At 47.9% G+C, this 72,089-nt stretch overlaps 1 protein-coding gene across 1 annotated transcript; it reads right to left on the bottom strand.

Annotated features, from left to right (window-relative positions):
• Window positions 1–7,855: 7,855 nt before the first annotated feature.
• LOC144479634 (uncharacterized) lies at window positions 7,856–37,641 on the bottom strand. Its single transcript, XM_078198598.1, has 5 exons — window positions 37,547–37,641; window positions 32,329–32,712; window positions 28,147–28,194; window positions 26,112–26,263; window positions 7,856–10,709 (listed from the first exon to the last, which is right to left on the bottom strand). The coding sequence occupies exons 1-5, from the start codon at window positions 37,611–37,613 to the stop codon at window positions 10,662–10,664; spliced, it is 699 nt and encodes a 232-aa protein (XP_078054724.1). The 5' UTR covers window positions 37,614–37,641; the 3' UTR covers window positions 7,856–10,661.
• Between the last annotated feature and the right edge of the window lie 34,448 nt (window positions 37,642–72,089).

Below are 72,089 nucleotides of genomic sequence, written 5' to 3' on the forward strand. Positions count from 1 at the left end.
TTCTTTTTCTTAAAAAAAATCTTTATTGAAAAGCAATATAGAAGTTTTGAAATATGGGCTTTATGTGAAGTGTGCGGGTGTGTATGTGTGTGTGTGTGTGTGCGCGTGTGTATGTATGTGCGTGTATGTGTGCGTGTGTTTAAAAATAAATCCCACCAAATCCCAACGTTCACTTTTTATTTCCTGCTGAATATGGATAGAATTTGTGTTGTTGCTTCTGCATCTCACACTTTCTCACCTTTAGGAGACTTCCACAGTTTTGTCTTTGTTTCAAACTTTATCTTATTCACAAAAACTTTCCCAAGATCAATTCATACTTGATGATTGGGCAAGCAAAGGGCAGAGGACAATCCAGCCTGGTTCCTATGGCACAGCAAATGGAGGTTTGATCGCGATATTTCAGGGTAGTGGGAGCTTGGTTGCTATAGGCAGTGACATGGTTGCTATGCACTGGGATGTGGAGAGCACCGTGAATGTTGTTTGGTCTCTGCATGTCAAATTTGGGCTTCTGTTCACTGCAAGGAATTGGAATAGAGATTGCTCTATCTGATCACTCTCTGGGGTGGGATTTTCCTGTCTTCTCTGTCCAAAGACTGGGAATTCCTGCCCGAGGTCAAATTTTCCATCCCACCAGCAACAATTCACACAGCGGGCAAAACCGGAGAATTTACCCCCAGAAAATGTTTGTTCACTCATGAAATTTGGCTTGGGTTTGATCAGGTATTTTAAAAGAATCTTTACTCTGTATCTAACCCCGTGCTGCACCTGTCCTGGGAGTGTTTGATGGAGGACAGTGTAGAGGGAGCTTTACTCTGTATCTAACCCCGTGCTGTACCTGTCCTGGGAGTGTTTGATGGGGACAGTGTAGAGAGAGCTTTACTCTGTATCTAACCCCGTGCTGCACCTGTCCTGGGAGTGTTTGATGGAGGACAGTGTAGAGGGAGCTTTACTCTGTATCTAACCCCGTGCTGCACCTGTCCTGGGAGTGTTTGATGGGGACAGGGTAGAGGGAGCTTTACTCTGTATCAAACCCTGTGCTGTACCTGTCCTGGTAGTGTTTGATGATGTGGAGATGCCGGCGTTGGACTGGGGTAAACACAGTAAGAGTTTTAACAAATAAACCTGTTGGACCTTAACCTGGTATTGTTAAAACTCTTACTGTGTTTGATGGGGACAGTGCAGAGGGAGTTTTACTCTGTATCTAACCCCGTGCTGTACCTGTCCTGGGAGTGTTTGATGGAGGACAGTGTAGAGGGAGCTTTACTCTGTATCTAACCCCGTGCTGTACCTGTCCTGGGAGTGTTTGATGGGGACAGTATAGAGGGAGCTTTACTCTGTATCAAACCCCGTGCTGTACCTGTCCTGGGAGTGTTTGATGATGTGGAGATGCCGGAGTTGGACTGGGGTAAACACAGTAAGAGTTTTAACAAATAAACCTGTTGGACCTTAACCTGGTATTGTTAAAACTCTTACCATATGCTGTACCTGTCCTGGGAGCATTTGATGGGGACAGTGTAGAGGGAGTTTTACTCTGCATCTAACCCCGTGCTGTACCTGTCCTGGGAGTGTTTGATGGGGACAGTGTCGAGAGAGCTTTACTCTGTGTCTAACCCCGTGCTGTACCTGTCCTGGGAGTGTTTGATGGGGACAGTGTAGAGGGAGCTTTACTCTGTATCTAACCCCGTGCTGTATCTCTCCTGGGAGTGTTTGATGGGGTCAGTGTAGAGGGAGCTTCATTTTGTATCTAACCCGGTGCTGTACCTGTCCTGGGAGCATTTGATGGGGACAGCGTAGAGGGAGCTTTACTCCGTATCTAACCCTATGCTGTACCTGTCCTGCGAGTGTTTGATGGGGGACAGTGCAGAGAGAGCTTTACTCTGTATCTAAACCCGTGCTGTACCTGTCCTGGGAGTGTTTGATGGGGGACAGTGTAGAGGGAGCTTTACTCTGTATCTAACCCCGTGCTGTATCTCTCCTGGGAGTGTTTGATGGGGTCAGTGTAGAGGGAGCTTCATTTTGTATCTAACCCCGTGCTGTACCTGTCCTGGGAGCATTTGATGGGGACAGCGTAGAGGGAGCTTTACTCCGTATCTAACCCTATGCTGTACCTGTCCTGCGAGTGTTTGATGGGGGACTGTGCAGAGAGAGCTTTACTCTGTATCTAAACCCGTGCTGTACCTGTCCTGGGAGTGTTTGATGGGGGACAGTGTAGAGGGAGCTTTACTCTGTATCCAGCCCCGTGCTGTACCTGTCCTGGGAGTGTTTGATGGGGGACAGTGTAGAGGGAGCTTTACTCTGTATCTAACCCCGTGCTGTACCTGTCCTGGGAGTGTTTGATGGCGGACAGTGTAGAGGGAGCTTTACTCTGTATCTAACCCCGTGCTGTACCTGTCCTGGGAGTGTTTGATGGGGACAGTGTAGAGGGAGCTTTACTCTGTATCTAACCTCTGTGCTGTCACTGACATACACAGTCTGACCAGTTGTGTGTTTGGATCTCCGTTTCCATCGCTGCAATCTGGATCAGGAACCTCTGAGTTTTGCTGTGGAGTCAGAGTGAGTCCAATCTTCATCCTTCTGTACTTCCGCCTCTCAGATTGGGATTCTAAAATCTAGCTTGGACACAAGAAAGCTTCCAGCAGTTTCTGGCTGCCTTGCTGTGGGTGCAGAGGCTTACCCACTGCTCTTATAAATTCAATTCCAGTTCGTCATCAGTGGAGTTGAGGCCAGTGACCCCCATTATGAGAGAGCTCGAGGAACGAGTATTTTGTGTCAGGAGTAAGTTGGAGCAGGTGGTGACAATACAGAATATTACAAAATGTCCCTTTTATTGTCAGCATCTAATCCCTTCCCACATTTGGAATCTTTGCTTTATTGGGAAGATTGAGGAAGAGAAAAGATCAAATGGACAAAAGTGTCACATTGTACACAGGATGTGGCAGTTCAGGTGCCGCTGGGAGACTGAGCTGACCCGGGTAGAATCGCAGAGCTGTGAGGAAGGATTAATGTTCTGGAGTTTTCTTTAATCCCCATTGGACCTGGGCCAAGGTTATTCAGAATGTTCCCTCGGTGTGTAAGGGGTGGGTGGAGTCTGTGAGAGGGGAGGGTGTACATGTGGGAGATACAGAGCTGGATCTGCTACTGTCATTCTGCACTTTATACTCTCACCGCAGAGTGAATACAATCTGTCTGGATTTCCCCAACATAAAAATCACAAAATTAGCCATCATAATTTGATTTGATTTTGATTTGATTTATTATTGTCAAATATATTAGTATACAGTGAAAAATATTGTTTCTTCTACAGTGCTATACAGACAAAGCATACCGTTCATAGAGAAGGAAAGGAATGTAGTGTTACAGTCATAGCTGGGGTGTAGAGAAAGATCAACTTAATGCGAGGTAGGTCCATTCAAAAGTCTGATGGCAGCAGGAAAGAAGCTGTTCTTGAGTCAGTTGGTACGTGACCACAGGCTTTTCTATCTTTTTCCCAACGGAATAAGGTGGAAGAGAGAATGACCGGGGTGCGTGGGGTCCTTGATTATGCTGGCTGTTTCTCCAAGGCAGTGGGAAGTGTAGACAGAGGAGCAGTTATGATACATTTATGATATATTTAAACAAGAGAACAAAAGGATAACTGAGATTGATAGATGTGTGGACGACATTTTACCGTGATCAGGACTATGTGACCTTTCTAGAAGTTTGGGTGGAAAGGGCAGGGGTGTTGCATTGTGGGTGCTCACAGTTTGGGCCTTGGTAATATCGCAGGAATTCATCCTGTCTTTCCTGGAAGTGCTCAGGATCCTTATCCTGGAAAATTCCTCCTTTCTTTCGGTCAGACCCCAAAACTCACACTGAAGGACAAGTGCTGTTCTGATCAGGAAAGCGGTGCAATGCAGAGCTTTGAGCCAGATTGTTGCTGTCCCTCTCTCCCCCTCTAGGCAGTTGTTTGAGTCCATTTCTCTTCTGCTTGTCTGAGCACAAAGCTGTCGGAGTCTGTAGATAACCTCCCTGCTTGTTCATGTTTTGTGCAATGTGCTAGTTCTCACAGTAGGGAATTTCTGTGGTGTTGGTTGATCGCAAAAGATTTCTTTCAACAAAACAAAACACTTCAAAAAAAAAAAGAATTATATTTAAAAAGAAAAGTGTCAAAAAACTAGGCTGTGAATGAATCTCAGTTTGTGTATTAAGGAATTCTGTTGTGTAAAATATTAAAATCCACCAAAATTACCATAAACTGAAGTGTCTGTCTTGTATTCCAAAAGGATGGTGGTCATTTTTAATGTCATGTTTTTGACAAACTCTTTCCGTTTCGGTGGCCAATCACAGCCTTTTGCTTTATTCTGGCTAAGAATGAAACTCGATGCCGCGATCGGACAACATTCGGAACAGCGAGATGCACGGTGTTATCGCTGGGCCTGTGATAACAGGTTTTAGCGAGGGCAGAATTTGAGCTCGGGGGGAGGGGGGGATGGTCACAGTGCTGCCGGGTCAAGGCTATGGTGAGAAAGTCAGCCATGATGTGGAGCTGCCGGCGTTGGACTGGGGTAAGAACAGTAAGAAGCCTCACAACACCAGATTAAAGTCCAATTGGTCTATTGAGTAGCACAAGCTTTCGGGGTGTCACTCCTTCTTCAGGTGAGTAAGGAGTTGTGTTCACAAACAGGGCAGAAACAGACACAAACTCAATTTACAAGATAATGGTTGGAATGCGAGTCTTTACAGGTAATCAAGTCTTAAAGGTACAGACAATGTGAGTGGAGAGAGGGTTAAGCACAGGTTAAAGAGATGTGTATTGTCTCCAGCCGGGACAGTTAGTAGGACTTTGCAAACCCAGGCAAGTCGTGGGGGTTACAGATAGTGTGACATGAACCCAAGATCCTGGTTGAAAGCTCTTGCTACCAAATAAACCTGTTGAACTTTAACCTGGTGTTGTGGGACTTCTTACTGAGAAAGTCAGTCCCAAGTACCTGATTTGATCTCAAACACCGGGGCCAGGATTCTCCAAAAAAACCCTAAGGGCGCACTTAGTTGAATGAATCTCCGACACTCTGTGCATCACAGAGTGCCTCAGGGGGATTCATAGAATTATAGAATCTGTACAGTACAGAAGGAGGCCATTAGGTCCATCGAGCATATACCAACCACAATCCCACAGGCCCTATTCCCATAACCCCACGCATCTACCCTGCTAATCCCCCGACACTAAGGGGCAATTTAGCACGGCCAATCAACCTAACCTGCACATCTTTGGACTGCGGGAAGAAACCGGAGCACCCGGAGGAAACCCACGCAGACACGGGGAGAACGTGCAGACTCCACACAGGCCAGAATTGAACCCGGGTCCCTGGTGCTGTGAGGCAGCAGTGCTAACCACTGTGCCACCCCAAAATTAATTGAATTTGAATTCCACCGTCTGCTATGCTGGGATTTGAACCTGTGGCCACAGCCTGTGTCTCCGGATTACTAGTCCAGTGACATTACCCCTCCGCCACCATCTCCCCCATTCACGCCGGTAAGTGGGTGGCAGGGCCTCATCCCTCCCTAGAGGCCAGAATCGGTGTGCTGAACAGGCCACAGCGAGGAGATCGGCAGCTACACATTGCCCCCCCCCCCCTCCCCCTTCCCACCCAATCGCCATGGGAGTCTACGTCTTTCCCCAGACCGTGATCAAATTCTACAATAAACGTCAATGATGGAAAATGTCACCGTTACCTGCCTTTGTTTTTAATCCATTTACCTTTTTAAAAATGAAATTTTCTTCCCAACACCCTCCCCCACCTCAATTGCTGGCCAACCCCACCGACCCCCCCCCCCCCCCACCCCCGGCTAAAGGCCACTGATTCTCCCCGCTCGCTGCGGCTACTCGAGCAGCACAGCGGACTTGGAGAATCCCGGCCCAGATGTTGTCCATGGGCAGGTCTGGCAGTTCGGCCGGAGACAGCATCGCGGGGCCTATTGAGGGAGTGATGGAACACTGGACACGGAAGCAGAGAAAACATGAGGTAAGGAACGGGGTAAAGAATGCCCAAGGCTTCCTTAAGACCTGGAGGAACAGTCCCCCATCCCTCCTCCCGCCTCACAAGAACACTTCAAACACAGTGTATAGATTTCTAAAACAACTGCCTCATGGAATCTATTCCCACACTCCTGGCAGGGAAGATATTCGTGCTCAGACCATGAACTAAAGCTTGGGTCCCCACTTGTTTAAAGAAAGAAAAACAAAGTGCTGGAAATACTCAGCAGGTCTGACAGTGTCTGTGCAGAGAGAAACATCACGTCGAGTTTGACTGCTTCACAAGATGCTACCAAACCTGCTGAGTATTTCCAGAATTTTCTGTTTTTATTTCAGATCTCCAGCATCTGCAGTATTCTATTTTTATCTTTGCTCATGTATCCGGCTGCTGCCAAGAGCAGGTTCACACTGGGACTGTATCAAGGGGCACTGGAATTGGTGGGGGGGAATTATAATTGCCGACATTTCAACTGTTTCGCCCACCCTGCCCTCCCTACCCACCTCCAACCCTCATCTGGCACAGGGAACTAAAATGAAGAGCCGCAGAGTCTAACCAAGAAAGAACAAGGACCTGGGTGAGTGACTAGATTCTTTGGAATATCACTCCACAGTTAACACATTCTTAAATCTTTGTCTGCAAGATGAATCACTTTCCTAATTCTCCCCCCTCACCGGATATGGGAGATGAGGTGAGGATTGGTGGGATATTATATTTCTCTGTGGTCCCCCTTCTCTCCATCTCCACAAAAACGTGTTCCTGTACAATGCACAATTTACCTGAGGATCACTCTTCCTAGCTCTTTGCTGACTCTGCTCTCTGCCGGTGGAGTGCGTCTATAGGCTGCTACTTGCTTAGCTCAGGGATAGTACCACTGAAAACACAGCTCACTGGTTTAAATCTGATTTCCCATTCATAAACCGGGGAGGAGATCGGTGTAAGAAATGGGGATGGGGGTAGGGGGAGTGGGAGTTGGGGTCAGGACTGGAGGTAGGATCTGAGTGTTGCTGGGGGTGAGAGGGTGAGGACTGGAGTTGGGGGTTTGGTGTATGTGACGGATGTGAAGACTGGGACCATGACTCCAGTGGGATGGGAATGAGGTGAGCTAGGTCTGGTGGGATGTGGGAGTGGGCTTGGAATGGGAATGAGCTTTCTTTTTTATTTATTCGTGGGGCATGGACGTCACTGGCTGGCCAACCTTTATTGCCCACCCCTAGTTGCCCTGGAGGGCAGTTCAGAGTCAACCACATTGCTGTGGGTCTGAAGTCACATGTAGGCCAGACCAGGTAAGGATGACAGATTTCCTTTCCTAAAGGACATTAGTGAACCAGATGGGTTTTTCCGACAATCGACAATGGTTTCATGGTCATCAGTAGATTCTTAATTTCAGATAACTGTTATTGAATTCAAATTCCACCAGCTGTCGTGGCGGGATTCGAACCCGGGTCTCCAGAACATTAGCTGAGTTTCTGGATTAATCATCCAGCGATAATACCACTAGGCCATCACCTCCCCTGAACAGGGTTGGGTGTTGGGATGGCGATGGGTTGGAATGGGAATGAGCTGGACAGGGTTGGGTGTTGGGATGGGTTGGAATTGGAATGAGCTGGATGTGGGTATCAGATGTTGGAACAGGAGCTGTCTGCTGCCCTAGTTTCTGTCTTCCGGCTGAGTCACTAACATGGAGGAACACGAGAGAAAGCAGCAAAGATATAATCTAGAGTTTGAATATTGTGCTTACACAGACACTTCCAAACAGCTGACAACACTTGGCATGTGTAAAATTAGAATCAAAGGTAACAGCAAACAGATTCTCTCCCTTTCCCCGAATAACCAGCTCTCACTGAAGTGAAGACAATGTTTATTGATGAATGTCAGATTTACAAATGGAATTGAGCAAATTCTCCCATGGCAAAGAAAAATAAAGTTTCCTTCATAACACGATTAAACATTACAATGTCCGAATATTCGGGTAATTACTGTATCACTGGCGTCTTACTAAATTCAAGCGCTCTTTCCAATTATAGTTGTCAGTGCCTGTTTGGCCTTGCACAGGCTCCGAGGCCTGTTTCTGGTACAGTTCTGTCTGCCTGATCCACCAATGCAATCTCCTATTTCTATAGAGCCTTTCACAAACTCGGGGTGATCCAGAAGTGCCTTCAAGCCAAGCCTTCACTTCATGAATGATAATTCACCTCAGGAGCAACAAGTGCAAGGCCCCCTGGATGTGAGGGAATTACACAGTTGGGTCTAATGTGTCCTGACGTGGTCGAGTACAGTTTGCGCAATGCCCAAGATTACCAAAATAAAGGTTACTAAAGGGTTGGGTCTAGATAATGGTTACAGATGTTGAGAGGGGGATTTAATTGGAGATTAGGAGGGGGGGGGAATTTTCCTATCCCACCCGCCATGGGAATCAGCGGGCGGGGAGCGGACCATGCAGAGGTCCGTTGACCTCGGGCAGGATTTTCTGGTTTTGGGGTAAACACGGCTGGAAAATCCTGCCCTGGGAATGACTTAAACCAAAACAAAAAGGTCGGCGGAAGGACATGGCATCTTAAACCAGAATAATAGACAACAGGTTATGCTGTAGATTTCACACTTGTGTAGGATTTGCAATTTGTGAAGCCTGCAGCTCCTGTTTCTTGTGGGAGAATCTAGAACCGGAGGCACTGTTTCAGAAAAAGGGGTCTCTCATTGAAGATGGATGTGAGGAGGAATTTCTTCTCTGAGGGTCCTTGGTGTTTGGAATTCCCTCCCCTCGTTGGAGGCTACATCAGTGAATATATTCAGGGCTGAGTTCGGTTAGGCTGAGTTTGGTGTTAAGGGTTATGGGGAGACAGGCAGGAAAGTGGAGTTAAGGCCACAATCAGATCAGCCATCACCTCATTGCCTGGTGGAGCAGATTGAGGGGCCGAATGGCCTACTCCTCCTCCTATTTCCTATATTCTAAGGGCAGGGACGAGTTAGAAAATGGCTTTTCCCATTTGGTTGAGTCAGGCACATCATCACCATGGAAACAACAGCAAGGGAGCATAGACATGTGACCCATTCACTACACCCACCCCCCCGTGACAGTGTCCATGAGTGTATAGAGGGGGAGGGCTTACATTGATATAGTGCCTGTTACCTCCACAGGAAAATGATCATAGGTTGCTCTCCGATCATCCTCAAGCTTGGGAACACTGATGGGAAGTGTAACTGAAAATTTCAAAACCAAGATTGATAGATTTTTGTTGGATAAATGAGTCACATCAGGTGGCACAGTGGCGAGCACTGCTGCCCCATAGCGCCAGGGACCCAGGTTCAATTCCGGCCTCGGGTGACTGTGTGGAGTTTGCATGTTCTCCCCGTGTCTGCGTGGGTTTCCTCCCACACTCCAAAGATGTGCTGAACTAAACCAGTCCACTCCCAGCCAGCCTTCTACCTTGCCCCGAGCTCTTCCTAAACTTGACAGCCCAAATCCTAATTCACACCAAGTACCATTCATCCATTGCCCCTGTGCTATCTGAGTGACATTGGCTCCTGGTCTTGATAAACCTTCTCCAACCCTAAAACCGTCCACATTTCTTTACCCCTCCAATCCTGACCTCCTATGCATTCCCGAGTTCTATTGCTCCAACATTGCTCCAATTGTACCTTCAGCTGCTTGGATCCTAAGCTCTGGAATGGGGCCTCTCTATCTCTGATTCCATCTTACCGATGCACCTATTGCTTTGCCAGCTTTTGGCCACACATTCTAATATATTTTTATGTGGTTCCATGTGCATTCCTTTGGTTTTGGCACCTGTGAAACACCTTCGGATATTTTATTACATTGAAGGTTCTCTATAAATTCAAGTTGTTGCAAGGTCAGGTGCAGAAAGTTGCAGGAAAGTGGCCAGAAATGGTCCTTCCTGGCACGTTGCCCCCTGTCACTGTTGAGCAGGTAAGATACCAGCACTAAATCACAAAGCAAACAACTAGGGGTCTCACCATCATTCACGTCGTCATTCTTTGTGGGATCTTACTCTACATAGATTGGCATCTGCGTTCACCTACTTTACGACAGTGACCACCTTCTGAAGATAGTGCTTCAGGGGCCCTGGAGCACTTGGCCATGTCCTGAGGGCCTGAGGGGTGCTGGAGGTCAGGGTAAAATGGGGGTTTTATTGGGGATGCTCAACTCAAACTCAAGTCTGAATCATTGACATTTGGGTCAGCGAGATCGCTGGAACAGACACCCCTTAAAGGTAGAAATCACGTTAAAAAAAATAATAAATCCACTTTGTTTAACAAGAAAACATTTTGTCTCAAACTTTAACCTGTTAAAGTTCAAGAACCAGCAACACCAAAAATTGGAAAAAAATGGACAGTCACAAACAGCCAAGACCCAAACAATTACAGCGGCTTCATGCGCAGAATTAGAAGCTTTTTGTTATCAAATCCAATACAAAGTCCACATTCTAAGGCTAGCCAGCAGGCTTATCTACAAGGTTACAGCTCCATTAGTCCCCGTGATGAAAGGGTTAACCGTGCAATGATGGGCATAGCAGTAAGAAAATGAGTGAGTGAGATGAGATAAACTGGTGAGTAAGTTTGCCAACAGCCAATCAAGCGCCATATCACTTTCCAGAACATTCTCATGCGGTCAAGCCGGTCAAGTCTGGGTTACTTGGGCGGGTACTGAGCAAATGGAGCTTCTTCACTTAAACTGTTCTGAAAGAACAAAATGGAAATGGGTGTAAGTATTTCATTCAGCAGTAAGGCACACAAAACTGTCCTGCCCCCCACCCCTGTCCCGAGAGGGACTGGACACACACTCTTTTCTTCCTGTTTCCCTAGAGCAGTCTAAGTAAGTGTCCCAGGACACCACACATGTAGACAAGCCATCCAATCAACAAGGGGCTAGCTAGTTTGGAGTTTCCACAAAGTTGCAGAGGGAAGGAGGAATGGAGGGAAGGAGGAATGGAGGGAAGGTGGGACAGAGGGAAGGAGAGACGGAGGGACAGAGGGAAGGAGGGTCAGAGGGAAGGAGAATGGAGGGAAGGTGGGACAGAGGGAAGGAGGAATGGAGGGAAGAGGGACAGAGGGAAGAGGGAAGGTGGGACGGAGGGAAGGTGGGACGGAGGGACGGTGGGACGGAGGGACGGAGGGAAGGAGAGACGGAGGGAAGGAGGGACGGAGGGAAGGTGGGACGGAGGGAAGGTGGGACGGAGGGAAGGTGGGACGGAGGGAAGGTGGGACGGAGGGAAGGTGGGACGGAGGGAAGGTGGGACGGAGGGAAGGTGGGACGGAGGGAAGGTGGGACGGAGGGAAGGTGGGACGGAGGGAAGGAGGGACGGAGGGAAGGAGGGACGGAGGGAAGGAGGGACGGAGGGAAGGAGGGACGGAGGGAAGGAGGGACAGAGGGAAGGAGGGACAGAGGGAAGGAGGGACAGAGGGAAGGAGGGACAGAGGGAAGGAGGGACAGAAGGAAGGAGGGACAGAAGGAAGGAGGGATAGAAGGAGTGCCAAAGCTTTCAAATTCTTCAGAGAAATGCCTTGAATTAGGAGCCAAGGCTCTGCCTCTCTGGCTGGCAGTTCCCAGCCCCTCACACCGACAAGCTCTTCCAGTCCTGCCGATGTGAACGGCTCGCCAGACCTGCCACAGGTTAAAATTCCGGCCTCAATTTCAACTCAGTGAGGTTGTAGCGAGGACACGTGAGTGGGGCATTTGGGGGGAATCAGGAGAATGGTCCAGTAGGTCAAGGGTCACACAAAGGGATTCGGAACCAGAGATGGGAGGATTGCAACCAGATAATAAGCATACTCTTGTAGCCAAGAAGCATGCGAGAAGAGTCCAAAACTAGATAGTCACTAGTAAATCTAATAGGGAATTCAGGAGAAACTTCATCATGCAGAGAGTGGGGAGAATATGGAACTCACTAACAGAGAGAGCGATTGAGGTGATTGGAATCGATCCATGTAAAGAACAGCTGAATGAGTACATGAGGGAGAAAGAGGTTTATGCTGATAGGGTGAGGTAACATAGGTTGGGATGTGACTTGTGAAGAAACACCAGCATGGGCCTGCTGGGCCGAATGGCCTGTTTCTGTGCTGTATGTTCTGTGTGAATATAGGAAATGTACAAGAGAAGCTTGCCCAGATACAAGGGGAAGTGATGGCCTAGTGGTATTATTGTTACAGTATTAATCCAGAAACTCAGCTGATGTTCTGGGGACCCGGGTTCGAATCCCGCCACAGCAGATGGTGGAATTTGAATTCAATAAAAAATATCTGGAATTAAGAATCTACTGATGACCATGAAACCATTGTCGATTGTTGGAAAAATCCTTTAGGGAAGGAAATCTGCTGATCTTACCTGGTCTGGCCTACGTGTGACTCCAGACTCACAGCAATGTGGTTGACTCTCAACTGCCCTCCAAGGGCAACTAGGGATGGGCAATAAATGCTGGCCAGCCAGCGATGCCCATGTCCCATGAGTGAATAAAAAAGAATTCATATCTTGGCACCACTATTGCTAGAGTGAAATGGAGATTTCCAACGGTATAACGACCAGTCAGTGCTTGTGTTCACAGTCGAGACAATTAGATATTCCTTTGGACGTGGGACAAAACAAGAGGAAGGTGTGCAAATATCAGCTGTGCATCTGTCAGGATTGGAACAGGAGTGTGGAAATGTATATTTTTTAAAAGGCTACACTTTAAATAGCTTGAATCAGCCCACCATCGACCTGTTTTCCAATGAGTGCAGTATTAGCTGAGACTGATAGGGGGCACCATTGTACCAATGGATGATGGTGATATTCCAATGCAGTGACAGTGTGACCGGTCTACAACACAACTGGAGAATGTGAAGACTGATTGACACGAATGAAGACCGACAGGTGCCTCAGACCCATCCCATAATCAGAATGACGTGAGCACCACAGCCAGACACTTCCTCCCCCTCCCCCTTTCCAGTAGCTTCAGGAAGGGATAGAAAAAGCCCAGAGAAAACGAGCAGGAAAATAATCTCAAAAAATTCCTCGCGAAACCAGTTCAGCGGATTTTAAACGTTCCACGGGCTGGGGCTTGTTTCTCCAGAAATGGATGGGGACTGAGGGAGGAACTGATAGCGAGCTTTAAATAACCAGGGGCTTTGATTGGGTGGGTGTAGAGAGGTTTCCATTTGCAGGGAGTTAGACCAGGACCGGGGACCATAAATCCAATCGGGAATTGAGGAGAAACTTCTTCATCTGGGATTGGTGAGAATGTGGGACTCGTTCCCGTGGAGAGTAGTTGAGGTGAATTGTATTAATACATTGAATGGTAAGCTGGATAAACACATGTGGGAGCTGCTGATAGGATGAGATGGAGAGGGGGTGGGAGGAAGCTCATGCAGAGGATAAACACCAGCATAGGGCAGTCAGGCCGAATGGCCTGTTTCTGTGCTGTAAAAACTTGGTAATATGACAAGGTCAAAGGACATCTTAAAGTGGAAATAAGGATCACCTTCAAAGCTGGTGAGTAGATCTCGACTCTAAGTGGTAACATAAACCAAGTGAGAGCGGGATAGCAACCCAGAATCAAGATCAACTTCAAGGTTTTAATTCCAATGGAGCTGTTTACCAGACTTCAGAATAACACACACTCACCAACATACATGCTCTTGCACACTCTCTCACCCGCACACACTCACTCATGCACATGCATTCTATCAGACACATGCATTCTCACGCACACACACACACACATACACAGTTTCTCACGCACTCAAACTCGCTCTCACACACACATTTTGGTTATGTTACCCCCTTAGCTTTTATTTTACAAGCCTGTGAACTGTGATTATCAAAGAATCCCGACAGTGCAGAAGGAGACCATTCAGCCCATCAAGTCTGCACCAACAACAATCCCACCCAGGCCCTATCCCCGTAACCCCACATATTTACCCCACTAATCCCTCTAACCTACGCATCTCGGGATACTAAGGGGCAATTTAGCATGGCCAATGCACCTAACCCGCACATCTTTGGAGTGTGGGAGGAAACTGGAGCACCCGGAGGAAACCCATGCAGACACGAGGAGAATGTGCAGACTCCACACAGACAGTGACCCAAACCAGGAACCCAGGTCCCTAGCGCTGTGAGGCAGCAGTGCTGACCACTGTGACACCGTGCCGCCCTTGGAAGAGGATTAGAAAGGGGAAGGTGGAGTTGAGCAGCTTCCAGCTGGATGGGAAGAGGAAACAAACCAGGAATTGTGATGTGGAATGGGTGAGGGGGAGAAGAGGGGAAATGTGTTAAAGCACCAGAAAGCAGCAGTAACTCAAAGGTAGAGGAAAGAGTTAGAAAAAGAGGGGGCAGAATACAGGAACATCGGGTTTACAAAGAATATACAGCACCGAAACTCAGCATGTATCCATCGCTCCATAAATAAATCACGGATTTTGGAGAAACCTCTTTACCCAGAGAGCAGGGAGAATGTGGAATTCACTCCCACACCTTAAATGGAAGCTAGACAAGCATGCAGGAGAGTGAGGAATAGAAGGATATGCAGGTGAGGGGCTGGAGGAGACAAGTGTGGAGCATAAACACCAGCACGGGACAGTTGGGCCGAATAGCCTGTTTCTGGTATTACAAAGGAGTGGCAGGGTGGCACAGTGGTTAGCACTGTTACCTCACAGTGCCAGGGACTCAGGTTCAACTCTGGCCTTGGATGACTGTCCGTGTGGAGTTTGCACATTCTCCTCGTGTCCGGGTAAGTTTCCTCCGGTTTCTTCCCACACTCCAAAGATGTGCGGGTTAGGTTGATTGGTCATTGGTAAATACTTGGGGTTACGAGGATAGGGCCTGGGTGGGATTGTTATCAGTGTAGTCTCGATGGGCCGAATGGCCTCTTTCTGCACTGTCGGGATTCTATGAATCTTGGCCCCCAACTCTGGACTTACCCACAAGTGGAAGCACCTTCTCTACATTAACCCTTTCACAGTATTAAAAACCTCGATCAGGTCACTCTCCGCTTTCTCTATTCCATAGGAAAGAACCTCAATATTTTCTGATAGGCAGGGGTGAAATTGGCCTTGAGTGATGGACCTGCTTTCACAACCAGGCTCAATCTCCTTTGAGATTAGCCACACAAGCTCAGTTTCACTCCTGTAACGCAAGGGGAGAATACTGTTCATGACGAGAACACAATGCAGATCTCGTTATCAACACTGCTGGATCTTTGCAGATATCCGCAGAAATACAGAAAGAATTGAGTTTAGAAATCGGGAGATAATGCTGCAGCTGTATAGGACCCTAGTCAGACCCCACCTGGAGTACTGTGCCCAGTTCTGGTTGCCTCATTACAGAAAGGACGTGGAAGCCATAGAAAGACTGCAGAGGAGATTTACAAGGATGTTGCCTGGATTAGGTGACATGCCTTATGAGGATAGGTTGAGAGAGCTAGCTCTTTTCTCCTTGGAGAGGCGAAGGATGAGAGGTGACCTGATAGAGGTGTATAAGATGTTGAGGGGTATTGATAGAGTGGATTCTCAGAGGCTTTTACCCAGGGCTGAAATGGTTGCCACAAGAGGTCACAGGTTTAGGGTGCTGGGGAGTAGGTACAGAGGAGATGTTAGGGGTAAGTTTTTCACTCAGAGGGTGGTGGGTGCGTGGAATCGGCTGCCGGTAGTGGTGGTGGAGGCGGATTCGATAGGGTCTTTTAAGAGACTTTTGGATAAGTTCATGGAAGTTAGTAAGATAGAGGGTTATAGGTAAGCCTAGTAGGTAGGGACATGTTCGGCGCAACTTGTGGGCCGAAGGGCCTGTTTGTGCTGTAGCTTTTCTATGTTCTATGTTCTAAAATCTGAGACCCTTCACCCCACGCCCTGCCCCATATGGGCGGGGGGCGGGGGGGGGGGGGGGGAGGGGGGGGGCGGGGAGTCGTGTTGGGTCAGTTGAAATCCATGGTCATTATTTGTTCCTGCTCCAGCCACTCCAGACCATGGATGGAAATTCATTCCCATCATCCTCTCGAAAGATATAACCTGTAACTGGGCGGGAAGGAAGGTCAAACCATTGACCATTCAAGTAACAAGAGTTACATCTTGTAAACAGCTCACTGTGAGAAAGGAAACACTCTGCCAACTCCAGATGAAATGCTGATTGGGCCGATTGGCTCTAGTCAGGTGATATTGTGGCTAAAAAAATATTCTTAAAGGGGATGTGTTCAGCATCACAGCTGGACCAAGTCCTAGGCTGGAATTTTACCGCCCTGCCTACCACGGGAATTGGAGCAGACGAGAGGTGAACCATGGAAAGGTCCATTAACCTCGGGCAGGATTTTACAATTTCAGGATGAGTGAGGCCACAAAATCCTGCCCCCTAGTCTCAGCCAATGATTTGGCCGCAGCTGGGGTAGTGTGTGCAGTTCTGGTCACCACATTATAGGAAGGATGTGATTGCACTGGAGAGGGTGCAGAGGAGATTCACCAGGATGCTGCCTGGGATGGAGGGTCTGAGCTATGAGGAAAGATTGGATAGGCAGGGGCTGTTTTCCTTGGAGCAGCAGAGGTTGAGAGCAGGCCTGTGAGAGGGGCATAAGATTGTGAGGGGCAGAGATAGAGTGGATAGGAAGGCAGTTTTTCCAGTAGGGTGGAGGGAGTCTGGAACTCACTACTTCAAAGGGTGGTGGAGACAGAAACTCTCGTAACTTTGCACTGCTGTAAACTTCAGGGCTATGGACCAAGCACTGGAATCCCTACAGTACAGAAGGAGGCCATTCGGCCCATCGAGTCTGTACCGACCACAATCCCACGAAGGCCCTATTCCTGTAACTCTCATTTACCTTGCTAATCCCTCTGACACTAAGGGGCAATTTAGCATGGCCAATCCACCTAACCCGCACATCTTTGGACTGTGGGAGTACCCGGAGGAAACCCACGCAGACACAGGGAGAACGTGCAGATTCTACACAGATAGTGTCTCAAGCCAGGAATTGAACCCGGGTCCCTGGCGCTGTGAGGCAGCAGTGCTAACCAATGGGATTAGTGTAGCCAGATCTTTATTGACCAGCATGGACATAAGGGGCCATAGATCCATAGAACCCCTATGTGCAGAAAGAGGCCATTCAGCCCATCGACTCTGCACTGACTTCCTGAATGAGCACACTATCCAGTCCCTCCATTCCACCCTGTCCCAGTAACTCCACACATTTCCCATGGCCAATCCACCTAACCTACACATCTTGGGACATGAAGGGGCAATTTAGCATGGCCAATCCACCTAACCTAAGGGCGGCACGGTAGCACAGTGGTTAGCACTGTTGCTTCACAGCTCCAGGGACCTGGGTTCGATTCCCGGCTTGGGTCACTGTCTGTGTGGAGTTTGCACATCCTCCTCGTGTCTACTTGGGTTTCCTCCGGGTGCTCCGGTTTCCTCCCACAGTCCAAAGATGTGCGGGTTAGGTTGATTGGCCATGCTAAAATTGCCCCTTAGTGTCCTGAGATGTGTATGTTAGAGAGATTAACGGGTAAAATATGTAGGGATATGGGGGTAGGGCCTGGGTGGGATTGTGGTCGGTGCAGACTCGATGGGCCGAATGGCCTCCTTCTGCACTGTAGGGTTTCTATGATTCTATGATTTTCTATGAACCTGCACGTCTTTCGGACTGTGGGAGGAAACCGGAGCACCCGGAGGAAACCCACGCAGACTCAGGGGAGTACGCGCAAACTCCACACATTCACCCAAGGCCAGAATTGAAGCTGGGTCCCTGGCAGTGTGGGGCAGCAGTGCTAACCACTGTGCTGCCGTGCAGAATGGCCTCTTTCTGCGCTGTAAGCATCCCTGAATCTATGGGTCATTTTTTAATGATATAAGAACATAAGAAATAGGAGCAGGAGTAGGCCATCTAGCCCCTCAAGCCTGCTCTGCCATTCAATAAGATCATAAGGACAGATAAGATATAAGGACAGGAGGAATAGGAGCAGGCGACCATTTGGCCCATCGGGTCTGCTAGGCTATTCAGTAAGATCATTGGCTGATCTTCCACCTCATCCCCACCTTCCTGCCCACCCTCTTATTGCCCAAAGGTTATTGGCTCAGTCCTGAACGTTCTCAACGAATAAGGATCCATTGCCCTCTCAGGCCGAGAATCACGAAGATTCCCAATCCCTTCGAAGAAATTTCTCCTCTTCTCTGTATAAAATCCTCCTATCTGTGTTCCAGACTCTGCACAACTAGAGTAGGGGATTTTCACAGTAACTTCATTGCAGTGTTAATGTAAATCTACTTGAGACACTAATAAATAAACTTTATTGCGTACAGTTCTGGCAGTCAAACCCTCTCAGCACTTCTCCCGTTTCAATGAGATCACCTCTCATTTCTCTAAATGCCAGAGAACAAGGGCCCATTCTACTCAATCTCAGGGTAAGAAAGCTACCCACCCTAGCCCGGGAAGAGTTGAGAATTACAGTTAACAATAACTCGGATCTGGATGCACAGGGCACAATTTCAAAATTTGCAGATGACACATGGAAGCATCACAAACGGCGATGAGAATTTATTTTTATTTTTTCACAGGTTGTGGGCATCACTGGCTGGGTCAACATTTATTGCCCATTCCTAATTGCCCTTGAGGAGGTGATGGTGAGCTGCCTTCTTGAATCACAGTAAGAAGTCTCACAACACCAGGTTAAAGTCCAACAGGTTTATTTGGTAGCAAATACCATAAGCTTTCGGAGCACTGCTCCTTCGTCAGATGGAGTGGTCTCTGTTCTCCAACAGTTGCACTGTAACAGTTGCACTCCAACAGTTCTCCACTGTTGGAGAACAGAGACCACTCTATCTGACGAAGGAGCAGCAAGCTCCGAAAGCTTATGGTATTTGCTACCAAATAAACCTGTTGGACTTTAACCTGGTGTTGTGAGACTTCTTACTGTGTTTACCCCAGTCCAACGCCGGCATCTCCACATCATGGCTACCTTCTTGAATCACTGCAGCCCATGTGGTTAGGGAGGGAGTTAGTTGCAGGATTTTGACCCAGCGACTGCAAAGAAACTGCGATGTATTTCCAAGTCAAGACAGTGAATGATTTGGTGGGGAACTTTTAGGTGGCGGTGTTCCCAGGTATCCACTGCCCTTGTCCTTCTCGGTGGCAAACTTCAAAAGAACTTAGACAGGCTGGTGGAATGGACAGTAAGTGGGAAATTTAATTGAGAAAAGTGGGCGGCACGGTGGCACAGCAGTTAGCACTGCTGCCTCACAGCGCCAGAGACCCAGGTTCGAATCCCGGCTTGGGATACTGTCCGTATGGAGTTTGCAAGTTCTCCCCATGGGTCTCCTCCGGGCCCTCCAGTTTCTTCCCACAACTCCAAAGATTTGCGGGTTAGGTGGATTGGCCATGCTAAATTGCCCCTTAATGTCAGGGGGATTAGCAGGGTAAATATGTGGGGTTTTGGGGACAGGGCCTGAGTGGGATTGTGTTCAGTGCAGGCACGATGGGCTGAATGGCCTCCTTCTGCACTGTAGGGATTTTATGAGAAGTGTGAAGTTATTTACTTTGGTTGGGAGAATGAGGAGAGGCAAATAAATTAAAGGATATAAGTCTAAAAGGAATGCAGGAGCATAGAGACCCGGGGGTATATGTGCACTAATCGTTGAGGGTGACAGGGCAGGTTCGGAAAGCACTGAAAAGCAAATGGGATCCTTAACTCAATACATAGAAACAAGTTTATAAAAGCAAGGAAGTTATGAGAAACTTGTATCGAGCCCTGTTCAGCCACAACTCCGTCAAATTCTGAGCACCATCCTTTAAGAAGAATGTGGAAGTATTGGAGAGAACACATTAAAGAATGAGGAACTTCAGAAATGTGGGTATGTGGTCAAACCTGCATCTGTTTCTCTTGAAAAAGCAAAGGTTAAGAGGAGATCATGAGGGGGTCTGGACAGAGCTAGATAGAGGGGGCAATTTTCCCATCCTGACCGCCACAGGAATCGTAGCAGACCGGGAAAGGGGGGGATTGTCGATGGGGGGGGGGCACCCGACCATGCAAAGGTCGTTGACCTCGAGCGGGATTATCCGGTTTTGGGGCGAGCGTGGCCGGAAAATCCCTTCCCAAGGTCTAGAAAGAGAGAAACTGTTCTCATTGGCAGGAGAGTCGAGAGGCAGAGGACACTGATTGGTGAAAGAAACAGCAGCAACATGGGAAAACCCCTTTTTTGTTTTGAGGCAGCGAGTGGTTTAGGATCTGGAACTCACTGCCTGAAAGCTGCGGCAGGCAGATCCAATCAGCACTTTCCTAAACTCTATTGGGTAATTATGTGAAGTGAAAGAATTTGCGGGTCTAAAGGTGGGCGGGAGAGTGAGTTGCTCTGACAGAAAGTTAGTGCGGCCAGAATAGACCGAATTGCCTCCTCCTGTGCAGCTACCATTCTATAATTCCAACGGGTTTTCTGCCCTCCAGGGCGACACTGGAATGTTGAGGAATGAGAGATTGACATCTCGGACACTGCTTTGAACAGCACCGGGAGGAGACTAAGCGGGCGTTAAGTTGCTTTAATCCTCAATATCTTTGCACATTTTCATTTGTTCAACAGGAAAAGGCAATTGGAGATGGGGGAAGGAAAAGACAGTTAGGAATCATCCAATCAGATAACAACAGGTCAACTCGCTTTCTGATTGGTCGTGGTAAACGTAGGCGCTGTGAGGATGGACATAAGAACATAAGAAATAGGAGCAGGAGTAGGCCATCGAGCCCCTCGAGCCTGCCCCACCATTCAATAAGATCATGGCTGATCTGATAGTGGTTTAGTTCCACTTACCCGCCCGCTCCCCATAACCCTTAATTCCCTTATTGATCAGAAATCTATCTACCTGTGACTTAAACATATTTAACAAGGTAGCCTCCACTGCTCCAATGGGCAGAGAATTCCAGAGATTCACTACCCTCTGAGAGAAGAAGTTCCTCCTCAACTCTGTTCTAAACTGACTCCCCCTTATTTTGAGGCTGTGTCCTCTAGTTCTTGTTTCCTTTCTAAGTGGAAAGAATCTCTCTGCCTCTACCCTGTCTAGCCCGTTCATTATCGTATATGTCTCTATAAGATCACCCCTCAGCCTTCTAAACTCCAACGAGTACAGGCCCAATCTACTCAATCTCTCCTCATAAGCTAACCCCCTCATCTCCGGTATCAACCTGATGAACCTTCTCTGTACTCCCTCCAAAGCCAATATATCCTTCCGCAAATAAGGGGACCAAAATTGCTCACAGTACTCTAGTTGCGGCCTCACCAGTACCTTGTACAATTGCAGCAAGACCTCCGTCCTTTTATACTCCATCCCCTTCGCGATAAAGGCCAACATTCCATTTGCCTTCTTGATCACCTGCTGCACCTGCAAACTGAGTTTTTGCGATTCATGCACAAGGACCCCCAGGTCCCTCTGCACAGTAGCATGTTGTAATTTTTCACCATTTAAATAATAGTCCATTTTACTATTATTCCTTCCAAAGTGGATAACCTCACACTTGTCAACGTTATACTCCATCTGCCAGATCCTCGCCCACTCACTTAGCCTATCCAAATCTCTCTGCAGACTTTCCGCATCCTCCACGCAATTCGCTTTCCCACTCATCTTTGTGTCATCCGCAAACTTTGTTACCCTACACTCGGTCCCCTCCTCCAGATCGTCTATGTATATGGTAAACAGTTGAGGCCCCAGCACCGATCCTTGCGGCACCGATCCTTGCGGCACCAGCACCAGACTAGTGGCTAGTCACCAACTGCCAACCAGAAAAGCACCCATTTATTCCAACTCTCTGCTTCCTGTTGATAGCCAATCCTCAATCCACGCTAACACTTTACCCCCAACTCCGTGTACCCTAATCTTCTGCAGCAACCTTTTGTGAGGCACCTTATCGGACGCCTTCTGGAAATCTAAAAACACCACATCCACCGGTTTCCCTCTGTCAACCGCACTCGTTACATCTTCATAAAAATCCAGTAAATTTGTCAAACACGACTTTCCCTTCATGAATCCATGCTCCGTCTGCTTGATCGAACCATTTTTTTCCAGGTGTCCTGCTATTTCTTCTTTAATGATGGATTCCAGCAATTTCCCAACTACGAACGTTAAGCTAACCGGCCTGTAGTTACCCGCCTTTTGTCTAGCTCCTTTTTTAAACAGTGGCATCACATTAGCTGTTTTCCAATCAGCCGGCACTTCCCCAAAGTCCAGCGAGTTTTGATAAATTACAACCAACGCATCTGCTATTACTTCTGCCATTTCTTTCAGTACCCTGGGATGCATTCCATCCGGGCCCGGGGACTTGTCTACCTTTAGTCCCATTAGCCTACCAAGGACTACCTCTTTAGTAATAGTAATCGTTTTAAGGACCTCACCCCCTACAGTCCCACAACCGTCAATTTTCGGTAAGCTATTTGTGTCCTCTACTGTGAAGACCGACACAAAAAACTTGTTTAAGGCCTCGGCCATTTCCTCGTTTCCCATTATTAAATCCCCCTTCTCGTCTTCGAAGGGTCCAACATTTACTTTAGCTACTCTTTTCCTTTTTATATATTTGTAAAAACTTTTACTATCACTTTTTATATTTTGTGCTAGTTTAGTTTCATAATCTATCTTTCCTTTCTTTATTGCTTTCTTAGTAGTTCTTTGTTGTTTTTTAAAGCTTTCCCAATCTCCTAATTCCCCACTAGTTTTGGCCACTTTATGCATCGGTTTTTAATTTAATACTCTCCTTTATTTCCTTAGTTATCCACGGCTTTTCTTACATTCCTTCTTTATCACAGGAATATATTTTTGCTGAGTACTGAGAAAAATCTCCTTAAAAATCCGCGACTGTTGCTCAGCTGTCCTACCAACTAGTCTGCGCTCCCAGTCTACATTAGCCAATTCTGCCCTCATCCGATTGTACTCGCCTCTGTTCAAGCAGAGGACACTGGTTTGGGACCCTACTTTCTCAGCCGCCATTTGTATTAGAAATTCAACCATATTGTGATCACTCATTCCAAGAGGATCCCTCACAAGAAGATCATTAATTTTACCTGTCTCATTACACAGGACCAGATCCAAGATAACTCGCTCCCTCGTAGGTTCTGTAACATACTGTTCGAGGAAACTATCCCGACAGCATTCTAAGAACTCTTCCTCAAGTCCACCGCGTCTGACTTGAGTCAACCAATCAATATGCAGGTTAAAATTCCCCCATGATTATTGCTGTTCCGTTTTTGCCCGTATCCATTATTTGCTTGTTTATAGCCCGACCCACCTCAAAGTTATTATTTGGGGGCCTATAGACCACGCCCACCAGTGACTTTCTCCCCTTACTATTCCTTATCTCCACCCACAACGATTCCACATTCTGCTCCTTAGAGCCTATATCGTCTCTCACTCCCGCCCTGAGGTTATCTTTAATTAACATATCGGTTGGACAATGGTGGGAGTGTGAGCTGGGTGGTTGGCAGTCTGTGCTGAACCCTCCATGAATATATCCAACTAAAGTTCAATATAGTGTTCAATTCTAGTCGCCACACGACCAGAAAGATGTAGAGGCTTTAGAGAGGGTATAGAAAAGATTTACCAGGATGTTGCCTGGTATGGAGGGCACTAGCTATGAGAGAGGTTGGAGAAACTTGGCTTGTTCTCACAGGAACGACAGAGGTTGAGGTAGAAGTCTACAAGATTATGAGAGGCATGGACAGAGTGGATAGTCAGAAGCTTTAACCCAGGGTGGAAGAGTCAATTACTCGGGGGCACAGGTTTAAGGTGCGAGGGGCAAGATTTAAAGGAGATGTACGAGGCAAGTTTTTTACACAGAGGGTGGGGGGTGCCTGGAACTTGCTGCCGGGGGAGGTAGTGGAAGCAGATACAAAAGTGAGTTTTAAGGGGCGTCTTGACAAATACATGAATAGGATGGGAACAGAGGGATATGGCCCCCGGAAGGGTAGGGGGTTTTAGTTCAGTCGGGCAGCATGGTCGGTGCAGGCTTGGAGGGCCGAAGGGCCTGTTCCTGTGCTGTAATTTTTTTTGTTCTTTTTTCAGAGATGGTAACTTCCAATAGTTTCCCCAGCTGAGCTAACCAATCAGAGCAGAAACTGAGAGTCCAATCTGGGATCGACTTTGACTGTAGGATCCCCTTCCCACCCACTGATACCCATTGAGTCTACGTGGAGCCAGCAATTGGCCCTTTCTGGCATTGCAACATGTCCATGGCAGGTCACGCCCCAACAGATAGCTGAGGCATTCACTGGATTCCTTCAATGCTTCAAGATGCTAGGTGAGAAATGCAGTCGGTTGGACCAGGTGAACTGCTGAGTCAGTTGCTTGAATAAAAACAGTCCGGGAAAGCGAGTTTAACAAATATAAGCTCAGAGTGAACACACTTTGAGGATTGGAATCAACAGCTTCCAGGCACCGATCCAACATCAACAAGGGTGTGCACTCCCATGTGAGTCAGGGAAAAGCAGGACTCCACTATTTCAATGTGTATTTTCTCAGGCATGTCAAATCACTCATTCTGGTCTCAAAATCGGACCTGTTCCGATGTTTCACTGTAAGAGGTACAGAGTGATCCACGGATAAAAACACTGGGATACAATGGCGAGGTGAGTGAAATGATCCCTCATTTGTACTTGGTGCAATTTGTGACATTTACTGCACACAAACAGATTAGAACATAGGAGATAGGAACTATATTATTTTGTATAAAGGAGGCCATTCAGCCCCTCAAGCCTGCTCTACCATTTAATGAGATCTTGGCTGGTCATAGAATCATAGAGTTCCCACAGAGCAGAAGGATGCAAATGGGCCTCTCAAGCCTGCACTGACAATAATTCCAACCAGGCCCTATCCCCGCAATCCCATACATCTCCCATGCCAATCTCCCTGACGCTAAGGGGCAATTTAGCATGGCCAATCAACCTCGCCCGCACATCTTTGGAGCACCCGGAGGAAACCCACACAGACACGAGGAGAACGTGCAGACTCCGCACAGACAGTGACCTAAGGCTGGAATTGAACCCGGGTCCCTGACGCTGTGAGGCAGCAGTGCTAACCACTGTTTTAGCTACATCTTCCTAGGTTATCCTCAAATCCCTCATTTCCCCTCTACCCAAAAGTCTGTCTATCACTGACTTAAACATAGTCAATAACTGAACATCCACAACCCTGTGCAATAGTGATTCTAAAGTCTCACAACACTTAGAGGTAAGAAATTTCTCCTTATCTCAGTCATATATGGCCGCCCCCTTATCTTGAGACAATGACCTGTTAATTCTAGCTTCTCCACCAGGGATACGTTGCCTCTCAATGTCTACTTTATCAAACCACTGAAGAATTTCCTTCATTTCAATCGGAGCCCCCTGTCCTTCTTCTAAACTCCAGGTAATGTCGGCCTGGGTTACTCCAACATCCAGCCCAGTGAACCATTATTGCACTCCCTCTGGGGCAAGTGTATTCTTCCTTAGAACGAGGCCAAACTCTGTACACAGTGTTCCAGGGCTGAGCGACCTTCCTAAAACTAATTAGCAGTATTCACGCTTAATCCCATTTGCTTTCCTGATTATTTGCTGTTCTTGCAAATTAACTTTGCGTGACTTGTGTACAAAGACACCCAACTCCCTGCAAATGCAAATATGACTCTTGATGGGAGTCATATTCAATTCAAAATATTGATCCGATTTCTCTCACCAGAGATGCACATTCTTCTTGTCCAGTTCTCTGCCCTAAGGCAGATCCATGGCTCCAGAATTTATTCCAGCCAGAACGAAGACTTGAACCCTGTGCCACCGATCTGGTCCATCCCAAACTTCCAACCAACTGGAACCCCAAACCCCCCCCACCCACCCACACGGCAGCTGACTAGGAATCGCTCCCACTCTTAGCACCTGCCATTGGTGCGTGTTAGAAGGGTTTACCAGTTAATACCTGTTTGATTTACCAGTTCATACCACTTGTTTGACTTTGTTATGAAGGCATTTTCCTTGGCCATCAGGTCCCGGGCTGGGACTTGAACGCATAGCTTCTGGCTCAGAGGCAGGGACACTGCACACTGCACCACAAGACCTCCACACACAGATACAAATACATAAATATACACAAAGCTATTTGCACACGCACATCGAGTTGACATACGTACCATTGGCAATTCTTGAAGCCGTTTAAACTCGGGTTTCCCTTGGTTTGAATATTTCACTGCGGTGATTAGCACGCCAAAAATTAAAATCAGCACCAGGATCACAATGAGAGTAATTAGTCCAGCGCCTAGAGTTTGGTGTTTGGGGACAACAGCTAGAATAAAGGCAGAATAATGTTAAACAGGCAAAATAGTGTACGTGCAGACACACGCTTGCAGACACACGCGTGCAGACACATGCTTGCAGACACACGCTTGCAGACACACACGTACAACACATGCGTGCAAACACACGCTTGCAGACACACACGTGCAGACACACGCATGCAGACACACACATGCAGACACACGCTTGCAGACACACGCTTGCAGACACATGCTTGCAGACACACGCTTGCAGACACACGCGTGTGCAGACACACGCTTGCAGACACACGCGTACAGACACACGCATGCAGACACACACATGCAGACACACGCTTGCAGACACACGCTTGCAGACACACGCGTGCAGACACACACGTGCAGACACACGCTTGCAGACACACGCTTGCAGACACAAACGTACAACACACGCGTGCAGACACACGCTTGCAGACACACGCGTGCAGACACGCGTGCAGACACACGCGTGCAGACACACGCGTGCAGACACACGCTTGCAGACACACACGTACAGACACACGCGTGCAAACACACACTTGCAGACACACGCGTGCAGACACACGCGTGCAGACACACGCTTGCAGACACACGCTTGCAGACACACACGTGCAGACACACACGTGCAGACACACGCGTGCAGACACACGCGTGCAGACACACGCGTGCAGACACACGCGTGCAGACACACGCGTGCAGACACACGCGTACAGACACACGCTTGCAGACACACACGTGCAGACACACGCGTGCAGACACACGCTTGCAGACACACGCGTACAGACACACGCTTGCAGACACACGCGTACAGACACATGCAGTCCATGTGAAGGGGAATTGGGACTGTCGATGTCAAATTAAAAGTGTATTTATTGGTCACAAGTAGGCTTACATTAACACCGTAATGAAGTTACTGTGAAAATCCCTGAGTCGCCACACTCAGGCCCCTGTTCGGGTACACTGAGGGAGAATTTAGCATGGCCCAATGCACCTAACCAGCACGTCTTTCGGACTATGGGAGGAAACCGGAGCAACCGGAGGAAACCCACGCAGACACGGGGAGAACGTGCAAACTCCACACAGACAGTGACCCAAGCCTGGAATCGAGCCGGGGTCCCTGGTGCTGTGAGGCAGCAGTGCTAACCACTGTGCCACCGTGCCGCCCTCATTATGTTTAATTTGAAAAAATGCAATGTTGTAATGAAATAGCAGAGGCATCGAGACCTTTCAGGGAAAAGCAGTAAAGCAAGTGGAGGAAGAGAGAGATCAGGGCAAAAGTTCGTGAGCAATTCCATAATAGCGAGAGTAAGGTTTGGGGTTACATTTACAGGATGATTGGTCACAAGGTTGGACACAATATTTTGTCCTGTACAAAACCTTGTTCAGGATATATCAGAATATTGCATACGGAGTTGGTGTCCTCATAGACTGAGGCTTTGTAAAGGGTGCAGAGGAATGCCATGAGACTAACCCCCAATATAAAGCATCTCAGCGACTGAGAGCAACAGAATGAGTTGGGACTTTACACTTCAGAGAAGAGTAAGTCTGGGGGAGGTCTGATTGAGGTGGATGAAGGGAATAGATCGTGTTCCAGCTGACAATCTCTCCCAGTGAAGTCGGTTAAAGAGGACCTTGGTCACAATCTAAAGGCGTCAGCTGGTGGTTCAGTTTCCAGAGACGATGGAGTTGTGGGACTGACTACAATGGACACTGATTCCCCAAGTCCTTCCAGGGGCGAGATGGGCCCGCCTCTGGCTGGGGAGGTGTCCCGGATCCAGGACTAAGGATGTGTGTGTCGGGCAGACAGTGGGAGTGTGACAAAGTAAATAAATGAGTGCTTTTAAATAAGGAAAGGGATTGTGACATCTTGACATACCCACGGACGTTAACTGTGTTATCGTTTTATTGGTGACCAGCGCAGGAACTGAAAGGAAGAACAGTGTACAGGTCAGTGTAATCCAGAGATTGCAATCCTGCGCTCTCACTAACAATAACCCAATCAGACATATTGGTAAATTAAATATTCCCTGATTATATTTACAACATTTTGCACAACACCCTGACCTGGAAAAACAACTACCTTGACTTAGATAGCACCTTCAGCATTGTAAAATGTTCCACAGGAATGATTATTTGATACTGAAGCAACAAGATATTAGGACGGATAACCAAATAAATTAAATAGGTAGGTTCGAAGGAGTGCTTAAGGGCAGCATAGTGGCGCAGTGATTAGCACTGCTGCCTCACAGCGTCAGGGACCCGGGTTCAATGCCAGCCTCGGGTGACTATCTGTGCGGAGTTTGCACATTCTCCCCGTATCTGTGTGGGTTTCCTCCGGGTGCTCCGGTTTCCTCCCACAGTTGAAGGATGTGTGGGTTAGGAAGATTGGCCATGCTAAATTTCCCCTTAGTGTCAGGGGGATTAGCAGGGCAAATACGTAAGGTTACGGTGATAGAACCTGGGCGGATTGTTGTTGGTGCAGGCTCGATGGGCCAAATGGCCTCCTTCTGCACTGTAGGGATTCTATGAGTGTCTTAAAAGGCAGATAGACAGGTAGAGAGGTTTAGGTAAGGACATCAGAGTTTAGGGCCCAGGCGACCAGCTAAAGGGTCAGCACCACTGGTGGGGCAATTAAAATTGGGGATGATGGAGACTCAAGGCCTGAATCAGAGGAGCTCAGAGATCCCGGAGGGTTGTCGGGGCTGAAGGGGGTGACAGGGATTGGGAGGGGCGAGGCGACAGAGGGGTTAGAAAACAAAAAGAATGTTAAAGTTGGGTTGTTGCCAGGCCAGGGGTTGACATAGATCAGCAAACACAGTGGGTAAGGAGTGGAACAGAACTTCCAAGAAAGTCAAAGGCATCAATGGATGGCATGTGGTCATTGGGAGACCAAGTGACCTGTGTCCCCAGCGCCCCCTCATCATCTTCACAGCTGGCATTCCTTACTGATGGCAGTGAAGCCAGTTCAGAACACGTTGTACTCTTGGGAACCTGGCCCATGAGCAGGATCTGATTAAAATTCACACACCCTTCATTTTCTTAAAGGGGCACTGCCTACATCTGAGATGGGGGGTGATTCATGCCATTTGACATGGTGTTGATACTTCCACGGACAGGCACTGCGTTCCCCTAAGCAGGAGGTCTGATGAACAATCTTAGCATGCAGAACACGCTACCACGGGGGTGTGGTCAAGGAGAATAGTATAGACAAACACTCGAGGGAGACAGGAACAGAAGAGCCTGCTGATAGGACGAGATGAACGAAGACAGGAAGAGGCTCAGCTGGAGCATAAGCCCAAGCATGGGGAGGCGATGGCCTAGTGGTCTTATCACTAGACTATTAATGCAGAAACTCAGCGAATGTTCCGGGGACCCGGGTTCGAATCCCGCCACGGTAGATGGTGGAATTTGAATTCAATAAAAATATCTGGAATTAAGAATCTACTGATGACCATGAAACCATTGTCGATTGTCGGAAAAACCCATCCGGTTCACTAATGTCCTTTAGGGAAGGAAATCCGCTGTCCTTACCCGGTCTGGCCTACATGTGACTCCAGGGTCACAGCAATGTGGTTGACTCGCAATTGCCTTGGGCAACTAGGGATGGGCAATAAATGCTGGCCAGCCAGCGACGCCCATGTCCCACGAATTAATTTTTTAAAAAGTTAGGCCAAATGGCCTATTTCTATAAATTTATATTCATCTATTTCTTCACTTTCAGAAATGTTTCCAGTATTTCTGGTCTATTGATATATTCAAAGTTGAACAGGGGAGCTCTCTCTGGGGTCTTAGTCAATATTTATCTCTGCACTAACATCAATTATCAGACAAATATCTGGTCATTATCACTTGCTGCCTATGGGATCTTGCTGTGCAACAATTGGCTGCCACATTTCCTATGTTACAAAGGTGACTGCAATTCAAAACGTATTTCATTGGGATGTCCTGAGGTGCTCCTTTCTTTTGAGATGTTAAAAGCCAGGTTAAATCTTCAGCAAGAAATGTTTTAGTTTGTAAGTAAGCTTCACGATGGCTTCAGTCATCTGGATAATCATTCTGTTGCTGTTCATCTCAGCATAAGTGCCAGAAACCACCCACTTATACCTTTGGGACGCCATTCGTTCCACACTCTTCCAGAGTTGGAACTCTGGCAGGCTGGGGAAGTGTGGCACATGTTCATACGAGTGTGTATGACATTGATCCAATAAGGGGCAGAGCCCTTTGTATCCCTTGTGCAACAAAGAGCGAGAGGCAGAACTCCAAAACCCTCGAGAGGAAGATGTCTGCACAGGACATCACTCAAGGTATGGAAAGATGATCAGGATTATGGTTACTAAAAACAGAAAATTTTGGGATAAACTCAGCTGGTCTGGCAGCAACCGCGGAGGAAAAACAGAGTTAAATTTTTCAGTCTTTATGACTCTTCAGAAGTTATGGAAAAAAGAATTTTCATTGAGTCCCCCACCCACCCAGAGTACATTCTCTGTCCTTGTCACTCTTAGGGAGCGATTTTCCGGCCGCACTCGCCCCAATACCAGAAAATCCCACCCAAGGTCAACAGACCTTTCCATGGTCCGAAGGTGTGTGGGTTAGGTTGATTGGCCATGCTAAATTGATCCTTAGTGTCAGGGGGATTAGCAGGGTAAATACGTGGGGTTGCGAGAATAGGGCCTGGGTGGGATTGTGGTTGGTGCAGACTTGATGGGCTGGATGGTCTCTCTCTGCACTGTAGGGATTCTATAATTCTTTGGTCCGCCCTTTGCCCGCTCCAATTCTCGTGGCCGGATCGGGAAAATTCCCCTCTTAGCGTTTCCTCCAAGTGTCCTTCAACATGAAACAGCACTGATTCATCAGCTGGGGGTGTGGGGGGAGGGGGTGGGGGGAGGGGGAGGGGGGGTGGCGGGGGGGGGACATGGGTGATAACCAGCAAGAGATTGGTTTCCTTGCCCATGTTTGACCTGATGCTTTGACACTTCATGGGGTCCAGAGTCGATGTTGAGGACTCCAAGGGGAAATCCCTCCAGGCCGTGTACCACTGTGCCACCACTGCTGGTGGGTCTATTCTGTCAGTGGGACAGGACTTACCCAGGGGTGGTGATGGTGGTGTCTGGGGCATTGGTTGTAAGGTGAATATGACTTTGTCAGGCTATTGCTTCATTAGTCTGTGAGACAGATCTCCCAACGTTGGCACAAGCCCCCAGTCAGCGGGACTTTGCAGGGCCAACAGGGCTAGTTGAGCCAATTATTGTTTTGGTGCCTAGGTTGATGCCAGGTGGTCCAGCCATTTGATTCAGTTTTGCCTTTAGAGCAGTTTGATTCAGCTGAGCGTTATACATAGGCCAGTTACAAAGCTGTGTAATGATACAGATTAACAGAATTTGTTTAGTTATTCTCAGGATGTGGGTGTTAACATTTATTTACCCACCTCTAGTTGCTCTTAGAGAAAGTCCTGATGCCACGTTTTACTACATTACGACAATGACTATACTTCAAAAGTAGAAGGGCGCTATATAAATACTTTCTATCTCACTCCCCGCCCACTGTAAGTGCAAGCTGAGATGAGAACCCCCTTTTTACATAGAACAGTACAGCACAGAACAGGCCCTTCAGCCCACGATGTTGTGCCGAGCTTTATCTGAAACCAAGATCAAGCTATCCCACTCTCTATCATCCTGGTGTGCTCCATGTGCCTATCCAATAACCGCTTAAATGTTCCTAAAGTGTCTGACTCCACTATCACTGCAGGCAGTCCATTCCAACACCCCAACCACTCTCTGCGTAAAGAACCTACCTCTGATATCCTTCCTATATCTCCCACCATGAACCCTATAGTTATGCCCCCTTGTAATAGCTCCATCCACCCGAGGAAATAGTCTTTGAACGTTCACTCTATCTATCCCCTTCATCATTTTATAAACCTCTATTAAGTCTCCCCTCAGCCTCCTCCGCTCCAGAGAGAACAGCCCTAGCTCCCTCAACCTCTCCTCATAAGACCTACCCTCCAATTTTTCGAGTCAATGGTTGCAAAGTTTAGTGTTGAGAAAGTTCAATTGCTGACCTGTGGCACTCAATGTTGGTGTGACTGTGGAGTTTTCTGTGGTGGGGGCTTGGGTCGGCAGTGTGCCAGTAGGACTGGAGGTAGAAGCGACAATGCTGGTCTGGTTGGCGGTGGTTGCCTGGGTGCCACTGGCACCCGAGGGGGCCGTGGTGGTGTTTTCTGATCCACTGAGAGGCACAGTTGACATTACATTGGACGTTACTGTTGCGATGTCAGTTGTTAGGTTGGGCACTTCTGTTGCGTTGGAATTTGTTACGTTGGCTGCTCCTGTCATGTTGCTTCTTGGTATTTCGCTGGACGTTTGTGTCATGCTGTTAGTCGTGGGGCCTGTGGTCAGGTTGTTGTTTTCCGCAGTCGTTGACTGAAATGGAGTGGTAGCAGAGTCTGAGGAAATAAAATCAAATTAAGAGCTAACAAATGCCCAATCCGTCAAAGGGGTTGTTTTTGGCAAACAACGCATTCTCCTTTTCATGGGTAACACAAGTGGAGCAACAATTATTTGCATTTATACAGTGCCTTTATCATCGTAAAAGATCCCGCGGTGCTTCACAAGAGTGTTTTCAAACAAAACACCAAACCACTGGCAATATTAGGACAGATGATTAAAGCTTGGTCAAAGACGTTGCCCGAGATTCTACGGCCTCCCAGCCGCATGCTTCCCGCTGGCGGGAGGCGGCGTGTTGTTTGCTTGCTAATTCCCATTGATGTCACCCCCCCACACCAGTGCACTGCCGGCGGGAATGGATAATCCCGCTGCCGTGAATGGCCGGAGAATTCTGGCCGTTGATTCAAAGGAGCTTCTTAAAGGAGGGTCACAGGTGAAGAGGTTTGGGAAATATACCAGCCAATATGCACACAGCAAGATCCCATCAACAAAATTTGAGAATGATTGTTTTAAGGTGCTGGCTAAGGCATACTCCAGTTTCCTCCCGGGTTAGGTTGATTGGCCATGCTAAATTGACCCTATTGTCAGGGGGACTAGGAGGGTAAATAAGTGGGGTTACGGGAATAGGGCTTGGGTGGGATTGTGGTCAGTGCAGACTCGATGGGCCGGATGGCCTCCTTCTGTACTGTAGAGATTCTATAAGGTAGACATTGGGGAGCGGACAGAACTCCCCTAGTCTTCTTCGAGTTTTCTGCAATCGTTTTACATTTACTGGAGAGGGCAAATGTGACCTGGGTTTAATACCTCATCTTGAAAGTTAAAGGTCAACATTTCATTATCGCTATTCTGACAGTTTGCACATTCTCCCCATGTCTGCGTGGGTTTCCTCGGGTGCTCCGGTTTCCTCCCACAGTCCAAAGATGTGCGGGGTTAGGTGGATTGGCCATGCTAAATTGACGCTAGTGTCAGGAGGATCAGCAGGGTAAAAAAATGGGGTTACGGAATAAGGCCTGGATTGGATTGTGGTCGGTGCAGATGGGCCGAATAGCCTCCTTCTGCACTATAGGACTCTATAAGGTCATCAACCTGAAGCATTAACCCTGTGTTCCCTCTCTGCCAGGCTAGCTGAGAGTTTCCAAAACCCTCTGTTTTTTATTCCATCAATGTTTGCGTAGTGATTAAAATTCAAGACAAATTGTTTGGCTAACCTGATCAATATCACCTTGTTGTTTATGAGATGCGCTCATGAACAAAATTGGTTCCCGTGTTTCCCGTTGCAAGCGACTCCCTTCAAAAAAAATCTTCACTGACCGTGAAGCACTTTGGGGAATCGTGCAGCCATGAAAAGTGCTATCTAAATGCAAATTTTTTGTTTAGTAGTTTGGCCTCTGGACTGTTGCCAAATTCGTACAAACTGGAAAAACATGATTGTGATTTAGACTTGATTTGGATTTTTTTTGCCTTATCAAATGCAATTTCTTTAACAATTACGGAACTGTGTTCCTAGGCTGCCCACTGCATCACTGAAGGCACAGCCTCAGGAAGGATGCAATGTAGATTCACTAGATTGGTTCCTGCGCGAACAGGAATTGTCCGAGGAGGAGGAATCGAGGTGAACCAGCCGATATTTTTGAAGGGGTTTGACAGGTGTGATGCTGGGAAGCTGTTTCCCCGTGGCTGGAGAATCTCGCATGAGGGGATATCGTCTCAGGATAAGGGGTCAGCCACGTGGGATTGAGATGAGAATTCTTCTGTCAGAGCATTGTGAATCTTTGGAATTCTCTATGTCAGAGGACTGTCGACGCTCCATCACTGAATATATTCCAGATTGACAGACTTCTGGGCCTTAAGGAAATCAAGGAATATGGGGATAAAGTGGAAAAGTTGAGTTGATGGTGATCTCTTATTGAATAGCAGCGCAGGCTTGAAGGGCCCAATGGCCTACCCTTGCCTTTTTTTTATTCATTCGTGGGACATGAGCTTCGCTGGCTGGGCAAGCATTTATTGGCCATCCCTAATTGCCCTTGGAGGGCAGTTGAGAGTCAACCACATTGCGGTGGGTCTGGAGTCACATGTAGGCCCAATTGGGTAAGGGTGGCAGATTTCCTTCCCTAAAGGACATTAGTGATCCAGATGGGTTTTTACAACAATTGGTAATGGTTTCATGGTCATCAGTAGATTCTTAATTCCAGACATTTTTTATTGAATTCAAATTCCACCATCTGTCGTGGCGGGATTCGAACCCGGGTCCCCAGAACATTAGCTGAGTTTCTGGATTAATAGTCTGACGATAATACCACTAGGCTATTGCCTCCTCCACATATATCTTGATGAGGGCCCCTGTAAAGAGCCTGGGAGGTTTCCCTATGTTAAACGGTGCTATTTTCATAGAACGTTGTGGGCCTATCTCTGTGCCTTCTGTCATATGTCATGTATTAAAATTAATTATTAATTCCTGGCAATGCCAGGAAAATCCAGGAAGCGTTAATACCAGCACCAGGTATTTAGATCAATAATTACATTTACTTTTAAACACTCACATCAAATACAAACACACCTTGATGATGTAAGATTGTGCAACAATGCAAAAAATAATATCCCTTTTCAAATGTCCAGTTCCAAGATTTATAAACAGAATCAAGAGCTACCTCAGCTTTGAAACAATAATAATAATCTTATTTAGCAGCAAAGGTTGAGGAATAAATGTTGTCCAGGGCACTGGGGAGAACCAGCCTGGCCCTAACTTTGGAACATTAGTGGTGAAATGTACATGCCCTCCTGGGAGACTGTAACTCACTTCCAAGTATCTGTTATTCTATATATAAACCACCCCAAACCCCTCGATTAGATTCCAGTCTGTAACTCACTCCCGGGTGTCTGTTATTCTATATATAAACCCCTGAACCCCTTGATTAGATTCCAGTCTGTAACTCACTCCCGGGTCTCTGTTATTCTATATATAAACCACCCCGAACCCTCGATTAGATTCCGTCTGTAACTCACTCCCGGGTATCTGTTATTCTATATATAAACCACCCTGAACCCCTGGATTAGATTCCAGTCTGTAACTCACTCCCGATGTTTGTTATTCTATATATAAACCACCCCGAACCCCTCGATTAGATTCCAGTCTGTAACTCGCTCCCGGGTGTCTGTTATTCTATATATAAACCACCCCGAACCCCTCGATTAGATTCCAGTCTGTAACTCACTCCCGGGTATCTGTTATTCTATATATAAACCCCTGAACCCCTCAATTAGATTCCAGTCTGTAACTCACTCCCGGGTCTCTGTTATTCTATATATAAACCACCCCGAACCCCTCGATTAGATTCCAGTCTGTAACTCACTCCTGGGTATCTGTTATTCTATATATAACCACCCCAAACCCCTCGATTAGATTCCAGTCTGTAACTCACTCCTGGGTATCTGTTATTCTATATATAAACCACCCTGAACCCCTCAATTAGATTCCAGTCTGTAACTCACTCCCGGGTATCTGTTACTCTATATATAAACCCCTGAACCCCTCGATTAGATTCCAGTCTGTAACTCACTCCCGGGTCTCTGTTATTCTATATATAAACCACCCCGAACCCCTCGATTAGATTCCAGTCTGTAACTCACTCCTGGGTATCTGTTATTCTATATATAACCACCCCAAACCCCTCGATTAGATTCCAGTCTGTAACTCACTCCTGGGTATCTGTTATTCTATATATAAACCACCCTGAACCCCTCAATTAGATTCCAGTCTGTAACTCACTCCCGGGTATCTGTTACTCTATATATAAACCCCTGAACCCCTCGATTAGATTCCAGTCTGTAACTCACTCCCAGGTCTCTGTTATTCTATATATAAACCACCCCGAACCCCTCGATTAGATTCCAGTCTGTAACTCACTTCTGGGTATCTGTTATTCTATATATAACCACCCCAAACCCCTCGATTAGATTCCAGTCTGTAACTCACTCCTGGGTATCTGTTATTCTATATATAAACCACCCTGGACCCCTCAATTAGATTCCAGTCTGTAACTCACTCCCGGGTATCTGTTACTCTATATATAAACCCCTGAACCCCTCGATTAGATTCCAGTCTGTAACTCACTCCCGGGTCTCTGTTATTCTTTATATAAACCACCCCGAACCCCTCGATTAGATTCCAGTCTGCAACTCACTCCTGGGTATCTGTCATTCTATATATAAACCACCCCGAACCCCTCGATTAGATTCCAGTCTGTAACTCACTCCCGGGTATCTGTTATTCTATATATAAACCACCCTGAACCCCTCGATTAGATTCCGTCTGTAACTCACTCCCGGGTATCTGTTATTCTATATATAAACCACCCCAAATCCCTCGATTAGATTCCGATCTGTAACTCACTCCCAGGATATCCTGTAGCCTGTTTCTATGCAGCTTTGGATCTGATTCAGTTGAAGTTTCATTATAATTGCAAACCCAGAATTAAAAGCTGAACTGGGATTTCTACACCAACGCTAGGGTTGAGGGAGAATTTAAATCCAACCACTTCACTAAAATCATTGCTTCCTGTTCGGGAAAAGTTCCAAAGGCAGTGTGAAATTGAAGGAAAACATTTGTAAAGAATGATATAACACATCACTGGGAAATTTTCTCAGTGAGAAAGAATCTGGAAAGTTTTCTTCCTGATCCTGTTCACAGTTTTAAGTTGTAAAAGTGTTGGCTAAAAAATCTCTTCCTCATCTTTTGGACACGTCAACATTCAGAACTTCTTAAAACTTTCTTTAAAGTTTTATTGGAATGTTCACAACACAATAAAAACACATTAACAACACTGATTGACTCACTCTGGGAATAGGCGATGCCCACGCAGAGACAAAGGTAAACGATCCCCACTATTTTCCGTGCCATCATCTTGCTGCCAACCCCTACTGCCCGGCATTTACAGGTGTTCAACTAATATTCTCAGAAGCACCTGCGCTTCTCGCCCTTAAAGCGAGGATGTTCCTCTGCTCCAGGTGTTCTCCAGAATTGCGACACCGCGCCCCCTGCTGTTTAGAATCTGCCATTGCTCTACAGGTGGAATTCAGCAAAAAAATCCGCAAACAGTACACATTTCGAGGAAACCCCACAGCGAGCACCCACCCACCATCTCTGCTCCCCAAACCTTGCCCTCAGTGCTTACCCCCCCCCCCCCCGCCCCCCAGTCTCTCTCCCTCCCCTAGCTCCAGGCCCTCACCCTCAGTTCCAGTCTTTCAATCCTTTTCCCAGTCACCATCACCTCAGTCTCTCCCCCTCAGTCTCTCCCCTCAGTCTCACCCCTCAGTCTCACCCCTCAGTCTCTCCCCCCTCAGCCTCTCTCCCCTCAGTCTCTCCCCCTCAGCCTCTCTCCCCTCAGCCTCTCTCCCCTCAGTCTCTCCCCCTCAGCCTCTCCCCCCTCAGTCTCTCTCCCCTCAGTCTCTCTCCCCTCAGTCTCTCTCCCCTCAGTCTCTCCCCTCAGTCCCTCTCCCCCTCAGTCTCTCTCCCCTCAGTCCCTCCCCCCTCAGTCTGTCTCCCTTCAGTCCCTCCCCTCTCAGTCCCTCTCCCCCTCAGTCTCTCCCCCTCAGTCTCTCCCCTGTCTCTCTCCCCTCAGTCTCTCTCTCCCCTCAGTCTCTCCCCTCAGTCTCTCCCCTCAGTCTCTCTCCCCACAGTCCCTCTCCCTCAGTCTCTCCCCCTCAGTCTCTCTCCCCTCAGTCCCTCCCCCCTCAGTCTCTCTCTCCTCAGTCTCTCTCCCCTCAGTCCCTCCCTCCTCAGTCTCTCCCCTCAGCCTCTCTCCCCTCAGTCCCTCCCCGCTCAGTCTCTCTCTCTCTCTCAGTCCCTCCCCCCTCAGTCCCTCTCCCCTCAGTCTCTCTCCCCTCAGTCCCTCCCCCCTCAGTCCCTCTCCCCTCAGTCTCTCTCCCCTCAGTCCCTCTCCCCCCAGTCCCTCTCCCCCTCAGTCCCTCTCCCCCTCAGTCTTTCCTCCTCAGTCTCCTCCCTGGTCCCTCAGCCCTCAGACTCCGGTCAGTTGAGGATGATTTGCTCCACCAGACTGGATCAAAAGCGGATTTCTAACTCCAAACACTGAAGGATCTGATTCTGATTTTTTCCCTCTGACTGTGCCAATTTGATCAGGGAGGGTGGGGCGCCTGGAGGTCATTAAAGAAAACTCGAGGTCTCTTGCCTCAGTGCCTCGAGTCCTGGGCTCAGATACAGACATGGTTAGCCGTTTACAACATTTGGGTTCTCTATGGCACATTGGGTGGAAAATATGATATTTCAACGCCTCCATTCGCCTGTTAGACCCTCTCCCCCCTCAACCTGATCTCCAGTCACATCCCCCACTCCGACACCCACTCCCCATCCCAGCAATCTCCTTCCCTCAGTTCGAGTGACCCTCCCCATCCCAATCCTCTGACACCAGCAGCATTGCCAATCTCCATCCACCTCCCCTTCCCTCAACACATCCTCCCCTTTCCCCTTTTCCCGCTCCAGCAACTTCTCCCTTGTGAAGCTCCTCCCCCTCCCAACCTTTACCCTCTCCCTGCATCAGCCGCCCCTCCACAACACACCTTCAGCCCTTCCCCAGTAATCCCCCCACTCACAGAGAGGTCCCCTCCCACAACACCCTCCCTCACACCCAGAAGGTTCCGCACCATGACACACTCTCCCCGCCATCAGCCACAACAATGCCCTCTCCCCTAACACCTCCCCCAGCCCCTCCTCCTCTCCCACTCCTACTCCAGTCACATACCTACTGGAGTCATCTGTTCCATGCCCACCCAACTCCCCACCCTGTGGCACTGCACCGTGCCAACCTACATGACCTTCCTTGATGGGATGCTTGATCTTACCCAGAAACTCTGAACCCCTCCCACCTCCCTCCTCCCCCCCAGAGTTTCCCCTGTTGCAAGTATGCTGTGTCCTTTGGACGAAGATTCTTCCAGTTTGGAAATAGGGTCTGATCCCTGAATCTGGGTTAGAGAGTGGAGGGTGATATATTCATGTGATACATTGAAAGCAACACAACTGACACTCTCATATCACTTTTAATGTAATCAAGCATCCCAGGCGCTACACAGGAGCTCGATCAAGCAAAATGTGACACCCAAAGTGCGACTCGAGCAGGTGTCGAAAGGTCTGATCAAAGGTGTCGAAAGGTCTGATTTAAAGATTGTCCTAAAGAAAACCAGAGAGGTTGAGATGATTGTTGGGGGAATTCCAAAGTTAGAGCTGGCCGACTGAAGTCACAACCACCCCGGCGTAATGATTAAAGCTGGAGGGACTCAGAGGGTAATAGGGCAGGAGGAGATTACAGAGAGAGGGAGGGGTAAAATCATGGGGGGGATTTGTAAACAAGGATGAGAATTTTAAAATTGAGGTGTTGATTTTTTTAAAATTTGATTTATTATTGTCACATGTATTGGTATAAAGTGAAGAGTATCATTTCTTGCGTGTTATAAGGACAAAGCATGCCGTTCATAGAGTACATAGGGAAGAAGGAAAGGAGAGGGTGCAGAATATAGTGTTACAGTCATAGCTAGGGTGTAGAGAAAAATCTGCTTAATATAAGTTAGGTACATTCAAAAGTCTGATGGCAGCAGGGAAGAAGCTGTTCTTGAGTCAGTTGGTACGTGATCTTAGACTTTTGTATCTTTTTCCCAATGGAAGAAAGTGGATAGGAGTATGTCCGGAGTGCGTGGGGTCCTTAATTATGCACGACCACTTCCATCTAGAAGGACACGGGCAGCAGATACATGGGAACACCACCACCTGGAGGTTTCTCTCCAAGCCATTCTCCAAGCCACTCACTGTCCTGGGAAATATATCGCCGTTCCTTCGCAGTCGCTGGGTCAAAATCCTGGAATTCGCTCCCTAACGGCATTGTGGGTCAACCCACAGCACGTGGACTGCAGCGATTCAAGAAGTGGAGATGTCGGAATTGGACTGGGGTAAACACAGTAACAAAGGTAAATGTTGTGCCTTTGTTTAAAAAGGGCTGCAGGGAAAAGCCTGGGAACTACAGGCCAGTGAGCCTCACATCTGTGGTGCGTAAATTGTTGGAAGGTATTTTCAGAGACAGGATCTACAGGCATTTAGAGATGCAAGGACTGATTAGGGACAGTCAGCATGGCTTTGTGAGTGCAAAATTATGTCTCACAAATTTAATTGAGTTTTTTTGAAGGGGTAACCAAGAAGTAGATGAGGGCAGTGCAGTTGATGTTGTCCACATGGACTTTAGCAAGGCCTTTGACAAGGTACCGCATGGTAGGTTGTTCCATAAAGTTAAATATCATGGGATCCAGGGTAAGGTATCTAAATGGATACAAAATTGGCTTCTTGACAGAAGCCAGAGTGGTTGTAGAGAGTTGTTTTTCAAACTGGAGGCCTGTGACCAGCGGTGTGCCTCAGGGATCGGTGCTGGGTCCACTGTTATTTGTCATTTATATTGATGATTTGGATGAGAATATAGGGGGCACGGTTAGTAAGTTTGCAGATGACACCAAGATTGGTGGCATAGTGGACAGTGAAGAAAGTTATCTCCAATTGCAACGGGATCTTGATCAATTGGGCCAGTGGGCTGACGAATGGCAGATGGAGTTTAATTTAGACAAATACGAGGTGATGCATTTTGGTAGATTGAACCAGGGCAGGACTTACTCAGTTAATGGTAGGGTGTTGGGGAGAGTTACAGAACAAAGAGATCTGGGGGTACATGTTCATAGCTCCTTGAAAGTGGAGTCACAGGTGGACAGAGTGGTGAAGAAGGCATTTGGCATGCTTGGTTTCATCAGTCAGAATATTGAATACAGGAGTTGGGACGTCTTGTTAAAGTTGTACAAGACATTGGTAAGGCCACACTTGGAATACTGTGTGCAATTCTGGTCACCCTATTATAGAAAGGATATTATTAAACTAGAAAGAGTGCAGAAAAGATTTACTAGGATGCTACCGGGACTTGATGGATTGAGTTATAAGGAGAGGCTGAATAGACTGGGACATTTTTCTCTGGAGCGTAGGAGGCTGAGGGGTGACCTTATAGAGGTCTATAAAATAATGAGGGGCATAGACAAGGTAGATCGTCAATATCTTTTCCCAAAGGTAGGGGAGTCTAAAACTAGAGGGCATAGGTTTAAGGTGAGAGGGGAGAGATACAAAAGTGTCCAGAGGGGCAATCTTTTCACACAGAGGGTGGTGAGTGTCTGGAACAAGCTGCCAGAGGTAGTAGTAGAGGCAGGTACAATTTTATCTTTTAAAAAGCATTTAGATTTTTACATGGGTACGATGGGTATAGAGGGATATGGGCCAAATGCGGGCAATTGGGATTAGCTTAGGGGTTTTTAAAAAAAAGGGCGGCATGGACAGCTTGGGCCGAAGGGCTCTATAAGTCTCACAACACCAGGTTAAAGTCCAACAGGTTTATTTGGTAGCAAAAGCCACTAGCTTTCGGAGCACTGCTCCTTCGTCAGGTAAGTGGGAGTTCTGTTCACAAACAGGGCATGTAAAGACACAAACCCAATTTACAAAATAATGGTTGGAATGCAAGTCTTTACAGGTAATCAAGTCTTAAAGATACAGACAATGTGAGTGGAGAGAGGGTTAAGCACAGGTTAAAGAGGTGTGTATTGTCTCCAGCCAGGACAGTTAGTGAGATTTTGCAAGCCCAGGCAAGTTGTGGGGGTTACAGATAGTGTGACATGAACTCAAGATCCTGGTTGAGGCTGTCCTCATGTGTGTGGAACTTGGCTATCAGTCTCTGCTCAGCGACTCTGCGTTGTTGTGTGTCGTGAAGGCCGCCTTGGAGAACGCTTACCCGAAGATCAGAGGCCGAATGCCCGTGACCGCTGAAGTGTTCCCCAACAGGAAGAGAACACTCTTGCCTGGTGATTGTCGAGCAGTGTTCATTCATCCGTTGTCGTAGTGTCTGCATGGTCTCCCCAATGTACCATGCCTTGGGACATCCTTTCCTGCAGCGTATCAGGTAGACAACATTGGCCAAGTTGCGATTCAAGAAGGCAGCTCACCACCACCTTCTCAAGGGCAACTAGGGATGGGTAATAAATGCTGGCCCAGCCAGCGATGCCCATGTCCCACGAATGAAAAAGAAATACTGGCTGCTTTTCCGAGGCAGCGAGAAGTGTAGACGGAGTCAATGGATGGGAGGCTGGTTTGTGTGATGGATTGGGCTACGTTCACAACCCTTTGGAGTTTCAAGCACTAACTTCCGATAAATAAAAACAAACTAGTTTAAGTTCAAGTTTATTTATCAGTGTCACAAGTAGGGCTTACATTAACACTGCAATGAAGTTACTGTGAAAATCCCCTATTTAAAAACTGTTTAAGCCAAGCACTATTCTGATCAGTGGATCATTTCTCAGCGGCCAGTTCAGCTCTTGGCTCCCTTGGTTGTGTTGTGTTTTTTTGTATAAGTTTGAACAAGGATCTGCTGATCTTTAAAATATTAATGGCTGTAATTTAGCGTAAAACCAGGTTACCATTGGGTGCATTACTTTAATTATAGATAGGTGTAACATAACCATGTCAATACCCATCAGAGACCAATGCAGCAGAGCCAATCATTTATTTAGGAGCTTGCTGAGTAATGCAAAATCAAATCAGTTCAAGTCTGTACATTTCAGAAACATTAAACTCCGTATTAATAAATGGTGCAGCTGTCTAGAGATTTACAGCTCCTGCAATTGGTAAGAATCCCAATAAACCAAACCCCTCCCCATCCATTTCCCTTATATAGAATCTCAATGAACAAACCTCTTTCTGCTCATGCTGAAAATCCCAAGGATCCCAATCTGTTGCCATTCACCCCCACTGAACAGATCTGAATGGACCCAAGTCCCTGTGTCTTGCACCCATTGTGTAGAATTCCAATGGACACAAGCCCTTCCCATTCACTCTTACTGTACAGAATTCCCAGACCCTTTATCATTCACTGCAATGTTCATAATGTTAAAGCGCCAACACTTCATAATTCTGCAGATTATAAGTAGAGAGGGTCGGTTTAGACAGCTAAGTTGGTTAGACAGCTGGTTAGTGATGCAAAGCTAATGTTAACAGCGCAGTTTCAATTCCCATAGTAGCTAAGGTCATTCATGACTGTAATTTACTAATACATAATGGTTAGCACTGCTGCTTCACAGCTCCAGGGACCTGGGTTCGATTCCCGGCTTGGGTCACTGTCTGTGTGGAGTTTGCACATTCTCCTCGTGTCTGCGTGGGTTTCCTCCGGGTGCTCTGGTTTCCTCCCACAGTCCAAAGATGTGCGGGTTAGGTTGATTGGCCATGCTAAAATTGCCCCTTCGTGTCCGGAGCTGCATAGGTTAGAGGGATTGGCTGGTAAATATGTAGGGATACGGGGGTAGGGCCTGGGTGGGATTGTGGTCGGTGCAGACTCGATGGGCCGAATGGCCTCCTTCTGCACTGTAGGGTTTCTATGATTCTATGATAATAATACTGTACACTAATATATGTGACAATAATAAATCAAAAATCATGAAGGCTCTGCCTTCTCAACCTTGCCTGAGATGTGGTGATCCTCAGGTTAAGAACAAGGAATAAAGAAAATTACAGCACAGGAACAGGCCCTTTGGCCCTTCAAACCTGCACCGACCGTGCTGCCCGACTTAACTAAAACCCCCTACCTTTCCGGGGACCATATCCTTCCATTCCCATCCTATTCATGTATTTGTCCAGACGCCCCTTAAAACTCACTATCGTATCTGCTTCCACCTCCCCCGGCAGCGAGTTCCAGGCACCCACCACCCTCTGTGTAAAAAATCTGCCTCGTACATCTCCTTTAAACCTTGCCCCTCGCACCTTAAACCTATGCCCCCTAGTAATTGACCTTGGGAAAAAGCTTCTGACTATCCATTTTTTAAACAAGTAAGCTTACATTCACACTGCATGAAGTTACTGTGAAAATCCCCTCGTCGCCACACTCCAGCGCCTGTTCAGGTACACTGAGGGAGAATTTAGCATGGCCAATGCACCTAACCTGCACATCTTTGGAATGTGGGTCGAAACCAGAGCACCCAGAGGAAGCCCACGCAGACACGGGGAGAACGTGCAGTCTCCACACACACAGTGACCCAAGCCGGGAATTGAACTCGGGTCCCTGGCACTATGAAGCAGCAGTGCTAACCACTGTGCCACTGTGCCACCCGAATCGCCACCAGTCAGCCTATGGTCATCTAAGACTATGGTGGCCACTTTATCTTTATTATAAATAGACTAAATGCCCTCCCATTCACTGGGAGATTGAACGCTTTGTTCTGGCACAAATTGGAAGGATTTGCAGGTTGATAATCAACCAGTTTGGTCCAGTTCTGGATATCGACACAGACATCAAATCCTGGAGTGGGACTTGAACTCAGAGCTTCTGGCAGAGACGTTACTCTCTGCATCACAAGACCTCCTCCAATTCCACCTTGACGACCGGGAATTAAATTTCACTTAAATTTAATCCAGAATAAAAAAGCAGCCTCAAGAATGGCGGCCGTTAAAATACCCGATTGTGGAAAAAAGCCACCTGATTCACTAATGTCCTTTAGAGAAGGAAATCTTCCGTCCTTACCTGGTCTGGCCTACATGTGACTCCAGGCCCACAGCAATGTGGTTGACTTTCAACTGCGCTCTGAAATGGATGAACAAGTCATATTCAAAAAGGCGGCACCATCTTCTCAAGGGTAATTTAGGGACTGGTAATAAAATGCCAGCGACACCCAGATCTGATGAATGAATAAAAAACTCCCATTGTAAGTCTAAAACAATCCCGGAAAACTGTCAGGGAATAGGATGGTGTATTCAACAGTTCAGTTGAACTCTGGGACAGCAGATGAATTCATGCTAAGAGCTTTGGATGTTTTTCTCACATGAGTGCTTCCAGTTACTGAGTAGAACCAAATAGACACACGTTTTCAAGGATAAATGACTGGAAATGTTTATGAAGCGGAGAAGCACAAAGCATATATCAGCAAAGGAGGGCGGGCCTTATCTTGCATCATCTCTTTGTTATTAGTTAACATTAGAAAGAATGAAACCAAGTCGGTTCCATCGAGTAATTAAAATTTGAACATTTTATCTTTCTGACCAGTCAGCCCAAGAGGGTTAAAATTAAAGTTTATTTATTAATCACAAGTAGGCTTACATTCACAATGCGATGACAATTAGCCAACATTAAGGGCATTTAAATGGTCATTGGATAAACATATGGATGATAGTGGAATGGTTAGATTGGTTTCACTGGTCGGTGCAACATCGAGGGCCGAAGGGCCTGTACTGCGCTGTAATGTTCTATGTTCTATGAAGGTACTGTGAAGATCCTCTCGTCGCCACACTCCGGCGTTTGTTTGGGTACAATGAGAGAGAATTTAACACGGCCAATAACACCTAACCAGCACATCTTTGGACCGTGGGAGGAAACCCACGCAGACACAGGGAGAACGTGCAAACTCCACACAGACAGTGACCCAAGCCGGGAATCGAACCCGGGTCCCTGGCGCTGTAAGGCGACAGTGCTAACCACTGTGCCACTGTGCCGCCCTAACTTTGGGTTTCCCCAAAATTTAACTTTAGGAACAAAATGATTAGTCAGACATCAGACAGTTCAACCTTCTCAAGGACAATTAGGGATGGACAACAACTGCTGGCCTAGCCAGTGGCATTCTGTAAAAAGATTTTTAAAAAGTTGAGCAAGGAGAATTTACTTTGTCAAATGAATGAAGAAGTGACTGTGCTTTGGACATCAAACGCAGATTGTGTTGAAGACAAGAAGCAGAGGCTGGAATTAACCTGGAGCAGGATTCCGAAGATTAATGAAAGGATGTGTTTAGATGAAGGATGCCTTCCAAGTACCAAGCCGGCATAAGGGGAAAGGTTTGAGGCTGAAGTAGATTAGATGCAAATGTTTTAAGGCGCACTGCCTGAAACATAACAGCTGATTCATCTCACGAGCTGAAGTCTAATTAGACTTTGTTATTCAGTCATACAGAACGTGGGTTTCACTGAGAAAGAGAAACATGTTGAAGATTTTGATTTTACACTCATCAGGAAGACTGATGTTGTTTTCCCCTGGCTTTGGTATTGCAAAATGTCCTGATAGGTGCAAGACAAAAAGCTTTGATAATTTGACAGAGAGTCACATGAGGAAACAACCATATGCTTAGTCAAAGACATTGGCCGGAATGTTTTGGCCAACGGGACTCTCTGGTCCCGCTGCAGTGAAGGAGATTTGGCTGAGCATCAAATTCTCCGTCCTCACTTGTGGCGACGACAGGTGTGAATGGAAGGATAATTCCAGCCATTGGTTTTAAGGAGCAACTTAAAGGAAGAAGGAAGGACAGGGATGTTTAGGGAGGGAATTCCAGAGCTTTGGGTCAAGGCTGACAATGGTGGCGTGATTAAAAACAGAGTTGCAGGAGAGGCCAGAATGAAGGAGTGCAAGTTTCTCCATTATAGAGCTGGTGGTGGTTACAGGGATAAGGAGGGCAAGGAATACCAAGAATGAGAAGTGTGGTGAGAGCAAGCTCCAACTTGTAACATTTATTGATAATGTTATGTTCTGATAAATTGAATTATGGCTGAAGGAAACAAGTATTTTTATAATTCTATTACAATAATTAAACTTGAAATTGGAATTTCTACAAAATTGAGGCTCTCGATTTTGAAAGTTAAGGGCAAATCAAACAGGAAGGTGATGGCCCAGTGGTATTATCGCTAGACTATTAATCCAGAAACTCAGCTAATGTTCTGAAGACACGGTTTCGAATCCTGCCACGGCAGTAGGAAGAATTTGAATTCAATGAAAAATATCTGGAATTAAGAATCTACTGATGACCATGAAACCATTGTCGTAAAAACTCATCTGATTCACTAATGTCCTTTAGAGAAGGAAATCTGCCGTCCTTACCCAGTCTGGCCTACATGTGACTCCAGAGCCACAGCAATGTGGTTGACTCTCAACTGCCCTCTGGCAACTAGGGGTGGGCAATAAATGCTGAAATTCTGCTCAGATGAGGAGGATCACAACAGACACCTCCAGACGCTGAAAGATGCCCTCATAAGAACAGGATATGGCGCTCGACTCATCGATCGACAGTTCCGACGCGCCACAGCAAAAAACCGCACCGACCTCCTCAGAAGGCAAACACGGGACACGGTGGACAGAGTACCCTTCATCGTCCAGTACTTCCCCGGAGCGGAGAAGCTACGGCATCTCCTCCGGAGCCTTCAACATGTCATCGATGAAGACAACATCTCGCCAAGGCCATCCCCACACCCCACTTCTTGCCTTCAAACAACCGCACAACCTCAAACAGACCATTGTCCGCATTGTCAGCCTTCAGGAGAACAGTGACCATGACACCACACAACCCTGCCACAGCAACCTCTGCAAGACGTGCCGGATCATCGACATGGATGCCATCATCTCACGTGAGAACACCATCCACCAGGTACACGGTACATACACTTGCAACTCGGCCAATGTTGTCTACCTGATATGCTGCAGGAAAGGATGTCCCGAGACATGGTACATTGGGGAGACCATGCAGACGCTACGACAACGGATGAATGAACACCGCTCGACAATCACCAGGCAAAAGTGTTCTCTTCCTGTTGGGGAACACTTCAGCGGTCACGGGTATTCGGCCTCTGATCTTCGGGTAAGCGTTCCCCAAGGCGGCCTTCACGACACACAACAACGCAGAGTCGCTGAGCAGAGACTGATAGCCAAGTTCCGCACACATGAGGACAGCCTCAACCAGGATCTTGGGTTCATGTCACACTATCTGTAACCCCCACGACTTGCCTGGGCTTGCAAAATCTCACTAACTGTCCTGGCTGGAGACAATACACATCTCTTTAACCTGTGCTTAACCCTCTCTCCACTCACATTGTCTGTACCTTTAAGACTTGATTACCTGTAAAGACTCGCATTCCAACCATTATTTTGTAAATTGAGTCTGTGTCTTTATGTGCCCTGTTTGTGAACAGAACTCCCACTCACCTGATGAAGGAGCAGCGAGTGCTCTGAAAGCTTGTGGCTTTTGCTACCAAATAAACCTGTTGGACTTTAACCTGGTGTTGTGAGACTTCTTTCTATGCTTACCCCAGTCCAACGCCGGCATCTCCACATCATAATAAATGCTGGCCAGCCAGTGACGCCCATGTACCACAAATGGATAAGAAAAAAGCATAGGTTTTGGGAGGTTATTTAATGAAAGATTATCCTCGCTGGCTGATGAATCTGTAACCAAGGGAAACCAACAGAGAATTCTCAGTGGTAGAAGGAAAAGGTTTTCACACAGAGTTATTAGACTGGGGGAAGTTTTGCAAGAAGGTGTTATTGAGGCAGGGACTGGAAGATTATTTTAAAGGCAATTGGCTCAGTATTGGAATAAGAAAACCATAAAATAATATGAGGAAAAGGCTGGGATTGGGATTAGACTTGACAACTCCCTGTGAGGAATTATTATTCGCGAATGCAAAATAGACCAACTGGGTCTTTGTGCTAGAGGTAATTCTGAGATTCCAACTCACTGAGAACTTCATGTTATGATAACCCAGATCCATGGAATCAAAAGTGTGTTCCGTTAACTGTGTATTTACTCACATTAATATTCTTTACTTCGTAACTGTTTTTTTAATATTTATTTGTGGGACATGGGGCATCACTGGCTGGCCAGCATTTACTGCCCATCCCTAGTTGCCCGAGGGCAGTTGAGAGTCAACCACATTGCTGTGGCTCTGGAGCCACATGTAGGCCAGACCAGGTAAGGATGGCAGATTTCCTTCCCTAAAGGACATTAGTTAAACAGATGGGTTTTTCCCAACAATCGATAATGGTTTTATGGTCATCAGTAGATTCTTAATTCCAGATATTTTTTATTGAATTCTAATTCCACCATCTGCCGTGGCGGGACTCGAACCCGGGTCTCTGGAACATTAGCTGAATTTCTGGATTAATAGTCTAGTGACAATACCACTGCGCTACCGCCTGGTTGTTCTTATTAAATTGAGCTCTTACCTCTGTGTCAGGATATTGTGGGCTTGAATCTCGCTCCAGTTACAGGAGCACGGGCATGAAGGTTTCGAGAGCAGAACCGAGGGAGCACCGCACTGGCAGAGGAGCCCATTTTCCGATGATTCAGATCCTGGAACTGGATTCCACCTTGTGTTCCCAACCACTGACTTCAAAAGAGCTGTGGGCCTGGCAGAAGGCTGAGCAGTTCACAGTGGAACACAGAACAGTAGGGTAAAGAGCAGCAGTGTAGTGACTGCGTTACTGGACTAATAATCCCGGGATCGTGAGTTCCTAATCCTGCTAAGGGGGTGGCTCGGTGGCACAGTGGTTAGCACTGCTGCCTCACAGTGCCAGGGACCTGGGTTCGATCCCCCGGCTTGGCTCACTATCTGTGCAGAGTCTCCCCGTGTCTGCGTGGGTTTCCTCCACTTTCCTCCCACAGTCTGAAAGACGTGCTGGTTAGGTGCATTTGCCATGCTAAATTCTCCCTCAGTGTACCCGAACAGGCACCGGAGTGTGGTGACTAGGGGAATTTCACAATGATTTCATTGCATTGTTAATGTAAGCCTACTTGTGACACTAATAAATAAACTTTTTACTTTTAAAAAGACAGCTATTGAGAATTTAAATTCAGTTTAAAAAATCCAGTAATAATAAAAACTGCTAAAAATGTTGCAGAATTATCATTAAAAACCCCAACTGGCTCATTAATGTCCTTTAGGGCAGGAAGTCTGTCATCCTTACCCTGTCTGGTGATGTCCACTGGCTTTCCAGGTCACTCAGTTGTGTAAAGCGAAGAACAGTGGTTTCATAAAGGGAATGAAGCTCACACTGATAAAGAATTGAAGGAAGGTGGATTCCGATCCATTATTGCAGGAGGAGCCACCAGGTGGCAGCAAGGTATCACAAAGAGCAGGAGGAGGCCATTCAGCCCCTCGATCCCATTGCACCGTTCAATGAGATCAGGGCTGATCTGTGACTAACTCCATACAACAGCCTCTGCCCCATATCTCATAATACTTTTGCTTAATTAAAATCTAATAATCTTCCAAAAGGTGTCCAAGGATGTGCGGGTTAGCTGCATTGGCCAGGTGGATGTGTGTGGTTGTGGCAATAAGACCTGGGTCAGATGCTCCATTGAAGAGAGAATAGAGTCAATGTTTCGAGTCTGGACGACCCTTCGTCAGAGCTGCTGCTTTTAGTATTTTGCCTTAATATTTGGTTCTCCGATGTTTCCAGAATTTTGCCATTCACCATTTTAGGTATTAACTGGATGGTCTCACATCTGCCCTCACTGAAATCTATTTGTCTCTGTGTTGATTGGGACCTTAAATCCCCAGCCGTTCACACAGCACACAGGCTGAGACCAACACTGGATTCATTATTGTTCAGTCCCCACACATCACGTGGCCAGGAGCCTCCAGGATGTCTACAACAACAACTGCAACTTTCTATAGCACCTTTATAACAGAATCTAACGTCCCAGGCCACTTCACAGGAACATTACAGAACAAAGTCTGGGTTCCCACCCCCAGTCCCTACCCCACCTCATCCACCCCCTCCCTCACCCACCCCCCCATCCAGCCCACCCCAGGCCCACCCCCACCCCCACTCCCACCCGCACCCCCACTCCCACTCTCAACCCCACCCCTGCCCCACCCCCCCCCCCCCACCCCAACCCCCACCCCAACCCCATCCCACCCCCACCATGTGTTTGTGGAAGCGGAGGCGGTAAGATCTTCCAGTCCCGCTGTTGTCAACAGGATCCCGCCAGGGGTGCTGTCGCATCAGGACTGGAAGATCCCTCTGGCAGGAACACCCAGAACGTCTTGGACAAAATGTCAAACATGATCCATGTCAGGATTACAGAGATCACGGGGGGGCTGTGGGTCTGGAGTGGGTTACAGAGATCACGGGGGGCTGTGGGTCTGGAGGGGGCTACAGAGATCACGGGGGGCTGGAGTGGGTTATGGAGATTGCGGGGGGGCTGTGGGGCTGGAGGGGGGTTATGGAGATTGCGGGGGGGCTGTGGAGCTGGAGGGGGTTACGGAGATTGGGATGAGTGGGGGGTTGTGGTAATGAGGCCATTGGGGGAAATAATTAAAGTTGAGTGTTTTTCTCAGTTTTAACCACTTTAATTTTTCAAAAATAGGTGGAAAAGAAAAGGTAGTTTAACTCAGCGGGGAGAGGGTAGGGGAGGCTGTGGGGAGGGGGAGGGGAGGGGGTGGGGGAGGTTGTGGGGAGGATGAGTTGAGGGCAAGGATCGACAGGTGTAATTATGATATAAAAGCCATCACAGAGACGTGGTTGAGTGAGGGGCAGGATTGGCAGCTCAACGTCCCGGGATATAGAATCATCAGGCGAGACAGAGGAGGGGGTAAAAGAGGAGGAGGCGTTGCATTATTAGTTAAGGAGGCAGTTGCTGCAGTGAGGGGAGATGATATCTTGGAGGGGGCATCAAATGAAGCTTTGTGGGTAGAGCTTAGGAATGAAAAAGGGGCAGCTACGTTGCTAGGTGTTTATTACAGACCCCGGATAGTCAGCGGGAAATTGAAGAGCAAATCACAGAGGGGTGCAAAAGTAATGAGGGTAATTATGTTAGGTGATTTCAACTTTCCCAACATTAATTGGGATAGCCGTCATGTTAAGGACTTAGGCGGAGTAGTCTTAAAATGTAAACAGGAAAACTTCTGCGGTCAATATGTAGAAGATCCAACAAGGGAAGGAGCTGTGCTGGACCTAATTCTCATAGAAATCATAGAAACCCTACAGTACAGAAAGAGGCCATTCGGCCCATCGAGTCTGCACCGACCACAATCCCACCCAGGCCCTACCCCCATATCCCTACATATTTTACCCGCTAATCCCTCTAATCTACGCATCCCAGGACACTAAGGAGCAATTTCAGCATGGCCAATCAACCTAACCCGCACATCTTTGGACTGTGGGAGGAAACTGGAGCACCCGGAGGAAACCCACACAGACACGAGGAGAATGTGCAAACTCCACACAGACAGTGACCCGAGCCGGGAATCGAACCCAGGTCCCTGGAGCTGTGAGGCAGCAGTGCTAACCACTGTGCTGTGGAATGAAGCCGGTCAGGTGGTTGATGTGTTGGTGGGGGAGCATTTTGGTGACAGTGACCACAACACGGTTCAATTCACATTTGTTATGGACAAAAAAATTGACAAGTTACAGAAAAAGGTTTTGGATTGGGGGGAGAGTAGATTTTAACAAAATTAGGCAGGATCTGGCCAAGGTAGACTGGAGCGAGTTACTTGTGGGGAAACCTACAGAAGAGCAGTGGGGGATGTTCAAAGATGAAACGGGGAGGGTGCAGGCCCAACATGTTCCCTCGAGGGTAATAGGAAAATGTAACAAACCCAGAGAACCATGGATGACCGGAAACATTCAGGATACAATGAGAAGAAGAGAGGCTTTCAACAAATATAAAGGGGAGTACGTCTGTGGAGGCATTAGCGGAGTACAGAAAGTATTGGATGGAACTTAAGAAATCAATTAGGAGAGCAAAGAGGGGGTATGAGAAAACTCTGGCTGGTAAAAGTAGGGAAAATCCTAAGATATTCTGTAAGTATATCAATGGGAAGAGGATAACCAGGAAAAGAGTGGGGCCCATTAGGCACCAAGGGGGAAGTCTGTGGGTGGAGGCAGAGGACATTGGTAGGGTGTTAAACAAATATTTCACACCTGTCTTCACCCACGAGAATGAGGAGGCAGTTACGGAGCTCGGGGAGAGAGACTGTGAGGCTCGAGAGAAAATTATCATCGGGAGTGACAAGGTATTGGATAGTGGGATTGGTCAAGGATCATTTTAACCCCTGACCTTCAATCATCACATTGAGGTATAAGTTTCATTCTGCTGTGAGGAAACCAGGGGAGACGGTCTCCGGGTTCATGGCGTTACTGAGAGCCTTAGCAGAGCATTGCTAATTCGGCCAAGCTTTGGAGAGATGTTCAGAGACCGTTTGGTCTGCGGGATCGACAGCCTCACAATACAAAAGAAGCTGCTGGCTGGGACTAAGATCTCTCTGTAGAGATGCATAAGATAAAGGTGCACGGTGTTACGGGTAATGTATTAGCATGGATAGAGGATTGGTTAACTAACAGAAAGCAAAGAGTAGGGTGAAAAGGGTGTTTTTCTGGTTGGCGATCAGTGACTAGTGGTGTGCCTCAGGAATCAGTGTTGGGACCGCAATTGTTTATGATTTACATAGATGATTTGGAGTTGGGCACCAAGTGTAGGGTGTCAAAATTCGCAGATGACACTAAGATGAGTGGCAGAGCAAAGTGTGCAGAGGACGCTGAAAGTCTGCAAAGGGATATAGATAGTCTAAGTGAGTGGGCGAGGGTCTGGCAGATGGAGTACAATGTTGGTAAATGTGAGGTCATCCATTTTGGTAGGAATAACAGCAAAATGGACTATTATTTAAATGGTAAAAAATTGCAGCATGCTGCTGTGCAGAGGGACCTGGGTGTCCTTGTGCAAGAATCACATGCAGTTGGTTTGCAAGTGCAGCAGGTAATTAAGAAGGCAAATCAAACTTTGTCCTTCATTGCTAGAGGGATGGAGTTTAAAAACAGCGAGATTATGTTGCAGCTGTATAAGGTGCTGGTGAGGCCACACCTGGAGTACTGTGTACAGTTTTGGTCTCCTTACTTGAGAAAGGATATACTGGCACTGGAGGGGGTGCAGAGGAGATTCACTAGGTTGATTCGGGAGTTGAGAGGGTTGGTTTATGAGGAGAGACTGAGTAGACTGGGACTGTACTCATTGGAATTCAGAAGAATGAGGGGAAATCTTATAGAAACATTGAGATTATGAAGGGAATAGATAAGATAGAAGCAGGGAAGTTGTTTCCACTGGCGGGTGAAACTAGAACTAGGGGGCATAGCCTCAAAATAAGGGGAAGCAGATTTAGGACTGAGTTGAGGAGGAACTTCTTCACCCAAAGGGTTGTGAATCTGTGGAATTCCCTGCCCAGTGAAGCAGTTGAGGCTACCTCATTGAATGTTTTTAAGGCAAGGATAGATAAATCTTTGAACAGTATAGTTGGGTGGATTAGCAAATTTGCTGATGACACCAAAGTCGGTGGTGTGGTAGACAGTGAGGAAGGGTGTCGTAGTTTGCAGGAAGACTTAGACAGGTTGCAAAGTTGGGCCGAGAGGTGGCGGATGGAGTTTAATGCGGAGAAGTGTGAGGTAATTCACTTTGGTAGGAATAACAGATGTGTTGAGTATAGGGCTAACGGGAGGACTTTGAATAGTGTGGAGGAGCAGAGGGATCTAGGTGTATGTGTGCATAGATCCCTGAAAGTTGGGAATCAAGTAGATAAGGTTGTTAAGAAGGCATATGGTGTCTTGGCGTTTATTGGTAGGGGGATTGAATTTAGGAGTCGTAGCGTTATGTTGCAACTGTACACAACTCTGGTGCGGCCGCACTTGGAGTACTGTGTGCAGTTCTGGTCCCCACATTACAGGAAGGATGTGGAGGCTTTGGAGAGGGTGCAGAGGAGGTTTACCAGGATGTTGCCTGGTATGGAGGGGAGATCCTATGAGGAGAGGCTGAGGGATTTGGGATTGTTTTCGCTGGAAAGGCGGCGGCTAAGAGGGGATCTTATTGAAACATATAAGATGATTAGAGGTTTAGATAGGGTGGATAGTGATAGCCTTTTTCCTCTGATGGAGAAATCCAGCACGAGGGGGCATGGCTTTAAATTGAGGGGGGGTAGTTATAGAACCGATGTCAGGGGTAGGTTCTTTACCCAGAGGGTGGTGAGGGATTGGAATGCCCTGCCAGCATCAGTAGTAAATGCGCCTAGTTTGGGGGCGTTTAAGAGATCCGTAGATAGGTTCATGGACGAAAAGAAATTGGTTTAGGTTGGAGGGTCACAGTTTTTTTTTAACTGGTCGGTGCAACATCGTGGGCCGAAGGGCCTGTTCTGCGCTGTAATGTTCTATGTTCTATGTTCTATGAATTAAGGGTTATGGTGAGCGGCCGGGTAAGTGGAGCCGAGTCCAAGAAAAGATCAGCCATGATCTTATTGAATGACGGAGCAGGCTCGAGGGGCCAGATGGCCTACTCCTGCTCCTAGTTCTTATGTTTATGGTCTTCGTATGGCCCAGGCGAATGAATGTGCGGTGCAGGGGGTGAGCGATTCCAAAGCGTGCCCAGCGAGGTGAACTGTTGGTGGTGGAAACCGGCTGCTGTGAGGAACCGCCCAATAGAGGGCGCTGCAGGGCCTGAGAGGGGTAGTCCAGCACCGGGTTGGAAGCATGTTTTCCATGTGGGGGAGCGTACTCCCAGGAAACATGCCGGTGCAGAAATCATGTATGTTTCCGCTGCAAGAGGAAGGGTTATTTACAGACTTGGTGCAGAATGAAGCAGGCAGGACAGAACGCTAAAATAAAACAACAACTGTTAGTTTAACATCGTGAAAGAAACTGAGTCCAACAAGGGATCCAAAACTTATACTTTAAACCAGGTTCAACTCAATAAAGTACCAGCCACAGAAATAGCCTTGATGGTCAACGGCAGATCTCTTAAGATGGAGGTCGCCACTCGAGCCGTAGCCATGGTTGTAGGATTGAAAAACGTCCAGAAAGGTCTACAACCCCTGAGGTTGAGTAATTCAGAAGCCATTTTGTCTCTGTATACAGGAGAGACACTGAAGGCAGCAGGGTCAGTTACAGTAACTGTATCCTACAGAAACCAAACAGCACAGTTACCTGTTCCAGTGAGCGAGGGTTCACAAATCTTGTCTAATGGGTCGAGGCTGCTTGAAACAGATAAAATTAGACTGGCTGGAGATATTGAATAGTCGGGGTGGAGGTTTTCAAGAGCTCGTGTGCTAATACTCTGAGGTTTTCCAGAAGGAACTGGGTGAATAAAAGGGAATCCCAAGGCTATGCCTAAGTCTTTTCGTGCCTGCCCAGTGCCTTATGCCCTTCGTTATGAAGTAGAAGTGGAGTTTGGGAGACTTGAGTGTCGTGAAACCTGCGCAGTTCTCTGAATGGCCTGCACCTGTAATCCCTCCTTTGAAACCAGGTCGCACCATGAGAATCTGTGGGGGATTATAAATTAGCTGTGAACTGAGGAGCCCAGATAGATCGGTGCCCCATTCCGAGCATCGAGGGCATTTATGCAAAGTTAGCAGTAGGCCTGAAATGCATCAAGTTAGGGCAGCACGGTGGCACAGTGGTTAGCACTGTTGCCTCACAGCGCCAGGGACCCAGGTTCGATTCCGTGCTTGGGTCACTGCCTGTGCGGAGTCTGCACGTTCTCCCCATGTCTGCGTGGGTTTCCTCCCACAGTCTGAAAGACACGCCGGTTAGGTGCATTGGCCCCTGGCCGTGCTAAATTCTCCCCGAACAGGCGCCGGAGTGTGGCGACTAGCGGGTTTTCACAGTAATTTCATTGCAGTGTTAATGTAAGCCTACTTGTGACACTAATAACTGAATTTTTAAAATGTTTTATTTAAATTTAGATCTTTAGCCACGCATACCAGCAGCTGGAGCTGGATGAAGATTCCCAGAGATTGGTAACTATTAACATCCACAAAGGGTTATACCAGTGCACATGTTCACCCTTTGGCATCTCATCAGCCTGTGCCATTTTCCAGTGTACGATGGAAAGGTTATTTCAGGGCATCCCCAAGGTAGTAGTGTACTTGGATGATGTCCGAACTACAGGTGCACAGATCACTGATAGTGGCAATTACTATGAGGAGAGCTTGGAGAAACTTGGTTTGTTCTCACTGGAACAACGGAGGTTGAAGGGCGACCTGATAGAAGTCTACAAGATTATGAGGGGCATGGACAGAGTGGGTAGTCAGAAGCTTTTTCCCAGGGTGGAAGAGTCAATTGCTAGGGGGCACAGGTTTAAGGTGCGAGGGGCAAGGTTTAAAGGAGATGTACGAGGCAGATTTTTTACACAGAGGTTGCTGGGTGCCTGGAACTCACTGCCGGGGGAGGTAGTGGAAGCGGATACGGTAGTGACTTTTAAGGGACATTTGGACAAATACATGAATAGGATGGGAATAGAGGGATATGGTCCCCGGAAGGGTAGGGGGTTTTAGTTAAGTCGGGCAGCATGGTCGGTGCAGGCTTGGAGGGCCGAAGGGCCTGTTCCTGTGCTGTAATTTTCTTTGTTTTTTGTACTTTGTACCGGAGTGTTCCCTGAGCACATGGCAAACCTAGGAGAGATCCTGCAAAGAAAGTACAGTGTGGGTACGATGCAGTGTGGGTCCGATACAGTGTGGGGTACAGTGCAGTGTGGGTACGATACAGTGTGGGGTACATTGCAGTGTGGGTCCGATACAGTGTGGGGTACAGTGCAGTGTGGGGTACAGTGCAGTGTGGGTACGATACAGTGTGGGATACAGTACAGTGTGGAGTACAATATTGTGGGTACAATACAGTGTGGGGTACAGTACAGCATGGGTATAGTACAGTGTGGTGTACGGTGCAGTGTGGGGTACAGTGCAGTGTGGGGTACAGTACAGGGTGGGGCACAGTACAGTGTGGGTACAGTACAGTGTGAGGTACAGAACAGTGTGAGGTACAGAACAGTGTGGGGTACAGTACAGTGTGGGGTACAGTACGGTGTAGGTACACTACAGTGTGGGGTACAGTACAGTGTGGGGTACAGTACAGTGTAGGGTACAGTACAGTGTGGGTACAGTACAGTGTGGGTACAGTACAGTGTGGGTACAGAACAGTGTGGGGTACAGTACAGTGTGGGGTTCAGTACAGTGTTGGTACAGTACAGTATGAGGTACAGAACAGTGTGAGGTACAGTACAGTGTGGGGTTCAGTACAGTGTTGGTACAGTACAGTGTGAGGTACAGAACAGTGTGAGGTACAGAACAGTGTGGGGTACAGTACAGTGTGGGGTACAGTGCAGTGTTGGGGACAGAACAGTGTGGGTACAGTACAGTGTGGGGTTCAGTACAGTGTGGGTACAGTACAGTGTGGGTACAGTACAGTGTGGGTACAGTACAGTGTGGGTACAGTAAAGTGTGAGGTACAGTACAGTGTGGGGTACATTACAGTGTGGGTACAGTACAGTGTGGGGTACCGTACAGTGTGGGGTACAGTGCAGTGTGGGTACAGTACAGTGTGGGTACAGTACAGTGTGGGTACAGTACAGTGTGAGGTACAGAACAGAGTGGGGTACATTACAGTGTGGGTACAGTACAGTGTGGGTACAATACAGTGTGGGTACAATACAGTGTGGGTACACTGCAGTGAGGGGTTCAGTACAGTGTGGGTACAATATAGTGTGGGGTACAGTACAATGTTGGGTACGGAACAGTGTGGGTACAGTACAGTGTGGGTACAGTACAGTGTGGGTACAGTACAGTGTGGGGTACAGAACAGTGTGGGTACAGTACAGTGTGGGTACAGTGCAAAGTGGGGTACAGTGCAAAGTGGGGTACAGAACAGTGTGGGGTACAGAACAGTGTGGGGTACAGTACAGTGTGGGTACAGTACAGTGTGAGGTACAGAACAGTGTGGGGTACAGTGCAGTGTGGGGTACAGTACAGTGTGGGGTACAGTACTCTGTGGGTACAGTAAAGTGTGGGGTACACTGCAGTGTGCATACAGTAGTGTGGGTACAGTACAGTGTGGGTACAGAACAGTGTGGGTACAGTGCAGTGTGGGTACAGTACAGTGTAGGTACAGTACAGTGTGGGTACAGTACACTGTGGGTACAGTACAGTGTAGGTACAGTACAGTGTGGGTACAGTACAGTGTAGGTACAGTACAGTGTGGGTACAGTACAGTGTAGGTACAGTACAGTGTGGGTACAGTGCAGTGTGGCTACAGAACAGTGTGGGGTACAGCACTCTGTGGGTACAGTACAGTGTGGGGTACAGTGAAGTGTGCGTTCAGTACAGTGTGGGTACAGTACAGTGTGGGTACAGTACAGTGTAGGTACAGTACAGTGTGGGTACAGTACAGTGTGGGTACAGTACAGTGTGGGTACAGTACAGTGTGGGGTACAGTGCAGTGTGGGGTACAGTACAGTGTAGGTACAGTACAGTGTGGGTACAGTACAGTGTGGGTACAGTACAGTGTAGGTACAGTGCAGTGTGGGGTACAGTACAGTGTGGGTACAGTGCAGTGTGGGGTACAGTACTCTGTGGGTACAGTAAAGTGTGGGGTACACTGCAGTGTGCATACAGTAGTGTGGGTACAGTACAGTGTGGGTACAGAACAGTGTGGGTACAGTGCAGTGTGGGTACAGTACAGTGTAGGTACAGTACAGTGTGGGTACAGTACACTGTGGGTACAGTACAGTGTAGGTACAGTACAGTGTGGGTACAGTACAGTGTGGGTACAGTACAGTGTAGGTACAGTACAGTGTGGGTACAGTGCAGTGTGGCTACAGAACAGTGTGGGGTACAGCACTCTGTGGGTACAGTACAGTGTGGGGTACAGTGAAGTGTGCGTACAGTACAGTGTGGGTACAGTACAGTGTGGGTACAGTACAGTGTAGGTACAGTACAGTGTGGGTACAGTACAGTGTGGGTACAGTACAGTGTAGGTACAGTACAGTGTAGGTACAGTACAGTGTGGGTACAGTACAGTGTGGGTACAGTACAGTGTGGGTACAGTACAGTGTAGGTACAGTACAGTGTGGGTACAGTACAGTGTAGGTACAGTACAGTGTGGGTACAGTACAGTGTGGGTACAGTACAGTGTAGGTACAGTACAGTGTGGGGTACAGTGCAGTGTAGGTACAGTACAGTGTGGGTACAGTACAGTGTGGGTACAGTACAGTGTAGGTACAGTACAGTGTAGGTACAGTACACTGTGGGTACAGTACAGTGTGGGTACAGTACAGTGTAGGTACAGTGCAGTGTAGGTACAGTACAGTGTGGGGTACAGTGCAGTGTAGGTACAGTACAGTGTGGGTACAGTACACTGTGGGTACAGTACAGTGTAGGTACAGTACACTGTGGGTACAGTACAGTGTAGGTACAGTACAGTGTGGGTACAGTACAGTGTGGGTACAGTACAGTGTAGGTACAGTACAGTGTAGGTACAGTACAGTGTGGGTACAGTACAGTGTAGGTACAGTACAGTGTAGGTACAGTACAGTGTAGGTACAGTACAGTGTGGGTACAGTACAGTGTAGGTACAGTACAGTGTAGGTACAGTACAGTGTGGGTACAGTACAGTGTGGGTACAGTACAGTGTGGGTACAGTACAGTGTAGGTACAGTACAGTGTGGGTACAGTAGTGTAGGTACAGTACAGTGTAGGTACAGTACAGTGTGGGTACAGTACAGTGTGGGTACAGTACAGTGTAGGTACAGTACAGTGTGGGTACAGTACAGTGTGGGTACAGTACAGTGTAGGTACAGTACAGTGTAGGTACAGTACACTGTGGGTACAGTACAGTGTGGGTACAGTACAGTGTAGGTACAGTACAGTGTAGGTACAGTACACTGTGGGTACAGTACAGTGTGGGTACAGTACAGTGTGGGTACAGTACAGTGTAGGTACAGTACAGTGTAGGTACAGTACAGTGTGGGTACAGTACAGTGTGGGTACAGTACAGTGTAGGTACAGTACAGTGTGGGGTACAGTGCAGTGTGGCTACAGAACAGTGTGGGGTACAGCACTCTGTGGGTACAGTACAGTGTGGGTACAGTACAGTGTGGGTACAGTACATTGTGGGTACAGTGTGGGTACAGTACAGTGTAGGTACAGTACAGTGTGGGTACAGTACTGTGTGGGTACAGTACAGTGTAGGTACAGTACAGTGTGGGTACAGTACAGTGTAGGTACAGTACAGTGTGGGTACAGTACAGTGTGGGTACAGTACAGTGTAGGTACAGTACAGTGTGGGTACAGTACAGTGTGGGTACAGTACAGTGTAGGTACAGTACAGTGTGGGTACAGTACAGTGTGGGTACAGTACAGTGTGGGTACAGTACAGTGTGGGTACAGTACAGTGTAGGTACAGTACAGTGTAGGTACAGTACAGTGTGGGTACAGTACAGTGTGGGTACAGTACAGTGTAGGTACAGTACAGTGTGGGGTACAGTGCAGTGTGGCTACAGAACAGTGTGGGGTACAGCACTCTGTGGGTACAGTACAGTGTGGGGTACAGTGAAGTGTGGGTACAGTACAGTGTGGGTACAGTACAGTGTGGGTACAGTACAGTGTGGGTACAGTGCAGTGTGGGTACAGGGCAGTGTGGGTACAGTACCGTGTGGGGTACATTGCAGTGTGGTACAATGCAGTGTGAGGTACAGTACAGTGTGGGTACATTGCAATGTGGGGTACAGCACTCTGTGGGTACAGTACAGTGTGGGGTACAGTGAAGTGTGCATACAGTACAGTGTGCGTACAGTACAGTGTGGGTACAGTACAGTGTGGGTACAGTGCAGTGTGGGTACAGTACAGTGTGGGTACAGTGCAGTGTGGGTACAGGGCAGTGTGGGTACAGTACCGTGTGGGGTACATTGCAGTGTGGTACAATGCAGTGTGAGGTACAGTACAGTGTGGGTACATTGCAATGTGGGGTACAGCACTCTGTGGGTACAGTACAGTGTGGGGTACAGTGAAGTGTGCGTACAGTACAGTGTGGGTACAGTACAGTGTGGGTACAGTACAGTGTGGGTACAGTGCAGTGTGGGTACAGTACAGTGTGGGTACAGTACAGTGTGGGGTACAGTGAAGTGTGCGTACAGTACAGTGTGGGTACAGTACAGTGTGGGTACAGTACAGTGTGGGGTACAGTGAAGTGTGCGTACAGTACAGTGTGGGTACAGTACAGTGTGGGTACAGTGCAGTGTGGGTACAGGGCAGTGTGGGTACAGTACCGTGTGGGGTACATTGCAGTGTGGTACAATGCAGTGTGAGGTACAGTACAGTGTGGGTACATTGCAATGTGGGGTACAGGACAGTGTGGGTACAGTACAGTGTGGAGAAATAGATAGTGTGGGTACAGTGCAGTGTGGGGTACAGAACAGTGTGGAGAAATATATAGTGTGGATACAGTGCAGTGTGGGTACAGTGTAGAGTGGGGTTCAGTACAGTATGGGTACAGTACAGTGTGGGTACAGTGTAGAGTGGGCTTCAGTACAGTATGGGTACAGTACAGTGTGGGTACAGTGTAGAGTGGGGTTCAGTACAGTGTGGGGTACAGTACAGTGTGGGTACAGTGCAGAGTGGGATACAGTACAGTGTGGTGTAGAGTGCAGTGTGGAGTACAGTACAGTGTGGGTATAGTACAGTGTGGTACAATGCAGTGTGGGGTACAGTACAGTGTGGGTACAGTGCAGTATGGGTACAGTACAGAGTGGGTACAGTGTAGAGTGGGGTACAGTACAGTATGGGTACAGTACTCAGAGGGCATATTACAGTGTGGGTGCAGTACAGTGTGGGTGCAGTACAGTGTGGGGGTACAATGCACTGTGGGTACAGTACAGTGTGGGTTCAGTACACTGTGTGGGGGTACAGTGCACTGTGGGTACAGTACAGTGTGTGTACAGTACACTGTGGGTACAGTACATTGTGGGTACAGTACAGTGCAGGTACAGTACTCTGTGGGTATAGTATAGTGTGGGTGCTGTAGTGTTGGGTGTGGTACCATGGGGGTACAGTACAGTTTGGGTAAAGTTCAGTATGGGTGCAGTACAGTGTGGGTATAGTACAGTGTGGGTGCAGTAGTGTTGGGTGTGGTACCATGTGGGTACAGTACATTGTGGGTACAGTACCGTATGGGTGCAGTACAGTGTGGGTATAGTACAGTGTGGGTACAGTACAGTGTGGGTACAGTACAGTGTGGGTGCAGTACAGTGTGGGTATAGTACAGTGTGGGTACAGTACAGTGTGGGTACAGTACAGTGTGGGTGCAGTACAGTGTGGGTGCAGTACAGTGTGAGTGCAGTGCAGTGTGGGTACAGTGCAGTGTGGGTACAGTACAGTGTGGGTACAGTACAGTGTGGGTGCAGTACAGTGTGGGTGCAGTACAGTGTGGGTACAGTGCAGTGTGGGTACAGTACAGTGTGGGTACAGTACAGTGTGGGTACAGTACAGTGTGGGTACAGAACAGTGTGGGGTACAGTACAGTGTGGGGTTCAGTACAGTGTTGGTACAGTACAGTATGAGGTACAGAACAGTGTGAGGTACAGTACAGTGTGGGGTTCAGTACAGTGTTGGTACAGTACAGTGTGAGGTACAGAACAGTGTGAGGTACAGAACAGTGTGGGGTACAGTACAGTGTGGGGTACAGTGCAGTGTTGGGGACAGAACAGTGTGGGTACAGTACAGTGTGGGGTTCAGTACAGTGTGGGTACAGTACAGTGTGGGTACAGTACAGTGTGGGTACAGTACAGTGTGGGTACAGTAAAGTGTGAGGTACAGTACAGTGTGGGGTACATTACAGTGTGGGTACAGTACAGTGTGGGGTACCGTACAGTGTGGGGTACAGTGCAGTGTGGGTACAGTACAGTGTGGGTACAGTACAGTGTGGGTACAGTACAGTGTGAGGTACAGAACAGAGTGGGGTACATTACAGTGTGGGTACAGTACAGTGTGGGTACAATACAGTGTGGGTACAATACAGTGTGGGTACACTGCAGTGAGGGGTTCAGTACAGTGTGGGTACAATATAGTGTGGGGTACAGTACAATGTTGGGTACGGAACAGTGTGGGTACAGTACAGTGTGGGTACAGTACAGTGTGGGTACAGTACAGTGTGGGGTACAGAACAGTGTGGGTACAGTACAGTGTGGGTACAGTGCAAAGTGGGGTACAGTGCAAAGTGGGGTACAGAACAGTGTGGGGTACAGAACAGTGTGGGGTACAGTACAGTGTGGGTACAGTACAGTGTGAGGTACAGAACAGTGTGGGGTACAGTGCAGTGTGGGGTACAGTACAGTGTGGGGTACAGTACTCTGTGGGTACAGTAAAGTGTGGGGTACACTGCAGTGTGCATACAGTAGTGTGGGTACAGTACAGTGTGGGTACAGAACAGTGTGGGTACAGTGCAGTGTGGGTACAGTACAGTGTAGGTACAGTACAGTGTGGGTACAGTACACTGTGGGTACAGTACAGTGTAGGTACAGTACAGTGTGGGTACAGTACAGTGTAGGTACAGTACAGTGTGGGTACAGTACAGTGTAGGTACAGTACAGTGTGGGTACAGTGCAGTGTGGCTACAGAACAGTGTGGGGTACAGCACTCTGTGGGTACAGTACAGTGTGGGGTACAGTGAAGTGTGCGTTCAGTACAGTGTGGGTACAGTACAGTGTGGGTACAGTACAGTGTAGGTACAGTACAGTGTGGGTACAGTACAGTGTGGGTACAGTACAGTGTGGGTACAGTACAGTGTGGGGTACAGTGCAGTGTGGGGTACAGTACAGTGTAGGTACAGTACAGTGTGGGTACAGTACAGTGTGGGTACAGTACAGTGTAGGTACAGTGCAGTGTGGGGTACAGTACAGTGTGGGTACAGTGCAGTGTGGGGTACAGTACTCTGTGGGTACAGTAAAGTGTGGGGTACACTGCAGTGTGCATACAGTAGTGTGGGTACAGTACAGTGTGGGTACAGAACAGTGTGGGTACAGTGCAGTGTGGGTACAGTACAGTGTAGGTACAGTACAGTGTGGGTACAGTACACTGTGGGTACAGTACAGTGTAGGTACAGTACAGTGTGGGTACAGTACAGTGTGGGTACAGTACAGTGTAGGTACAGTACAGTGTGGGTACAGTGCAGTGTGGCTACAGAACAGTGTGGGGTACAGCACTCTGTGGGTACAGTACAGTGTGGGGTACAGTGAAGTGTGCGTACAGTACAGTGTGGGTACAGTACAGTGTGGGTACAGTACAGTGTAGGTACAGTACAGTGTGGGTACAGTACAGTGTGGGTACAGTACAGTGTAGGTACAGTACAGTGTAGGTACAGTACAGTGTGGGTACAGTACAGTGTGGGTACAGTACAGTGTGGGTACAGTACAGTGTAGGTACAGTACAGTGTGGGTACAGTACAGTGTAGGTACAGTACAGTGTGGGTACAGTACAGTGTGGGTACAGTACAGTGTAGGTACAGTACAGTGTGGGGTACAGTGCAGTGTAGGTACAGTACAGTGTGGGTACAGTACAGTGTGGGTACAGTACAGTGTAGGTACAGTACAGTGTAGGTACAGTACACTGTGGGTACAGTACAGTGTGGGTACAGTACAGTGTAGGTACAGTGCAGTGTAGGTACAGTACAGTGTGGGGTACAGTGCAGTGTAGGTACAGTACAGTGTGGGTACAGTACACTGTGGGTACAGTACAGTGTAGGTACAGTACACTGTGGGTACAGTACAGTGTAGGTACAGTACAGTGTGGGTACAGTACAGTGTGGGTACAGTACAGTGTAGGTACAGTACAGTGTAGGTACAGTACAGTGTGGGTACAGTACAGTGTAGGTACAGTACAGTGTAGGTACAGTACAGTGTAGGTACAGTACAGTGTGGGTACAGTACAGTGTAGGTACAGTACAGTGTAGGTACAGTACAGTGTGGGTACAGTACAGTGTGGGTACAGTACAGTGTGGGTACAGTACAGTGTAGGTACAGTACAGTGTGGGTACAGTAGTGTAGGTACAGTACAGTGTAGGTACAGTACAGTGTGGGTACAGTACAGTGTGGGTACAGTACAGTGTAGGTACAGTACAGTGTGGGTACAGTACAGTGTGGGTACAGTACAGTGTAGGTACAGTACAGTGTAGGTACAGTACACTGTGGGTACAGTACAGTGTGGGTACAGTACAGTGTAGGTACAGTACAGTGTAGGTACAGTACACTGTGGGTACAGTACAGTGTGGGTACAGTACAGTGTGGGTACAGTACAGTGTAGGTACAGTACAGTGTAGGTACAGTACAGTGTGGGTACAGTACAGTGTGGGTACAGTACAGTGTAGGTACAGTACAGTGTGGGGTACAGTGCAGTGTGGCTACAGAACAGTGTGGGGTACAGCACTCTGTGGGTACAGTACAGTGTGGGTACAGTACAGTGTGGGTACAGTACATTGTGGGTACAGTGTGGGTACAGTACAGTGTAGGTACAGTACAGTGTGGGTACAGTACAGTGTGGGTACAGTACAGTGTAGGTACAGTACAGTGTGGGTACAGTACAGTGTAGGTACAGTACAGTGTGGGTACAGTACAGTGTGGGTACAGTACAGTGTAGGTACAGTACAGTGTGGGTACAGTACAGTGTGGGTACAGTACAGTGTAGGTACAGTACAGTGTGGGTACAGTACAGTGTGGGTACAGTACAGTGTGGGTACAGTACAGTGTGGGTACAGTACAGTGTAGGTACAGTACAGTGTAGGTACAGTACAGTGTGGGTACAGTACAGTGTGGGTACAGTACAGTGTAGGTACAGTACAGTGTGGGGTACAGTGCAGTGTGGCTACAGAACAGTGTGGGGTACAGCACTCTGTGGGTACAGTACAGTGTGGGGTACAGTGAAGTGTGGGTACAGTACAGTGTGGGTACAGTACAGTGTGGGTACAGTACAGTGTGGGTACAGTGCAGTGTGGGTACAGGGCAGTGTGGGTACAGTACCGTGTGGGGTACATTGCAGTGTGGTACAATGCAGTGTGAGGTACAGTACAGTGTGGGTACATTGCAATGTGGGGTACAGCACTCTGTGGGTACAGTACAGTGTGGGGTACAGTGAAGTGTGCATACAGTACAGTGTGCGTACAGTACAGTGTGGGTACAGTACAGTGTGGGTACAGTGCAGTGTGGGTACAGTACAGTGTGGGTACAGTGCAGTGTGGGTACAGGGCAGTGTGGGTACAGTACCGTGTGGGGTACATTGCAGTGTGGTACAATGCAGTGTGAGGTACAGTACAGTGTGGGTACATTGCAATGTGGGGTACAGCACTCTGTGGGTACAGTACAGTGTGGGGTACAGTGAAGTGTGCGTACAGTACAGTGTGGGTACAGTACAGTGTGGGTACAGTACAGTGTGGGTACAGTGCAGTGTGGGTACAGTACAGTGTGGGTACAGTACAGTGTGGGGTACAGTGAAGTGTGCGTACAGTACAGTGTGGGTACAGTACAGTGTGGGTACAGTACAGTGTGGGGTACAGTGAAGTGTGCGTACAGTACAGTGTGGGTACAGTACAGTGTGGGTACAGTGCAGTGTGGGTACAGGGCAGTGTGGGTACAGTACCGTGTGGGGTACATTGCAGTGTGGTACAATGCAGTGTGAGGTACAGTACAGTGTGGGTACATTGCAATGTGGGGTACAGGACAGTGTGGGTACAGTACAGTGTGGAGAAATAGATAGTGTGGGTACAGTGCAGTGTGGGGTACAGAACAGTGTGGAGAAATATATAGTGTGGATACAGTGCAGTGTGGGTACAGTGTAGAGTGGGGTTCAGTACAGTATGGGTACAGTACAGTGTGGGTACAGTGTAGAGTGGGCTTCAGTACAGTATGGGTACAGTACAGTGTGGGTACAGTGTAGAGTGGGGTTCAGTACAGTGTGGGGTACAGTACAGTGTGGGTACAGTGCAGAGTGGGATACAGTACAGTGTGGTGTAGAGTGCAGTGTGGAGTACAGTACAGTGTGGGTATAGTACAGTGTGGTACAATGCAGTGTGGGGTACAGTACAGTGTGGGTACAGTGCAGTATGGGTACAGTACAGAGTGGGTACAGTGTAGAGTGGGGTACAGTACAGTATGGGTACAGTACTCAGAGGGCATATTACAGTGTGGGTGCAGTACAGTGTGGGTGCAGTACAGTGTGGGGGTACAATGCACTGTGGGTACAGTACAGTGTGGGTTCAGTACACTGTGTGGGGGTACAGTGCACTGTGGGTACAGTACAGTGTGTGTACAGTACACTGTGGGTACAGTACATTGTGGGTACAGTACAGTGCAGGTACAGTACTCTGTGGGTATAGTATAGTGTGGGTGCTGTAGTGTTGGGTGTGGTACCATGGGGGTACAGTACAGTTTGGGTAAAGTTCAGTATGGGTGCAGTACAGTGTGGGTATAGTACAGTGTGGGTGCAGTAGTGTTGGGTGTGGTACCATGTGGGTACAGTACATTGTGGGTACAGTACCGTATGGGTGCAGTACAGTGTGGGTATAGTACAGTGTGGGTACAGTACAGTGTGGGTACAGTACAGTGTGGGTGCAGTACAGTGTGGGTATAGTACAGTGTGGGTACAGTACAGTGTGGGTACAGTACAGTGTGGGTGCAGTACAGTGTGGGTGCAGTACAGTGTGAGTGCAGTGCAGTGTGGGTACAGTGCAGTGTGGGTACAGTACAGTGTGGGTACAGTACAGTGTGGGTGCAGTACAGTGTGGGTGCAGTACAGTGTGGGTACAGTGCAGTGTGGGTACAGTACAGTGTGGGTACAGTACAGTGTGGGTACAGTACAGTGTGGGTACAGAACAGTGTGGGGTACAGTACAGTGTGGGGTTCAGTACAGTGTTGGTACAGTACAGTATGAGGTACAGAACAGTGTGAGGTACAGTACAGTGTGGGGTTCAGTACAGTGTTGGTACAGTACAGTGTGAGGTACAGAACAGTGTGAGGTACAGAACAGTGTGGGGTACAGTACAGTGTGGGGTACAGTGCAGTGTTGGGGACAGAACAGTGTGGGTACAGTACAGTGTGGGGTTCAGTACAGTGTGGGTACAGTACAGTGTGGGTACAGTACAGTGTGGGTACAGTACAGTGTGGGTACAGTAAAGTGTGAGGTACAGTACAGTGTGGGGTACATTACAGTGTGGGTACAGTACAGTGTGGGGTACCGTACAGTGTGGGGTACAGTGCAGTGTGGGTACAGTACAGTGTGGGTACAGTACAGTGTGGGTACAGTACAGTGTGAGGTACAGAACAGAGTGGGGTACATTACAGTGTGGGTACAGTACAGTGTGGGTACAATACAGTGTGGGTACAATACAGTGTGGGTACACTGCAGTGAGGGGTTCAGTACAGTGTGGGTACAATATAGTGTGGGGTACAGTACAATGTTGGGTACGGAACAGTGTGGGTACAGTACAGTGTGGGTACAGTACAGTGTGGGTACAGTACAGTGTGGGGTACAGAACAGTGTGGGTACAGTACAGTGTGGGTACAGTGCAAAGTGGGGTACAGTGCAAAGTGGGGTACAGAACAGTGTGGGGTACAGAACAGTGTGGGGTACAGTACAGTGTGGGTACAGTACAGTGTGAGGTACAGAACAGTGTGGGGTACAGTGCAGTGTGGGGTACAGTACAGTGTGGGGTACAGTACTCTGTGGGTACAGTAAAGTGTGGGGTACACTGCAGTGTGCATACAGTAGTGTGGGTACAGTACAGTGTGGGTACAGAACAGTGTGGGTACAGTGCAGTGTGGGTACAGTACAGTGTAGGTACAGTACAGTGTGGGTACAGTACACTGTGGGTACAGTACAGTGTAGGTACAGTACAGTGTGGGTACAGTACAGTGTAGGTACAGTACAGTGTGGGTACAGTACAGTGTAGGTACAGTACAGTGTGGGTACAGTGCAGTGTGGCTACAGAACAGTGTGGGGTACAGCACTCTGTGGGTACAGTACAGTGTGGGGTACAGTGAAGTGTGCGTTCAGTACAGTGTGGGTACAGTACAGTGTGGGTACAGTACAGTGTAGGTACAGTACAGTGTGGGTACAGTACAGTGTGGGTACAGTACAGTGTGGGTACAGTACAGTGTGGGGTACAGTGCAGTGTGGGGTACAGTACAGTGTAGGTACAGTACAGTGTGGGTACAGTACAGTGTGGGTACAGTACAGTGTAGGTACAGTGCAGTGTGGGGTACAGTACAGTGTGGGTACAGTGCAGTGTGGGGTACAGTACTCTGTGGGTACAGTAAAGTGTGGGGTACACTGCAGTGTGCATACAGTAGTGTGGGTACAGTACAGTGTGGGTACAGAACAGTGTGGGTACAGTGCAGTGTGGGTACAGTACAGTGTAGGTACAGTACAGTGTGGGTACAGTACACTGTGGGTACAGTACAGTGTAGGTACAGTACAGTGTGGGTACAGTACAGTGTGGGTACAGTACAGTGTAGGTACAGTACAGTGTGGGTACAGTGCAGTGTGGCTACAGAACAGTGTGGGGTACAGCACTCTGTGGGTACAGTACAGTGTGGGGTACAGTGAAGTGTGCGTACAGTACAGTGTGGGTACAGTACAGTGTGGGTACAGTACAGTGTAGGTACAGTACAGTGTGGGTACAGTACAGTGTGGGTACAGTACAGTGTAGGTACAGTACAGTGTAGGTACAGTACAGTGTGGGTACAGTACAGTGTGGGTACAGTACAGTGTGGGTACAGTACAGTGTAGGTACAGTACAGTGTGGGTACAGTACAGTGTAGGTACAGTACAGTGTGGGTACAGTACAGTGTGGGTACAGTACAGTGTAGGTACAGTACAGTGTGGGGTACAGTGCAGTGTAGGTACAGTACAGTGTGGGTACAGTACAGTGTGGGTACAGTACAGTGTAGGTACAGTACAGTGTAGGTACAGTACACTGTGGGTACAGTACAGTGTGGGTACAGTACAGTGTAGGTACAGTGCAGTGTAGGTACAGTACAGTGTGGGGTACAGTGCAGTGTAGGTACAGTACAGTGTGGGTACAGTACACTGTGGGTACAGTACAGTGTAGGTACAGTACACTGTGGGTACAGTACAGTGTAGGTACAGTACAGTGTGGGTACAGTACAGTGTGGGTACAGTACAGTGTAGGTACAGTACAGTGTAGGTACAGTACAGTGTGGGTACAGTACAGTGTAGGTACAGTACAGTGTAGGTACAGTACAGTGTAGGTACAGTACAGTGTGGGTACAGTACAGTGTAGGTACAGTACAGTGTAGGTACAGTACAGTGTGGGTACAGTACAGTGTGGGTACAGTACAGTGTGGGTACAGTACAGTGTAGGTACAGTACAGTGTGGGTACAGTAGTGTAGGTACAGTACAGTGTAGGTACAGTACAGTGTGGGTACAGTACAGTGTGGGTACAGTACAGTGTAGGTACAGTACAGTGTGGGTACAGTACAGTGTGGGTACAGTACAGTGTAGGTACAGTACAGTGTAGGTACAGTACACTGTGGGTACAGTACAGTGTGGGTACAGTACAGTGTAGGTACAGTACAGTGTAGGTACAGTACACTGTGGGTACAGTACAGTGTGGGTACAGTACAGTGTGGGTACAGTACAGTGTAGGTACAGTACAGTGTAGGTACAGTACAGTGTGGGTACAGTACAGTGTGGGTACAGTACAGTGTAGGTACAGTACAGTGTGGGGTACAGTGCAGTGT

This window comes from Mustelus asterias, chromosome 26 (genome assembly GCF_964213995.1).
Source record: "Mustelus asterias chromosome 26, sMusAst1.hap1.1, whole genome shotgun sequence".
Classification (NCBI taxonomy): Eukaryota; Metazoa; Chordata; class Chondrichthyes; order Carcharhiniformes; family Triakidae; genus Mustelus; species Mustelus asterias.

Bases quoted from the DNA above. Each gene is read 5' to 3' on its own strand.
- LOC144479634 (XM_078198598.1), bottom strand. From the start codon at position 37,613: ATGATGGCACGGAAAATAGTGGGGATCGTTTACCTTTGTCTCTGCGTG. The intron at 32,713-37,546 runs GTGAGTCAATCA...TTATTTCCTCAG, and splicing joins GGGCATCGCCTATTCCCAGA to ACTCTGCTACCACTCCATTT. The intron at 28,195-32,328 runs GTCAGCAATTGA...TCTTCCTTTCAG, and splicing joins ACCAACATTGAGTGCCACAG to TTCCTGCGCTGGTCACCAAT.